The sequence below is a fragment of the Boleophthalmus pectinirostris genome, unplaced genomic scaffold, assembly GCF_026225935.1.
Source record: "Boleophthalmus pectinirostris isolate CB_2022bp ecotype Guang Dong unplaced genomic scaffold, ASM2622593v1 HiC_scaffold_20, whole genome shotgun sequence".
NCBI lineage: Eukaryota > Metazoa > Chordata > Actinopteri > Gobiiformes > Gobiidae > Boleophthalmus > Boleophthalmus pectinirostris.
Genome location: NW_026571153.1, coordinates 28484476 through 28553854, shown reverse-complemented (window position 1 = coordinate 28553854; position 69379 = coordinate 28484476). Strand labels below are relative to the sequence as shown.

At 39.1% G+C, this 69379-nt stretch overlaps 1 protein-coding gene across 1 annotated transcript; it reads left to right on the top strand.

The window, feature by feature from the left end:
• Positions 1 to 9479: 9479 nt before the first annotated feature.
• chrnb1l (cholinergic receptor, nicotinic, beta 1 (muscle) like) lies at positions 9480 to 59581 on the top strand. Its single transcript, XM_055156218.1, is given in 13 exon segments — positions 9480 to 9486; positions 21820 to 21930; positions 29701 to 29834; positions 33806 to 33850; positions 33941 to 34050; positions 35239 to 35347; positions 35943 to 36090; positions 36589 to 36774; positions 38504 to 38727; positions 41352 to 41420; positions 41422 to 41534; positions 57003 to 57135; positions 59441 to 59581. Coding segments are annotated over 13 exon segments (1530 nt in total).
• The last annotated feature ends 9798 nt before the right edge of the window (positions 59582 to 69379 follow it).

The following is a 69379-nucleotide window of genomic DNA, read 5'->3' as shown; positions in this document are numbered from 1 at the left end:
TAGTAAAGGGGCTTAAACACTCAAAGATCACACTATGTTCACTTTTTTAGCACCAGTAAATGTTGGTAAATAAACTTCTCTTACTTAAGACGTCCAGTTTGTCTCCAGCCTTTTACTTCCACCTTTTTCTTGGACAAGCTTTTGTGTGTCTTGTCTTGTCATGTATAACACACTAGTCTGTTGAAAAGTTGACGTGTTGTTGAGTGAAGTGTGGGAGGGGATTGGAAATGTCTGCACTTTGCTTCGTCCATCCCCTTTTCAAACCTGCATGTATCTGCGTTTGTAATGTTATGTGGTTATATGAATTGTATTTGAAGGTTTGAAATTATTTACTAATTCTTCTCTGGGGCTGTGACGCACAAACTAACCAGCATTAAGGCCTATTCATACTTCATAAGAACATAAGAAATGACATCATTTTGTTGGTCCAGCTCCTGTTCGGCTTGTTCCCGACACCTCAGCTGAGCAGAATTTAGTTCGGCAGTTCAGCAGCGCTATCCAACATCCAACAAGAAAAAAGGATGGTTTTGAGTCACAGCTGGAGGAAATGGTGAGAAAACAAACATCTGTACAACACGATGCTCAGTGATTATAAAGACAGCCAAATGGCAAGAAATTCATGGAGGGAGATCGCGGATATTTTAGGTTTGGACGGAAAACAGTGTAGAAAAGTTTGGTTCAATCTCCGTGACAAGTTTGTGAAAGCCAGAAGGCGGGTCATCAAAAAAAACAAAAAAACAGGGCAGGGCAGGTTGACAGTAGAACATCTTTTGAAGTATGAAGTGTCAGAGCCCACACAAATTTTGCTCTTCTTATCTCCTCAAGAATGAAAACAAAGTTAGTATATTCTCATGTAGAGGTCTGCGTGGGACAGAATTTTCAGTCCTGCTCCCACCTGCTCCTGCAAAGAATTGTAATTTTCAGTCCTGCTCCTGCCTGCATCTGCGATATTTTGTCCCACGCCCGCCCACAAACCCCACAGGATGGGAACCTTTGCTTTCTTAAGCTCTGTCAAACACGGAGAAGCGAAAGGAATTGGGCTGCGTATGGGAGGAGGCGCGGTGGGCGGCCCGGTGGCATGGTTAAGTCGTGGTTAAATCCTCTTTTAGTCGTGGTTTTAGACCTGTTTCTAGACCTGGTTCAGTCCTGGTTTAGTTCTGGTTTAGTGGTGCAGCTTGTGTGGCATGCGGGAGAACTGTCCGCGCGGCGTACGGGATGGGGGGGACTGTCCGCGTGGTCACCCCGGCATACAGGACAGGGAGGACTGTCTGGCCCGCGGAAGTGCAGGGCTCTATTCTTAAAAAGTATGAATAGATCTTTCGCCAACAGTTTTTAAGTTAGTCATTCTCACCTTTTTGTTGAAAATCTAAACAGGACCATGAACGCTCATATTGAACACAGCTCTCTTGAAAACATGCTGTTTAAATCCATTTTGAACTTTTTCTTGAGTTTTCACACCATCTTAAAACTTTTTTTTAGCAGTATTTACAAATGTGTGCAAAGTGTTTCCATGGTAACTTCTTAACCTTACACCATAAACATACATAAAGCACGATGTCACTGCAAAGAATGAATTCAGTGCTCAGATGAAGTGCCCTCTTGAATCCACTGTAAGATAAATGTCAAAATTGAGGGTCCCACACTGATAAGTTTCAATACCACACAAAAAGTCTGTAACTACATAGGATCACGGCCTAATCCCACACACTTCTGTTGTATTTGATCCTTGTGTGAACAGACGTCGGCGTGAAAAGCGTGGATCTATAGTGGGATATTCTTACGTGGTGTTAACACATAAACACGGGGCGGACACATGCTTGCAGCCCTGTGTGTCCTGGTGATAGAATGCGCTCCAGCGTGCACATGCCTGCGTCGCCGTCCTGCCAGAGACTTAATCCTCTTTGTATTTCGGTCCAGGCAAATGTTGTGGAGAGGAGGGGGCTATTCTTACGCGGTCGCACGCTAACTCTGCCCACCAGCTGCACCAACACGCCGTGGAATCCCCTGCCACACGGAAGTCCTCTGGAGTGTTTTGGGGGAAGTTTCCAGATCATATTGTATCCATTGTTTAGGATTTTAGAACAAAAATTTGAAGTCCTGGTATGTTCGGTAGAATAGCTTGGATTACGGTTTGGCTCATTTCTTGAAACAGAAATTACATTCTTAAAACTAGATCTTAAAAAAGGTTCTAGATTCTTAGAAAAGATCATTTGGCCAAACAGTCTGATAGTTCTGCACAACATTACAGCTCACCAACAAAAGCTCAGATTTCTCCCAAAACTGTTCACACAAGCTTCAAAGCAGATTCCTTTCCCATATAAAGAGTCAGGAGCATCAAAATTGCAAAGATCCTTCTCAGTTGCTTTGGCTCTTTTGCATTCAGTTAGTGCATTTTGTCAAAATAACCTGGATGGTTCAGCACAACACCATGGATCACCTGCAAAAGCTCAGATCTCCTCCAAAACTGTTTACCCATGTGTCAAAACTACATTCCTTTCTCATATAAAGCGTCATTGCTCCCAAAATGCATCGTCCCTTTGGCCTCGTGTCAGCACTGCAGCTCAACATTTTGTAACTATGGCAGAGGTCTAACTAACACAAAACAATTATGTATATGACTGAAAAAAAGGATTTCAAGGTAAGAGCCTCCAAAGTTTGACATCACACACACACTGCCAACGAAACTGTAACCATTTTATTCACACACATAAAGTCACTTCCACACATCAGAGTACATACAAAGAAAATGTTTACAGTATCTGTACATGTACCAAATATAAACACAAACAAAACAAAGAACAAATATATCTAGCCTACAGTGCTGTAAATAAAGTTTCACAACTGCAGTAACACTTTGACTGGTTGCAGTCGTCACCCTTTCTCTCCAGGCCACCATCCTCCTGGACATCCACACGCTGCTCTATTTTCCCCTGTGATGCAGCGAGGGAAGAAATGGAGCAAATGTCTCAACTATCCCCAACACTGACCCTCTGTGATGTCCTCACACGCAGCATCTATTGCATGGAGCAGGGACGTCTGGTCTGGAGCCCCATGTTCATACACTCTCCACCTCCAAGATGAAAAAAACTCCTCAATCGGATTGAGGAAATGAGAGTACGGTGGTAGTAGCTCCATGAGCATCCTTGGATGGGGAGTGAACCAGGCCCTGATGAGCCACAGTGGAAATTCACATTGTCCCACATGATAAAATAATGTAACAGGGAGTTCTAATTTCACCTGACAGTCAATTACTGTCATAAATGTATCAAATGTTCCAAGAAATTCATATATGGTGTTCATGGCATTATGTTCTTAACTAATTTTGACAATTGAACTGACTATTGTGCATATGATGACTTAGATGATGAAATCACACTGACAACCTTTAGACTGAGAATCAGCTAATCAGTTGATGACGCAATCAATCAAACTTCTTTAAAATGTCGCCAGTGTGGAAATATTTTAAAGTGTCTGAGAGGGACACTCAGAATTGCAGTTTACAATGAATGTTACACCAAAATGTCTAGAGGGGTTTCCTCTGCTAAGATGTTTAGCACTACTGGTTTAATTAGTCATTTAAAAGCTAAACACCCTGAACAGCGTACTGAGTACGAGAGAGACACGGCTGCAGCAGATAAAAAGAAAGCTAGTCACAGCACACTCACTCTGTCCGTTGCTGACGTCTTGAAAGGACGAAAAAGTTTGCAAAGGACAGTGCCAGAGCAAATGGAATCACAAAGAAGGTAATGGAGTACATGGCTTTAGATGTTCAGGTGTTTCAGAGGCTTGTGGAGTACACTGAGCCCTGTTCCAAGTTACTGAGCAGACGGGATTTCTCGGATGTGTGCTTACCGCAGATATATTTGAAAGTCTTGCAACTCGCGTCCACAAGCTCTTGGTTAAAGATAATGATGCTTACCTCAACTTCACGACAGACATATGGAGCTGGGATGTCAGCTCCACCAGCAGGCTGAGTTTAACTGTGCAATGGGTCAATGCAGATTTCAAGTGACATAAGATTGTACTTCATTCACAGTAGTTCAGAGGATCACAGGCAGTAGCCATCTCCAGTGCACTCACAAGGATGTTTGAAACTTGGCACATCGACCGGGCTAAAGCGAATACAGTATTCAGTGATAATCCTCGCAAACATGGCAAAAGCGATGGAAGACAGTGACCTGAAAGGAGTACAGTGCATGGCCCACACTTTACAGATAGTGGTCAATGAGAGTGTGTTAAGTCAGTGCAGTATTGTGGATATCATAGCGACAGGGAGGAAAATTGTAGGTCACTTTAAGCATTCCCTTCTTGTTTATTCTCACCTCCAGTCTATTCAAAAACTGTTTGGAATACCACCAAATCGGTTCCAGCAGGATGTAAACACCAGGTGGAATAGTACTTATGCTAGAGAGCCTTTTGGCACAAAAACGAGTCCTGGCTGCTACATACACCTCATACCAGTGGTTGTTAATCGAGAACACACTCCCTCTTCTTGCCCCGTTTGAGCAGGTGACAAAGGAGATAACTTCATCTCATGCATCTGCAGCAGGAAAATGACCCAGTTCCCCAGCAGATGAATGCAACTGCTCAGCAGCTGGACTAGGGCCAAAATTGAACACCAGGAGTCGTCTGCATGTTTTCTCTTCTTTTGAGATATGTAATGTTCTTATTAAAATTAAATGTTTAATAATAGTTTTGCTTAAACATTGAATCCAGAACAAGCAGAATATGTATATATAATGTCTCTATAACCTATCTTTAACCTGCTTGGCCAGCTCTAATACATATTTGATTTCATCTCGCGGGCCAAATATAATTACATCGCGGGCTAAATTTGGCTCCTGGGCGTGAGTTTGACATGTCTGCTCTAACATACTGGAGGACCAATCAAGGCTGTTTTCCTGACTTGGCACAGATGCCACGTAGGTAATAAGTCGATGTGTTTTTAAAAGTGCTGTAAAACTTAATTACAAAGTGGTTTACATTTGTAAAAACACAAGGTATAATTTAATTAATGCAATATAAAACATCAGTCACATTTAAAACAATAAGGGATTGGTTTATTTTCTGTATTTCTTTTTTATTGCTTAATAACAATGAAGTGAACCTAAAATGTTTCCATTCCAAGGCACTTGGCTGCTCCATGCAAAAGTACAGATAGTAACAGATTGTTAGTGCTGCATCCAATGTCCTTGAAGAGAGGAGGAACAGACAGACATATGACAAAGCAGAGAAGCTACTGTTCATAAAGAAGAACCTGCCACTGTTCCTGAAGGAGACTCTATGCCAAAAGGAGAATAATTCATCTGTTATTTGCACATGAATGCATTTTGTTGTTGGAATGCCTACAGCAAGGGTCAGCATAGGTTCAATCAGATTTCTTAAGCATTTTATTTGGGGCTTGATATAGAGGCACAGTTGTTAATGTTTTGTCTATATAAAACTATTTTAAGATGTCTCAGATGTCATAATTCCCTGTTTTATCTTGAAGCTGAAGTGCTGTTCTTATGTGTCACCAGGAGGTTCTGGTGTGCAGGGTGCACAGCTCTGGATGGAACATGGAGCTGGAGGAACAGATCAGCCTGGAGCTGGACAAGATGGATTCTCAGGAGTCTGAAACTCAAAACCTGGCTACAATTCAACCTGCATCCTAAGGTTAAAGTGGCGTATTTACTTCTATGGGGTATAATTGCTAACACATCACATATTTATCACTGTGTTAACCTTTCATTGTTTTGAAAATGCTTTATTCACCGAAATCAACTCATCAACATTTTTCCCTTGTGTTTATGACACTCCCCTGTGCTCTCTGTACTACTACTACTACTACTACTACTACTACTACTACTAGTGTGTGTGATCACACACTTCATCAGGTTTGTGAAGTTTACTACTAACCACAAGGAGGATTTGAATAGGGCCTGGGAGATCACAAGATTACTCAAACATGCATGGATCCAACCTTTAAGAAACCTTGAAAAAGTTTATTTTGCATATTATCCCCTTTTTTCAATAAAACAGATCATTCCAAACAAATAATAGCATCGTCATGGAAACAAGCAGGTGTCATACATACTCTCCACTAAAAATGTACCACACAGTACTCAGTTTTGTTACTTAAGTAAACGTACAGATACCGGGGCAACAAAAGTAAAAATAAAAGTATCATATGAAAAAATTTACTGAAGCAAAAGTATTTATTAAGTACCTGCTTAAAAATGTATGTAAAGAGTAAAAAGTGAAAGCATTGTAGTGATTTTGATGAGTGGATTCGTTTGATTTCATACTTAATTAAAGTACAGAAATTGTACTTAGGTGTTGTACTTTTACTTTTGTACTTCATTACCTTTGATCACTGGTCAGAATAACGGTTATATTTATCTTTGTTTGTCCTGAAGCGTTCTCTACCTTTGTACTCCTGACCTCCTGTGACTGTATGTCTAAATGTTCACACTGGTCTGATTTATGGCCCGTGAGCTCTTCGTCTTCACCCAACAGAGGAGAGCCTGACCTGAGGAGGCAGACCAGAAGAGAAACTGGCTGTGGGCGTGAAGCTAAGAAAGCACTTTATGTGAAAATGACTTATGGCTCTTGAAGAACTGACAGAGAAAAACAGCTCGGAGGAAGGTGTAGCGGTTTGCTTCTCACCTTATTGATCTGAGCGTTTTTGTAGCTTGAGCCAAGACTGAACCTGTGTACTTCATCACTAACATCGGCCAAGTGCTTTTATATAACTGCTGACTTTGAGATCACGTCGATGTTCACACTGAGGGTTTAACTCTCAGAAAAGTCAAGAGGATTGTGCGAATTTGGAAGACAGAAAACGTTATTGTTTCAGCAGGTAGTTAGGGCAATAAATGAACAGAAACATTTGCTCTCTTGGCCTATACTGTATGTTGAAGACAATTTTGTTACTGAACTGAATATAAAAGAATGAGAAATTCACACATCAGTTTCTTGAAACGGGTGTGTTGGAGGAGAGGGCCGCTCAAGAATATAGAGAATAATCCTGCACACTGTCTTACTTACAACCTTTCAGCACTAGACTTTCATCAGGCAAACAGAGTGAGAGCTCAGGTGGCCATCTTAAAAAAAAAAAAACTGAATACAATTTCTACATTCCTATAATAGCCTGAATAATAACATTAGCGGTGTAAGAACAGTCGAGCTGAGCCAATTTGTAGTGCAGATCTCAAATGCATTTATTCTGTAACCAGGACAAAAAAATGGAAAAAAAAATATAATTATATATATATATATATATATATATATATTAAAAAACACAGGCATGGAAAAACCTGCACACACACACACACACGCACACGCACACACACACACACACACACACAGCACCTTCCTCTGACAACAGTAAGGCTGGCCACCTTCTTTAATTGGGTGAGGTCATCTTAAAGCGCAATTAAGTTCAATCAGTTTATATTCAATATTTAAAAAGTAGATTCAATAAATCTAAATACAAAATAACTCTCTTTATTAAATTAGCAGTGTGCCATTATTCATTTAAAATACTAAATAGAAAAGTTAAAATATCTGCGCTCCCCTCCTCCCAACAAAATGGTTGACCTTCTTAAGGTGCTTCGGCTGCCCAGGAGCTCTTTTGGCCAGGACACCTGAGGCAGACAACACAAGAGGGTCAGTACAACTAATCTGAGCTAGTGATGATGAGATGAAGCCTCATGAAGTGTTGAACCACTTGAGCCAATTGGTTCAGGAAAGAAGCTTCATGTGCGCACGACACCACCTACTGGCCAAGTGTGTAATCACAGGCAGCTGAATCTGAACCACATCATGTGTGATGCATTGAATGTTTGTGTCTGTTCTGTCTGTTGCAGTGGTGGGGCGTCAGGGCCTTCAAGTCCTTCTCTACTGGCCTAAAAGAATCTCTGAATCACAGACTGATGTTGATTATATTATTATTAAATAATTCCAAATGTTCTGTCCTCTTCCTTTCAGAGTTTTTCTGATGCTTGTGCTGCTTCCACACATGTGTTTTCATATTAAAGCATTTGACTAATCACATTTCAGTCGTCACTTGTTGCTAGGCAGGGTCAAAGTCAAAGAAGTGGCCCTGAGGCCTTCACAATCCGTTCTGCAGACCCTTCAACACAAAATAAATGTAGATGAAACTGTTGCTTCAACCAATCAGATTGTGAATTGGTGTCACCAGGACCTTTAACAGCGAACGACGTCACTGGATTCAGACCTGCTGATTGAAGTGATGCATATTTTGAGGTCAGCCCTATGTTCCCTCAGCCCTATGTTCCCTTATTTCTAAGATTTTTTTTCTCAAAATGAAACTCTAAGTCAAGTCATTTTAATTTGTATACCACATTTAAAGGGATGATTCAGAATCATTTCAACCTAGGATGCTTTACACCATGACCTCTACATCACATCTGTAGTCTCTGCTGCTGGAGAATAGGTTGGATGTAACTGACGACCAAATTGGGAGAAATGGGGATAAAATCTGATGCAAATTGATGATAAAGGAAATGTGGGAACATAGAGCCTCATTTTGGAACACCTTAGAAATAATGGAACATAGGGTTGAGGGAACATGGCCACGCTCCCCATATTTTGAGAGACAAAAATATTAAAAACCTTTTATTTTAATGTTACAAGATTACCATTATCTACAAATGTAAAATTGCATTAAAAAAATGAACCGACTAAAATAAAAATACTTTGTAATTAAATACAACATGCTGCTCTGGGGCCGTGGGTTGCTGATCCCTGCGCTAAAGCCTTTAAGTTTGTACAGGTTATGGTTTAACAAAGAAATTCTGTAGTTCAAATGTATTTGCGCTCATAAATAGTGAAATATTGCAGAATTTCACGTGCATTGTTTTGCTGCTATGACACAGTGGGCCTATTATCGTATCGTAGGTCGTGCGTTGTATTGAACCGCGAGTGTCCATGCTATTCCCGGCCCGGTCCTTTGGTCTAAACCTGTCCGTGCTCAGTGTAAACACTGGTCCCGCGGTTAGGTAACGCGCCAATCACAATCCTGATGTGTTTTTCAGTCACACACCACAAATGACCCCTGGGCCTCCACTACCATTACCGACCCCCGCTTCCCAACCACCCCCCACCCACGCCCCTGCAAAAATATCTCTGTCCATTGTCACAACCATAACCACCCCCCCTCCACACTTCCTCCATGCTCACGCTCCCAACAGGTGCCTGGCTGTCCCATACCCAGACATACCCTCCTGGTCACTCCAAAACAAGCTGACCGTCACGGAAGAGGCACTGGGAGTACCGACCGGCAGCGGGCACGGACCATTTTGGATGTAGTTTTTAAATTTTTTTTTTTCAGATTTTCACGAAGATTTCATTTGAGGCCTAGACAGGTGACAAAAGAACGTTAAGATGTCATGACAGTAACGGACAAACAGGTTACGAACGTACACACAAGGATGAATTTATTTATCGTAGTATGCACTTGGACGTGGCTCGCAATGGCTGGTAAGTATTTTACATTTTTGGTTCAATCTGAATTGTCCGAAATGTGTCTCTTCATGGATTTCAGCTTCCATTGGTGCCATTTTGAGTACCATTCAAAAGATATATAATCATTTTTAATTGAATTGTTAATTGCTATGGCAATGCTACAAAGTTTTTAATCATTCTGAGACCAGTGGAGTAAATTTTGAATAGCAAGTCTAGTCTAACGTGTTAACTATGCTAATTCCTGATTACTGTAAACATGTGAGCACAGTAATAGACAAATGATAGAAAATGGATGCACGTGTTAATAAGTAATGTGACAGGAATGTGTCCTGTACTGAATAAAAATAGCAGTATTGGAGCTCGCATACGGACAGTTTTGGAGCTAGTACTCACCGCGGGACAGACACTGACTCATCAGATCAGATATTGCATCATCACCACAATGCAATGGATTCTGCTTTTAGAAAACAGTCGAGCACACTGGCACGCAGGAGCCTGCCGCAGGAATGTGACATGCAGCAATATGACAGAGACAGAGACGCTTTTTGCACTTTGATTAAGTAGAAATGTATGAGGACATGTATTGTTCAATTAAATGAATCATTTTTACAAGGTAGACAAGTTGTAGTGATTTTCTGTCTCTGCAGGTAAAGAGTTTCTATCAAGGAAAACCCTATATATATATATATATATATATATATATATATATATATATATATATATATATATATATATATATATATATATATATATATATATATATATATATATATATACACATTTATATATTTATATATTCTATTCTCACCTTTCACGATGGTAGGTCTCTCACCCTCATTGAGCTCGGGTCCTCTACCAGAGGCCTGGGAGCTTGAGAGTTCTGCGCAGTATCTTTGCTGTTCCCAGTACTGCACTTTTCTGGACTGAGATGTCCGTTGTTTTTCCCGGTATCTGTTGTAGCCACTCTTCCAGTTTGGGGGTTTTATATATCTATATATATCTATTTCTATCTATATCTATATCTATCTATCTATATATATATATAGATAGATAGATAGATATATCTCAGTCCAGAAAAGTGCAGTACTGGGAACAGCAAAGATACTGAGCAGAACTCTCAGGCTCCCAGGCCTCTGATAGACGACCCGAGCTGAATGAGGGTGAGAGAGACCAACCATCGTGAAAGGTGAGAAACACATTTTATTTTTATTTTTTTATATATATAGATATAGATATATATGAGAAACACACACACACACATATTATATATATATGTGTGTGTGTGTGTGTTTCTCACCTTTCACGGTGGTTGGTCTCTCACCCTAGCCTCTCGGGTCCTCTATCAGAGGCCTGGGAGCTTGAGAGTTCTGCGCAGTATCTTTGCTGTTCCCAGTACTGCACTTTTCTGGACTGAGATGTCTGTTGTTTTTTCCAGTATCTGTTAGTCACTCTTCCAGTTTGGGGGTTATGACCCCAAGTGCTCCGATCACCACAGGCACCACTGCAGGCTATCTCGTGGGCAATTTATACATTATATATATATATATATATATATATATATATATATATATATATATATATATATATATATATATATATATATATATATATATATATAATATATATATATATATATATATATATATATATATATATTCAATTGTTTAATTATGGAATTAAACAATTGAATATATATGTCCATAATAACCCTGCTTTTGGAGTAAGAAAATACAGAGTAAACTTGTATCATAATAATCCTTGATTTTACTATCTTGCAATTTTTCACAATCTTGTTAACTAAAAACAGGAATAACTGCCCAGTCTGCTTATGTATGATGACTCTATATTTATAGCTAATGCTAATAGCCTAGTCATACATAAAGAGATTTTGGTTTTGGAGTTGCTGGGGTTGAAATATTCATGGGTTACATGAGGACTACAGACAGAGCTGTTACAACAAATCAAATAATGTCACTTCCAGCCATGAATATCGACACTTAAACATGAGTGCTTCTGATCACATCAGCAGTGAAAACAACATCAGATATGATCTGTATGTAATTCTACAACTACTAGAAATGCAGGTCTGTGGACAGGCTCCTCACGCCAATAGTAACAAGTGGAATCAAGACAAAATGCCCAGTTTAAGTTTTAAACCTAAATTTCAAGATTTAGCTGGAGAATAACTCTGTCCAGGGACTACAGGTGAAAAATAGCTTCTTTGGCTAATTCTGATGCATTTACAGAAAAGTAGATTAATGCACACACACACAAAGAAAGAAAAGAAACACAGTTTGTTCAAAGGCCTGTCTATTGTTTCCACTGGAATGTAACACAGATGAAGCTAATTTGACTGGAGGCTACTGTTTGACAAAATTAGATGAGGAATGTGCCCTAGAGGAAAGACCGCTTTATAAATTTACTTTGACTTTGAACTTTGACCTGTTCTTGTAAACAGACTGTTGCCATGTGTTGTGTTTTAAACCTGCCATAGCATGCTACCAAACAGCCTACTAACATACATCTGAAAATGAACATGGGTTTGTTAAAAACTGAATTTTGGCCTATCTATTAATTATCTATTTTTGTTATATAATTTTGAACTTTGACTTGTTTTAAACACTTTCTTGGGTTTCGGGGTTTACCCTGCAGAGTCACGTTTTGTTATCTAGGGTGAACATGATTTATAAGACAGTGGCCAAGCCTATTTTATTTTTAAACCTTGTTAATTAACCTTCAGTGTCTAGCCAACTGTTATAGTGAAAATGTGATTGTATCTTGTGACTGAAACAGCTGAAATATATAAAATACTCCTCTTATCGCTCAATAGCTCTGCATCCATACTCAGCCTTCAACAATTAATCAAGATCTGCCTTAAGCTGTAAGATTGTGTCATTGTCCAGTTTGGTCCAGTCCAATTTTTCTTTTAGCTCATTTAACTCTTTAAAAGTGTTAATCATGTGTTAAATCCCCTGTAGCGCCAAGTAGTGCTTTTTTTAAAAGAATATAGCTCAGAGTCTGACTATTTCACAGAGTTTATTCTTAGAAATCCTTCCCCATGATCATCATAAGTTTGCTGTTTTACATCGGATGACCTCTGCTTTGTTCTCTCACATTTATTAACCATTTTCATACTTATTTTTTGCACTTTGTAAATTTCTGTTCTCAAAAATGAGTCCCAAGTATGGTTACTATAGCAACTTCGGGGTCCGACGCCTATCCGGGCATTTGCAGTTGGAAAAACGGTGCCAAATCAGGCAGGGTCCAAATCGGGCAATGACGCGCTAACACCTGTCACAATGTACACGTTGAGTCCACAAATTCACTTTTTGTTCTATCCAAATGTTCGACACAATTTTACACGCAAGAAACCTTTTTATTCCTGATACTATAAACATTATTTCAACAAAATAAAGGTGTTTTCTTGTATTTGTATGTGTTAAATAATAATTTCTGTGTACATTTGAGGAGTTTTGAGGAGTTAGTGTAAAAGACAGTTGCTAGGTAACAGTTCCAGAAATCCCCAGCATATCATGATTTTCAACCAAGAAGTAAAAATGTAAACCTAAAAAAAGATTGTAAAAAAAGAAAAAAAAAGTTTGAAATCTTAAATATAATGATCGTAACTGTGTTTTAGTAAAAATGAGTAGTCTAACCTGACATAGACACTTTGAAAGGTCATTGAAGTTGATTTTGCGTAACATCCTGACATTGCTTTGCATAAATTTCAACTCCAAGTATGGTTACTATGGCAACTTCGGAGTCTGATGCCTATTCCGACATCCCTTCATTACGATATGCTGGTTTTCCGAAATTTTTTTGTATCACTATTTCAATACGTCATATTCTCTGCAGATCGCCTACATCAGGCATGTCCAAACTATGGCCCGGGGGCCAAATGCGGCCCTCAGACACATTTTTCTTGGCCCTCAGGCTTCCAGGTGAAATGGCCCAAATTACCTTGCATCAAATAAAAATTATTTTTTTACTGCAAGTTTTCTGAAAACCTACCTTGATAAAGCTCATATTTAATATTTAGTGCATGGTTTTAAGGATCTAAGCATGAATAAAGACTGATGGTTCATTCTAATGCACATATTTCATTTATTCACTGTACTGAGCTCCAGTCCACGGCCCTCGATCAGCCCTCTGCTTCATCTGTGTTTAGATATGTGGCCCTTGATGAAAAAAGTTTGGACACCCCTGGCCTACATGAAATGAATGAAGCACAAATGGCCCATGCAGCCTCCGATTTAGATTAGATATTTTACTGAAGACTGGCCTATGCTCTTTTCTAAAATTAGTGTTTCCTACAGCGATCAGGAAATGTCTTGCGTATTTTCCACCAGCTTCATAAATCTGACCCGTCACCGAATCTTCATCCAACAAGGTCCACAAAGGATAAACATTCTCCCATGAAGAATTTATCCACAACTATCAAGGGAAGCAAGACGAAAGCTTAAAGGAGAACAACGACCACGCATTAGTGACGCACTGAACAAAACTAATATTATGGTCATGAATAAAACAGAAGGAACTTAGGCTACGTTCAGACTGCAGTGCTTAACGCTCCATTCCGATTTTTTCATGAAATCCGATGTTTTTGCGAGGTTGTTCACATTTCCAATTAAATGTGACTTGTATGTGTGAACATTAAATGGCCCGAAAGTGTCTCGCATGCGCACTGGAGACACGATGACGTCAACCACAGCGAGCGTGCTCTGTGTTTACGGAAGCTGTCCAAACATGGACGCGAGCATTGAGCACCTGGAGATTTTAAAGTTCCTCTCGTACCAGAGCCAGAACATGAACAACTTACTTGTTTTAAGGAGAGATTGAGAAGGACGAGGTTTTTGGCCGTGGCGTTTTGTGGGGCAGTGGCAGCAACGTCCGTTGAAAGGAACGTGTGGATGCGCAGATGTAGCCAAGAGTGGTGAGTGGTGATGTGCTTCGCTTCAGTGACACAGAGTTCATTAACAATTTTCGCCTACTTCAGCGCAGAATAGTGACGTTTGTGGCTTGTTGATAACGTGTAGTTCGGATGAATGTGTTTTGGCCGTTCAGACTTAAGTCGCATGTCAAAAGATCGGATATGTATCGGTTTTAGGAGCACATATCCAAGTGGCCTGGGTCACATTTGAAAAAATCGGATCTGTGTCGTTCAGACTGTCATTAAAAGATCAGATACAGGTCACATAGAGGCCAAAAAATCAGATTTGAGTCACTTCAGGCTGCAGTCTGAATGCAGCCTTCAGACTACATTCATCTATCTGTACTAAAATCTACATCATCAAATATATATATATATATATATATTATATTATATATTCATACTATCTGATATCATCATATCATCAGATCATCCCATGACATATGATTATATATAATGAATATGGTAAAGCGCTTTGAGTGCCTTGAAGGTAGAAAAGCACTATAGAAAAATGCGACCATTTACATTTACTTTTTTAAAATTCAGGAACATAACATTAGTTTTGCTCAGTAGTTCACTAATGTGATGTCGTTATATGCTTTTTGTCTTTCGTTCCTTGATAGTTGTGGATAAATTCTTCATGGAAGAATGTTTATCCTTTGTAGACCTTGTTGGTTGAAGATTTGGTGATAGGGCAGATTTATGAAGTTGGTGGAAAATACGCAAGACATTTACACAGATATTTTGCCACAGAAAAGCATTAACCGAAAGTGACGTTTACCCTATATTGCGGCACTTCTGGCCGTTGTGAAAAAGTTCAATAGGCTATTCCATTAATATTATTCATGTTGGAAAAGCGGAATGTTTGAAAAATAGTAAAGTGCTGTCAAGTCAAGATAGAGCGACGCTTGAAAAATAATCTTTCTGCTGGTACTCTGACAATTAGACATTAATGTCTAAATAATAGCAGCATGTTGGAACATCAGCATGTTACCAGCAACTTCAGCTTCTACACGAAAGTATCTGGACATTCGAAGTTGGAAAACGTTACTTTACCTATACTTACAACTTTAAACAGGTCTTGTCTAATTGTTGAACTGTTGATAGGCTGTCAGTGCCTGATTTGGAACCCAGTCCAATTTATTTTTTTACTCTTTTAAGTGTTAATTATATGTTATATTTACTGTTGTTTAAATACTTATTTCTGCTCACATTGACCAAGTAATTTTCAGTAAAACAGTTTTTATTTCAAGAGTAAATTTCAAATCCATCTATTAATGGAAGGAACGTCTGTCTGCGTGTTTGTTTGTCTCTTCCATTCATAACTCTCCAACGGTTCATCCAACCGATCACAAATTCGAGGGTATTGTCCTAAGGGTACGGGTGTGTGCAGTGCCAATTTTCATGTTGTTAAGGCTAAAAATGCCAAAGATCTGGTAAAATGAGTGAAATATTTTAAATACTAGTCTCTTAAATGAAGTATATTTACTATAGCAACTTTAGCTCTTGCGTGAAAGTATCTGGGCATTTGCGGTAGGAAAAACTGTGCCAAATCCACAATGTTGATGTTGATTCCACACATTCTCTTTATTTTGTGAGGAAAACCTTAAAAATATGTTGAAAATTACAGGAAGTAGAGAGCTCTAAAACATCACGCTAAGAGAATTCTATCCAAAAATTCAGCACAATTTACACGCAAGAAACACTTTTTTCTCATACTATAAACACAAATTGCAACAAAAAAATGTGTTATCTTATATTTTTTATTTGTGATATACGTTGTGTGTATAGTTTTGGTTTGCAAAAAACGGTGCCAAATCGGACAGGGTTCCAAATCAGTCAATGACAGTCAACATTAGCATTAGCAAACATCTTTAGCTTGACCTGCTAAGTAGCTAACACCCACCTTCCACAATGTTGACGTTGATTCCACAGATTCACTTTATTTTGTGAGGAAAATCTTTAAAATATGTTGAAAATTACAGGAAGTAGAGAGTTCTACTTCCTGTAGAAGTAGAGAATTCTATCCAAAAATTCAGCACAATTTACACGCAAGAAACACTTTTTTCTGATACTATAAACACAATTTCAACAAAATAAATGTGTTTTCTTATATTTTTTATTTGTGATATACATTCTGTGTACATTAGAAGAGTTTTGGTTAGCAAAAAACTGTGCCAAATCGGACAGGGTTCCAAAACGGTCAATGACAGTCAACATTAGCATTAGCAAACATCCTTAGCTTGACCTGCTAAGTAGCTAACACCCACCTTCCACAATGTTGACATTGATTCCACACATTCATTTTATTTTGTGAGGAAAACCTTAAAAATCTGTTGAAAATGACAGGAAGTAGAGAGTTCTAAAACATCACACTTGGGAGAATTCTATCCAAAAATTCTGCACAATTTACATGCAACAAAACACTTTTTTAGGATACTATAAACACAATTTCAACAAAGTAAATGTGTTTTCTTATATTTTTTATTTGTGTTATACATTCTGTGTACATTAGAAGAGTTTTGGTAAGCAAAAAACTGCCAAATCGGACAGGGTTCCAAATCGGTCAATGACAGTCAGCATTAGCATTAGCACACATCCTTAGCTTGACCTGCTAAGTAGCTAACACCCACCTTCCACAATGTTGACGTTGATTCCACACATTCGCTTTATTTTGTGAGAAAAACCTTAAAAATATGTTGAAAATTACAGTAAGTAGAGTTCTACTTCCTGTAAATGTAAAGAATTCTATCAAAAAATTCAGCACAATTTACACGCAAGAAACACTTTTTTTTTTCTTTTTTTTTTTTTTTCCTGATACTATAAACACATTTTCAACAACATAAATGTGTTTTTGTATCTTTTTTATTTGTGACATATGTTCTGTGTACATTAGAAGAGTTTTGGTTAGCAAAAAACGGTGCCAAATCGGGCGGGGTTCCAAAACGGTCACTGACAGTCAACGTTAGCATTAGCAAACATCCTTAGCTTGACCTGCTAAGTAGCTAACACCCACCTGCCACAATGTTGATTCCGCACATTCTCTGTACAGTTTTGGTTGCCGGACTGTCTCACCCACAATTTAAAGCTCGTTATCATATCTTTTGGCTCTAATTAGTACTTTGCGATCTCCGAATGTCCAAAATACACGTGGAACACATCATAAATCATATTAGCACATCATTGTTGGTAAGTCTATTTTGGTCCCGCAGCAGTCGGTATTCCACGCATGCTTTGAACCCATTCCACGGTCACATATCAATTACGTTAGCTCAGTCACCTTCGCTCACGCTAGCATGCTAACGTTAGCCACACCTGCTGCGTGCTGCATCCTCGCCGTGTCCCCTCTGTCCTTCTCTGTTCTCGCCGTTGTTTTGCCCGTGTCCGCATATTTGGAATCGCACGGCCATTTCGGAAATTCCGCATATGCCGCTGTCAGTGCCTGTCTAAAGAGGCGGGTTTGACTTCTGTGGGGGAGTAACTGCGAACACGTAACATACAGGGTTCCCACTCGTTTTCACTGACAAAATTTCAAGACTTTTTCATGAGCTAAAGTAAATTTTCCATGACTTTACGACATCTACATGTGTAAAATTGATCAGACTTTTAGAGCTACTGTAAATATGAAATGTTAACCCTTTCCACTCACCTTTTGGTTTGGGATTATAGTTTTTTAACATTCAAAATCCTGTGCATTTATTGTCATCTCTTAAACAAAAGGCGCAGATGCTCGGAAATAATCATAATAACCTCATGATAACTAGGGCTGGGTGTCATTAAGAAGTTGCCGATACAATATATACCTCCATACAAAGGCCACGATACGGTACGTTTTTCGCTACAGTGCACTTTTGATTCAATTCAGTTCGATGTGATATATTTCAAATCGATTCGATATTGTTCTGTGAAAAATAAAGGTTAACTCATGAGTGTGATACTAAAAGTCAACTAAGTCCTCTAAGTTTCTGCAGAGTTAATATGAAAATAGGGATGTAACAATAACCAAAATATCGTATCGTCAAAGTTCTCACAATAATATCATGGACCATCACAATATATCCTTAAATGAAGAGTTATGGTGCAGCAACAGCTAAAAAAGACAGAGGGAACTACATAGACCAGGGGTGTCCAAACTTTTTTCATCAAGGGCCACATATCTAAACACAGATGAAGCAGAGGGCCGATCAAGGGCTGTAGACTGGTGCTCAGTACAGTGAATAATTGAAATATGTGGATGTTTAACGTTAGAATGAGCCATCAGTCTTTATTCATGCTAAGATTCTTAAAACCACAAACTAAATATGAAATATTGGCTTTATCAAAGTAGATTTTCAAAAAACTTGCAGTAAAAAGTACATTTTTAATTGATGCAAGGTAATTTGGGCCAATTCACCTGGAAGCCTGAGGGCCTAGAAAAATTTGTCTGCGGGCCGCATTTGGCCCCCGGGCCGCAGTTTGGACATGCCTGACATAGACCATAATCCTTTGCTCCATTTCAGTGCAGACTACAATAAGAGAACAGTTCTAACACTTTTAAGACTTAGTTCTTTGGATTAAGTCTTGTCATGACATTTAAAAGTAGCATATTAACAGTTTTGTCCACAAAATAAATATCACAATAGATATCATACCGAGAGATTTGGATATTGTTACATCCCTAATTGTGAGCCTCCCCTCCATGTCCCCACGATATCACAATAAATATCGTATCGTGAGGCTCATACTGTGACAGTATCGTAACATTACATTTGGATATCGTTACACCCCTATACGAAAAACATCCATTTTACACAAAACAGTGAAAATGTCAACACAACTGTAGCTCTTACACAACATAATTTAGTAAAATATAACTAAAAATACTCTTGGCAATATATCGATACAGCAGCCCACGATATCGATACTGTATCATCACATTAAATGATACAATACAACAATATTTCAATATTTTGCACACCTCTAATGAGAACTTAACAGACCGCTATAGTTGCATGAAAGAAATACTAAAATTCAATAACTTTTCTAAAACTTGCATTGAATTTACAAATTTCCATGACTTTTCCAGGCCTGTAAAGTCACATTTTCAGTTTCCATGACTTTTCCGGGATTTCCATGACCGTGGGAACCCTGAACATATTTATATCACCATGTTACCTTTTATTGTTTTGAAAATGCTATATTCACAGAAACGAACATATTAGCATGTTTTATAAGTTTCTTTAGCTTTTGCCCCTCTGACTCTCCCCTCCTTTTGCTCCCCCGATTAAGTCACTCCCCCTTCAGAGCGCTATCACAACACAATCAGCGTGGATCCCGCTAATGACACTACTGCACACCGCATCAGATTTTGTAAGTTTATAGAGAATTGTCGTGCGGGAGCGTGGGTGACGTGGGCGGAGATTTGCACAGAACCTTACAGCTAGGAGGTTTGAATAGGACCTAGGAGAGATCGCTAGATTACTCAAACACACATGGATAACATTTAAAACCTCTTCAGGCGTATTTTTGATTAGGGAACGACGTTATAACACGGTAGAAAGTTAAATAATAACTCTTTTTTTAACATGCAGCGGACTCTTGTAGGCATATTTGGTTGAACAGTTAAAAATTATAGACTTTTAATGTATTATTTGAGTTTCCTTTTAAATTAGTTCAAATCTTTTAAATTTAGAATACGCAGATTTTTATTTAATAATTGGATATTTTAATTTTAAATGGCTTGCAGCAGTCTAAAGTCCTCACTTACCTCCTGCATTCTGGGCATCCTTATTATTAAAGCTAACAACAACTAGCATGCTAACAGCGCACTGAGTACATGATTATAAGACAGTAAAATAGAGTTTACAGACTGAGGGAAGCAGACTTATCGAGTTGAGTGACTTTGACGTATACAATATATCTGTACTGGCACAAGATTATTTTTGCTGACGTACATGAGAAAAAATAGGTACAGGCTCTTTGAAACACACATTTATCCTTTTTATGCAAATGAAACAAATTTAATACCAAATAAAAGTCATTCATTCCTTATTTTATCATATGGTTCAATAGAGCCTTTCAAGACTGACCATAGAACAGATGTACCAATGAGGCAGAGGAGGGCAGTATTCAGTTACATTTACTTTTTGAAGAAATTGTACTTTTCTAGCATCATACTTTAACTCCTACTTGAGCCATTTTGTTATTGAAGTAACAGTACTCTTACTTGAGTAAAAGTTGTGCTTACTCTTCCCACTGTGAGCAAGTCTAAAGTGACAAAAGCTTTATATAACATTTGTGTTTCTTGCAGTTCCTTCACATATGATTTTGTTTTTCCAGGTTTTGACCAGGTTTTGTATTCGCCCTGTGTGTCTGTGTGTGTGTCTGTGTGTCTGTCCACCCACGATAATTCCGCCATTTATAGGAACGATTATCACCAAATTTGGTGCATGGGTCAAGCGTCCATGCTCGATGCCCTAAAAAAAGTTTGGTGATGATCTGAGGTCATTTGAGGTCACACCATTATAAAGGATAAGGGCAATTTCAGCAATTTCTGAACCATCTACAATCTAAATCTAAAATATTCACCCAATCATCACACAAGTTGGCACACACATAACCAGGGTAAACTGGATGTTACAGGTTGAAACTGGTCAAGGTCACTTGAAGGTCAAGGTAACCAAGGTCAAATATGCGTTTTTGGTCATGACTCCACGAAGGATGGAGCTCGAGCAACAGGAGTGTCTCAAAATCTCAGAAATATTATCTATTTATAATTCTATGCATTTGTAGAGTAAAATATTAATAGTTTACGAGATAATCACTAATTCTAACAGTTCCTTTCTCTTTCAGTTTATGCCGTTAAAATTCTAATTGGAATGGAAATAATTTAAATGTTTTGTTTTTCTGGTGATACACAACACACTGATCTACAGTCACACAACTAACATACACACAACGCATGAAAAATGACATTTTGGTTCCACACTAGTAAACACAGACATTCTCATGTGTGACCAATATCACACAAATGTCCATGGGCCTGTACACATACACACATTGTATTGTGGATATAACGATCATGTGATATGGACTGGACTCCTCATAAACTGCTTCTGTGCTGATGTGCTAGAGTGGATAAATAACCGGGATCAATACCCTTTACGTGCTTTCTCGCTCCTTCCGTCATATTGAATTAGTGTTTCTTGCCGCCGACCAAAATAATTCCCAGCTTTTTTCAACAATGAAACTTGCCTATATACGAACTACCCGTTAAAGTTTCTGTGTGTCTGAATGTGGTGTAAAACTCTGGAACAGTCTGGATACACGTCTCAAGCAATGCCAAAATATCCATAAATTCAAGTTGTTATATTAACTTATGGTCTGGTCACAGTATATGGAGAGTGGGTCATAATATTAGAACAATCCTGCCTCTGTAGTGCTGGTTTATGTTTGTTGTTTTCTTACCATTGCTGGTTTGTGCTGTCCGTTACATTACTTGTATTTGTTGTTTCTTACCATTGCCTGTGTCCTTAACTTTACCACTGTTGGTCTGCTTATGTTATACTACCAAACTATAACATTGACTCTTTGTCTGCACTTGTAAATAGTTCATATAGTTTAATTCAAAATGTCTGAAAAACGTAAAAGAAGCTCATTGTGTTACATTATGAAGAGTAGGGGTGGGATTACATAAGTTTTCTTCTTCCCACTCCTTTTTGGGCAAAGTAATACTAATAATAGTAATTTTTTGTTGTTATTTTCATTTCTATTATGATTTCATGTTAAATGTTCCATTGTATATGAATGTAAATCTTTATCTGCCCAAAATAAATGCATAAATAATTTAAAATAATAATACTTGAGTAATTTTATGTTGAAGTAAGGTTACTCTCCAAGGATGTGCTTTTCATAGTTTGCGATGTACATGTGCTGTCATTTTATTTTTGTCATCAGTGATATAGTTTCTATACAAAATGTCTTTTCGAATGGTGTCCCGGTATCTTTTCGACAACCCTACCGTAGATCAATTTGGGGTGTATTTTTGGCCTACCGTCCCTGTGGGAGTTGAACCTTCATCCTCTGATCCAAACCAAACATGCTGCAGGATCTGTGTCAAGGACGTGAGGCAGCTGCAAACGACGTGTCATTAAGGGACAGTATTTGGCAGCCTTATTGTGAAGTGAAGACAGTGATCAGAATGAACCCACGGAAGGACTGTGGACGTTAAAGGTCCCGTGTTACGTGAAAATGACTCTTGTGAGATGTAAGCCATGTTATAATGTTACCTCCTCAAAAACAGAACTGTTGTTTGTTCAGTGCAGACCTAGTGAAGATGGAGCACTTCCTGTATTACCACATGACATCACGAGGTGGCCCAGTGTTTTCTGTTTGAGAGATGAACTCAGTCTAAATATACAGTGTTTGTGTGGAAAAAATGTATGAATGAAACAAAACACAAGTCTCGGTTTGTTTGCGATAAGGAAACTATATTAGAACACGGATCAGAAAATAGCATAATTTAGGCTCTTCAAAAGGCCCATCTCATGCAAAATCGACTTTTCAGAGCTTTCTACCTTCTAAGAGTGATGTGTGGGCCTTGTATTTGTCACCGAAGTGGTTTTTAGATTGATTCAGCGTTTTTTTAACAAATTGCAGCGTATTTCTGCCAACCTCCCACGTGACAACGAACTAAAGCTGCTACAATGATGACGCGGCAGATACACCTATGACGCATTTGTTGTAGCAGAAGGGACTTCACACCTACCTCCCTCCCCTGCTCCACCACCTCCACCCCGCATCATCTGACAATTCCCACATGAACACCTAAACAAAAGCGACAGCATAAGCTCATTGTTCTCCACTGCAGTGTACATGATATAATAAGTTGATCTACTAGTGTTTATTAAAACTTTACCAATCAGTAATGTTCAGTTGATGTGGACGTGGTGCTTGAGCTTCGTGCACCTCAAAGTCCTCGTCCGAATCCGGGTCCAACACATGCGGCTGAACGCGCTGTATCTCCATGATGAATAAAAGTTTATTCTACCACTATCAGGGTGCACGTCTGTCTCCCTGATGTCCCTCCTGTCTTTCACTATTTTTCAGTTCTGTTGGGAAGGGAAACAATTTGAATGGAGGTTTACAGTCACACAGAACTGATTCCCTTTTGCATTTATGGAGTTCACAAACTTCTGAAGCTCATTTCTCGAGCCGTTTTCCTCTGTTAGGATCCAACAACCACACAATTATGATGTCTGAATCCCATAACTAAAATATGACAATATCACAACCAGAAACAAAAGCGACATTCAAATGACTTGCAAAGATCGGCTTTGACAATAGACTTATCCCACTGGGAAATCAAACATGGCAGTTTGTTGCTCACTTTTTCGGAGGACCCTTCCCAGTATGGATTGTGCAATGACCAGAAGCCCGAAATTCAGGATGCAGGTATTGAGGACTTACAAAATGTACAAAAGGGGAACTTTAACAGGTAAAGTGTGACAAAAGTGTCAAAAAACTGTGTAGCTCCACTCTACACTTCCATGATGCACCTGCACTTGTCATAAATAATGAAACATTGAAAACAAAATCATACAAAAAATAAACATTACTTAGGTAAACTAATGATTAACATTAACAATAATTAGTTGAAAGAAAAATGTAAATAAATCACATAATTTTAAGCAAACAAATAATAATCAACACATAATCATGTTAAACATAAAGAATTACCAAAATGATCAAAAATCATGCAAGTAAACCAAATAAAATAGGAACAACTATCTCAGTAATGAAAATAATACAAAAATTACAAAACTGGGTTTAGGCTCCATCATACCATAATATTGTAACATATTGAAACAAAATTTTATAAATAGGTTTCTTGTCGGAGTAGATCATCATTTTACTGTTTATTCATTGTAAACCACAATTTTTAAAGGTGCTTTTCACCACAGCATAGAGCAGACTTTCATGAATCTGTTTTTTTTAAGTCTTCATTTTTTAAATAATTAGATCTGCACAGAGGGATTTGGGACATGAAATGAGGATTTTTTTTTTTTTTTTCTGAGGACAGGACAATTTAGGATTACTCAATCATGCACGAGTCAGTTGAATATGGCAGTGATGAGGGGGGTGACTGTTATAACTGATAAAAGCTCATGAAAATTGATTTTGCATAATTAATCCTTTTTAAATGGACTAAAAGTTAAACTAAACCAATTTTACTAAAAGAAGATATAAAGATATAAGATTTAAAATGGAAATTATGGCTGTGATCACGGTAAGGAATTCCATAACGTTCCTACCACCATGTCATCCAGTGGGTTAAAACTCCTCCAGTGAGTGTGTTGAGTGTCCCTGTGATGATCAGGTTTTTGGAGTCTCCTGGTTCTGTGAGTGTCCAGGTAGATGCAGTATCCTGATTTCAGAATCCTGGATAAGCCAGTATCCCGGTGATGAGAAATCAGGAGACTCTCACTGGGTTTTTCTGGTAGTATCCAAGATACTGTGGCCTGTAGACGCTGTATCCTGATTTCTCAAAACTGGAGCTGTACTGAGCATGTGCAAACTCAAATCAGGAAAACAGTAGGAGTTTACTTTCCCAAAATGACTCAAACTTCTACCAGGACTTTTTAAGTAATAATATTTTATACTTATAAACAAAATAAAGCCGTCCACTGTCTAACACCAGCCTCACCTCTGTGGTAGTTTGTGCTGCTCTTGAAACTGACTCTGTGACACTGTGTTGTAGTTTTCAATGGTTAAAAATGACTTTTACTGAAGCTGTGACAGAGCTCCACAGTCTCATGTTCTTACTCGAATGTCTGTCTTCTTTTTTGTTGTTAGAAACAGCTTAGCTCTTGTCTGTCTGTGCCATCTAAATATCCAGGATAATCAAATGCAGGGGTCTCCAACCTGTAGCTCAGAGCAACAATTAGCTCTACACCCCTTTCCAAGAAGCTTGTCAAAGGATTTCTGTATTATACGCATTGTGCTGAATTTGTCAAATTTTATTGATTAAATGCCTTTTACCATTGTAAACATATACTTTTGATACTGAACTTTGTTCACTAATAAATGGATAATGGTTTATGTTTTATAGACATCTAACTGTACCTCATCTAAAGGTCTGTTCAGACCAGAGCATCAAAAAACACCCTAGACACCTGTATTTGGACACATTCGTATCTGAGGTTAGACACCCCGACACTCGTCTTGGACGCTGTGAACAAATGGGAGAAAAATACTTGACACGCGTCCGTTGCCCTGGAAACACGTGCCCAGTCCCGGTCTTTTCCCAAAACGATGTCAGACCAAGCTGAGAGAGACTTCAGTGTTTTAATTACATAAAACCATCAGTGGAGGCAACTGGGTCAAAGACTGTGGTGTATATATGTATATATATGTCCTGGTTTAGTCCTGGTCCGGTCCTGGTGTAGTCCTTGCAATCCACTCGGTGATTGTGGCATATATATTTATACTTAAAACTAGTAGCTCTCTGGCATTTTCGTTTTGTAAAAGTAGTTCACTGGAGGAATATGTTTGGAGAGCCCTGCTCTAATGGTACATATATACATGAATACAAGTATTCTGATTTCTGTGGGTCCGTGTAAACACCATATCCAGAATACTGGGCTAACGAGGATAAGGCTCATAACCGGGATAAGGCTGATGTGTATGTAAAAACACTCACTGTAAACAAATTATTATTTGACATATACAAATCTAACATTTTTATTCAGTTGGATTCATGTTTAAAGTATCAGATAAAACCGTGTTTCTTATGTGTAAACTGCTTAACTTGAATAGAAAAGTGTCCCTGTTGTGATGTCATCAATGTTTCCAACATGTTTTTCAACTTTTCTTGGCAAATTTCTTCTTGAGCAGGTGCTTACAGCAGGTGTGATCCCACTAAGTCAAAATTAGAGAATGTTAAATGTTAAATTAAATCATACATACTTTAAAGGAGCACTGTGTAACTTGCACTGTTCTCACAGTCATGGAAAAGTCATGGAAACTGAAAATGTCATTTTCCAGGCCTGGAAACGTCATAAAACTTTGTAAATTCAATGAAAGTTTGGGAAAAGTCATGGAACTGTAGTATCTCTTTCATGCAACTCCAGTGTTCTGTGAAGTTCTGATTATTTCTGAACGTCTGCACCTTTTGTTTAAAAGAGACGACAATAAATGCACTGACAGGATTTTGAATGTTCCAAATCTATAATCCCAAACCATAAGGTGAGTGGAAAGAGTTCACATTTCATATTTAGCCCTAAAAGTCTGATCAACTCTACACATGTAGGTGGTGTAAAGTCATGGAAAATTCACTTTAGGTCATGAAAAATTCATGGAAGAGTTTTGACATTTTGTCACTGAAAAAGAGTGGGAACCCTGAACTTGTCTCTAACTTCTGTTGCTCTCCGTAGCGCCCCATGGCATCAAACTAATCTATTTTGTGTTTAATCAATCATATACTTTATTATTACAAATATATACATTACACATAGAAACCATGAGTTCTTGTGGGCTCGCCTCTCCACAAATCTGACCTGTAACTCTGAAGTTGAATGCCATGCTGAGGAACATTCCAGGCATCTTTACAGAGACCGGCAGGTGGCACTCCACAAAAATGTGGGTTCAATAAGTGTATGGTGTCACGAAGTCAAGCCAGGTTAGTTCATTCATAGCCTCAGCGTGGTCATGAGGTATATTTTTAGCATATCCATGAGCATCCGTGAGGGCCCTGTGGGAGTTGAACCCCCATCCTCTGATCCAAAGCAAAACACGCAGTAGGATCTGTGTCAAGGGCGTGAGGCAGCTGCAAACGATGTGTCATTCACGAAGTGTGGGGACGAAAGATGTCATCATTTCTGTTAGCCAACTCACTTTGTACTTCACGTGGACCTGTACTTGATTTTTTTACTGTCTTAAAAACTTGGAAAACCGAACTAGTTCATTTGAAACAGTTTGCAGTGGTCCAAAGTTCTTCCTCACTTCCCTTAAGCACTCAGAGCAGTTAAGTATTCACCACGATGAGTTTTTCAGAGCTTTTCACAACTTTCAGATGCCAGAGTAGAGTTTTCCCGTCACGGTAAAGCTACTTCTAACTAGCATGCTAACTGTGCATTTCTGATTCACTTTATAAAATACTTCATTAATTCAGTAGGTTCATCCCTGAGAGAGCTTGATGCTAAAAATTAAACACATTAATAAGCAGCACAGCGGTTTGCGGTCACATCACGCTGCACAGGAAGAAGGTTCCCCAGATCAGCCGGGCCTTTCTTTGTGGAGTTTGCATGTTCTCCCTGTGTCTGGATTTCCTACAATAGTCCTGACCAAGATTAAACCCAAGATCACAGGCCCCTGCCCCACTGGAGGATGGGTCAAATGCACACATTTCACTACGGGGACAATAAAATGTACCTTCACCTCTCCAGTTGGTTTTGAAGTGCAAATGACAGGTTGGATTACACATTTTACCATAACATAGTTAAATATATAGAGTTCGGGAGGGGCCAGGCTCTCCTGCTGTAGTGTGATTTGACTCTGACCAGCCTTGGTTGACCCGTTCCTTGCTCGGGGAGGCCAAAAGATAAGATTGGTTAAGTTTTTAATTTTACTCGTTGGTTAGATACAGGCAGCAGATATGACATACATTAAAATATATATATAAATATAATATAATATATATAATATATATATATATATATATATATTATATATATATATATATATATATATATATACATATATATATATATATATATATATATATATATATATTATATATATATATATATATATTTTTTTTTTTTTTTTTCAAACATACAATGTAATATACAATGGTATAAACAAAAACCTTGCTGGAGGCTTAAGAGTTAATTTGCTCACAGGGCTCAATATGCGCAAGATCTTCATTAATAACACATATATACATCACAGTGTAAATATATTGCTATACATGTACAAATGTAGGAAAGTAAATAAATACATTCATATTTCATATTTCAAATTCCGTACAAAGTGTTTTTGTCTTCAAGGCTTTGGGATTTGTGCAATAATTTTGAGAATTTATACAAGAAGACAAGAAGGACTGAAACACAACAAATTTGGGTTTCTGACTAGAAAATTTACAGCAATGGATATGAAACTTTGATAGGATTAGAATTAAATTCAACAAATATATATATTTTTGGCAGGAATATCTTTCTCAGAGAGACCAAAGAGAACATGTTTTATATTAAATTGTAGATTTGTATCAAGCTTTCTATTCACTAACAAAAATATGTCATTCCAAAAGATTTGAGTGTATGAGCATTCCCAAAACATACGGGTGACCGTTTCTTCAACGCTGTGACAGAATGAGGCAAGATGATCTATGTTTAAGCAAAACTTTGAAATAACAGTGTAAACAGGGGAACATCTCTGCAGGATTTTCAGGCAGACTTCACGAGTCTTATTAGTTACACAATATTTTCTAGGCAAAAGCCAAACATCATTCCAGTTAATGTTGGTAAATGTATTATTCCAGACAAAAACAGAAGCTGGTTTACTGATAGATTCTCTTGTGATAAGTTCTCTTATACATTTGTTATTTGTTTTAAAGCTTTAAAACAGGACAGAGTTACCAATAAACAACTGTTTTAGTTGAGTCATCATTAGAAATATGTACATAAGTGGACATCAGCATTTTCACTCCAGAAGGAATGGCATCAAAAACAATTGCATATTCTCTTGGCATTACTGGAAAATTGTAAACATTGAGAAATTCACTGTAGATTTGACATACATATCTGTTACCTTACAACCATGCTGTGTGTAAAACCCTCACTCGTCCAAGTACAATCTAAGGTAAAAGGAGAAATTCAATTAGTCAATTGGACAAAAGTTTATTGTCCAGTTGACTAATTGTTTACAACAAAGGCAAAAGGAGAAATTCAAAGACCAACACTTGTCTAAATTACACAATAGTGTAATACATGCACAAGTCATTTAAACAACTGTTTAAACTGTCAGAAAATGACCTTGCTTGTGCCTAAAATTGTCTTTTTTTTCTCAGCTTTTTTTCCACAAACTCCCACTTAACTCATGTAAAACTATGATAAATATTGAAGACAGATACTATTCACCAAATCAAGCCAGAATTAGAAAAACATGAAAACTTGTCATATGCACTTATATATTCTATGTCTTATAATATTCTATGATCAATGATTCAAATCCATGTTGTATAAAAGAAGTTTCACAAACGACTAAAAATGACAAGGCTGTTGTGTAATATTGTGTTCCCTGCTCCTTGTCTTGTGTGTTAGGAGCTTCGGAGACAGAGCGCAAACTGCACAAGAAGCTGTTTGAGGACTACAACATGAAAGTGCGTCCGGCGCGGCTCTGGCACGAGAAGGTCATGGTGAGGGTGGGGATGACCCTGTCCCAGCTCGTCAGCCTGGTAAGAACTCACAACAGTGACCTTCTGCAACTTTCCCTTTTAGTGGGGACTGTAATGCTGGTGTTACAACACTACTGCTTCACTTCAAGGACACACTTAAATGACACTTATCATTCTAAATGTGTATTATATGTTTCCATTTTGTCCAGATATTTGTGTAACAGAATCCAGTAGTCTCCTGCACAGTTTTTATGTCCTATTGCTGCTGCCACATTATGCATTTTACAACTGTGTGCTTATATGAGCAGGTTTACAGGCCAATAACACATAACACCTGTCTCCATGGTAATGTTGCTTTGCATGGAATGTGCCACAGTCCTAGCCAAACTGGTGCCACCTAGTGCCTCTGCTCAATTTCATTTCTTTCCAGTGACTAGTTCAGGAATCAGAATACACTGGACGGTTTGCTGAAACCCCGGAAATGCGAGTCCGGGCACCAGCCAATCAGCAAAGAGCCAGACATTCTGTGTTGTCAACGATTCCTAAAATCGAGGATTTAAAGCCGGAACAAAGAGAATGTTTGGTGAATTTTATCAAGGGGAAAGACGTTATTTTCCTTCCTACGGGATTTGGGAAAAGCTTAATATACCAAAGTACCAAAGTACCCGCCTACTGTCGGGTGAACGAATCCTAATACTGCGAGGTCAGAAACTAGTTGATGAATCAAGCTATCACAGTCTGACATTGTTCATGTTCCCTCAGTGATCCAGGTAGATCCATTGCAAAGGAGGAATTCAGATCAACAACTGGACAAAAGATTGTTTTGTTTTTTTGTTTTTTTTCCATCAAGATCAAAAAAGTTTTATCCAGTTGACAGAACTGAATTTCTCCTTTTCCCATCCTGGCATTATATACTTATACAGTAATCCTTTAGTCCTTTAGTCTTTTAGTCAGTAGAGTCTATGGAAGATCATTTGTTTCATCATTTTTAATTTTAAATGTCGTTGAATTTTTTTTTAACTCTGAAAAAAAAGTTTGAATTATTTTTTATTTTGAATTTTAGTTCCTGACATTTTCCGTATACATTTTCAAGTGTTTGAATTTTGACTGTTGAATTTGAGAGCTTGAATATATTTGTGCTGAATATTTAAAAGATTTAGTTTGTTTGTTTGTTTTTTAATTTAGAATTTTAGTGTGTAAAAATTGCAGTGAAAAAACTTTGCAGGAAAGATCCAAGATGCTGAGGCAGAAGCAATCGAACCAAACTGATCCGATCTAACTTATCCTTCGTTCGATTATCTTCCGACTCCCATTTGGACCTTGGATTTGACGTCACATCCGAGCTTGAAGTGTATTATTATGTTTGCCGTGTCAGACAATGTGGATTATGGTTATAATTATTCCCTCATCTTATAAAAACGCTGCCACTTAAATTCATTTAATTTTTTTTAAAAAATTGCACTTCATTTTATGTTATGATTTCTTTTATTTTACAACCTTAATGACGTTAGCGCCCATTAAATCAAGTATTTGTTCAAAATTGGCCTCAACACAACACCGACTACCAAACTCACAGACAGTGATACGGACACGGTAAAGTACTGTGATACAAGTGACTGAAACTGTCATTTAAACACCAAAATGTCCAAACACAATGAAAACACTTCATATTTACATGTCTTAGTGGGCGGAGCCTTCTTGGATTGTGATTTGGAATCCTTGCTCGGTCGACTTTTTCCGCCACAGAGTTCAGAGTCACCGTCTCAGGAAAAGGGCGTGTGTCAGACAACTTCCTTGGAAAACCAATTCAGAAGGATATTTGAAGGCAGAGTTAGTAACAAACAGGAAATGGTGTAGTGAACCAGTCTGACTGGTCAGAATTCACCTCATCCAAACCTCCTCTCTTTGAAAATTTTCACTGCAAATTTTACACTCTGAATATCCGATAAATACACACACTATAGCAACTACACTAACTACAAAAGGAACTACGGAATCAGACTTTACGAGAGAATTTGCTAAGACTTGAGAGAATTTAAGAGAATTTAAGAGAATTTGAGAGAATTTGAGAGCGAACAGCAGCAGCGTAATCTGCCACATAGAAATACACCGATTACCACACACGCCATCAAATGCCACCACCCCCAAATATACACCACCCAGAGCCTCTACCTGGATTCCAAAATGGGCACTCTCTACATGGGACCAGGAGCACATTAGGAGCGACCACCGTCACTGCCTGCTCCAGACAACACCTTTAAATGTAATCACCAGAAACAACTCATTAAAAGAAGTTCTAAGAGAAACATTGAAATGTTGAAGGAACAACTTCAGTACTTACACGCTGCGCTCACAAGACACCGAAAGCCCCGACTGCCACACTACAGCGTGCGCAGCCTTTTCTAATCGCTGATCAGTGACGCCGGGAGCCACGCACAGCGACCTGCAGGCGGGCGCATTCACGGACGCACTACGGTCGGAAAATATAGTCTAAACACCCGGTTACATTCGTGGTGATTAATTTTTAGAAGAATAAAGTGGAACATATCCCTCCCACTTCTCCATTTGTTATTTTGGATGTAACTGAAGTACTGTGGTCTGGTATCAACAAATGTACTACAGTAATACACAGTACAATACAGTAAAACAGAGGGAACTACACAGAACATGATCCTTCCATTTCAGACTACATGACAAAATAACTGATGTTAAGCACTTTTAAATCTGAATTCTTTTTCTGACCGTAATGATTCAAGGAAAAATTGGCATTTCTACAACTCTTATATCAGGGAAGCCACGAGGTCATAAAGTCTTAAAAAGAAAGGTCTTAAATTTCAAGTTTCTAAATTAAGGCCTTAAAAAGTCTAAAATTATGTTGTCCAAGTCTTATTTTTTAAAATAAAAGGTCTTAAATTTTATTAGCCTGTTTTTCTGTATACTCAACCGGGCTGCAGTGCGATGGAGGGAGTTAAAAAACAACAAATTAAAAGCACGTAACACGAATGAACGTCTAATTTGGAGTATGCTCAAACAAAACTTTGGTTTCTGGCGCCAGTGGCAATGAGTAAACAGTCAGTAGAGTGGAGGAAGACATTGGATGGATCATGGGTGGCTCTTGGATTCTAGAAACAGTAGTTGGTTGGTCATTATTAGAATTGGATCTGGTGTTTGTCGCCTGTGTAATGGGCGTGATGTTGGTCTTAATTTTAATTCAAGTGGTCTTAAAACGGTCTTAAAACGTCTTAAATTTGGGATAGTCAAACCTGGGGATACCCTGTATATAAATTAGGGCTGGGCAAAAATAAAAAGCAGCTGGGCCGAGCTTGGACACGTTGCATCTCACATGGTCAGAAAAAAAGTGAAAAAAGTGTAAAAAAAAAAAAAAACGTCAAACTTAAAGAAACACGCGGTGGTCTTTTTCTCAAAATAAAAGCCAATTTTTAGCATACATACGTATATATATATATATATATATATATATATATATATATATATAAAAACTGCATTAATGGCGTTAAAATTATTGTCGGTGATAATGAATTAATTAGTTAATGCAAAATTAATGCGTTAACATGCCCAGTCCTAATATAAATACTCCATGACGTTTTAAGAGCAATTTATCTTAAAAATCATATAAACTGTAAAAATCTAAGCTGTATTTGGTACTTTGGTTTAAAGACTGAAATGACTTGAAGCTCAAAGCAGACGACTTGGACTTGACTTGGACTTATGGGCCAGTGACTTGAGACTCGACTTGGACTTGCCTGTATTTGACTTGGGTTAGGGTTGGGACTTGAGGTCAAAGACTTGAGACTCGCAAAACAATGACTTGGTCCCACCTCTGTTATGGAATATGATACTGCGTACAGAGATTGTCTGTTCATTTGAAGGATAAATACTGTTGCATATTCAACAGTATCTGTAACTGGAGAGTGCAATGTGCCTGAAATATCTCACTCAAGGACACAGCCAGTTGATAAAACATGTTCACTAACATCTTTCCTCTCTGTTTCGTTTGTGTCTCACTGCAGAACGAAAAAAATGGCGAGATGACGACCAACGTTTTCATGAATATGGTATCGCAGGAGTTTATTACTTCACAAGGAAATGATGCTGGAACACTTCTAAATCCTATTTCCACCATATTTCTTCATATTTGTTTCCAGGCATGGACAGATTACAGGTTGTCGTGGAAACCAGAAGACTACGACAACATTGACGTTTTGCGAATTCCTCCAAATAAAGTGTGGCGTCCAGATATCTACCTCATAAACAAGTAAATCTAGTGGAACACATATGGGACCATTGTTTTCCCTAAATGTCTGTCTTTTAGTATTGAATGATTATTTTTACATTTTTAGGCAACTTGCTTTTAAAAGAGCTTTATAATTCAAATGTATTTATTTAGAGGAGGCATTACATTTCTACGGGCTTATAATTGCGAAAACAGAACATATTTAGATCACCATGTTACCTTTTATTGTTTTAAATAAAATTACATTAAAGGTAGTATGGAGGATTTTTTTTTGTTTTTTTGTTTTTTTTTTGCAGAGATGCAGCAGCCTTGTAATTATGATGACCAAAAAAATAGAATGAAAATCTATCAACTGTGGACGTGTTGAGGCCAGATAAACATCAGCCAATAGAAAACAAGGCTCCCTCTTTATCTATTGGCTGTTAGGTTGTCAATTAAACTCCCTACGTTTCTAGTCTAACTGACTCGCCGGCGCTCAGGGATTTCGTGGTTTATGCAGCGGTTCTTAGAGGCTTTTTCAAACTGTCGCTTCCTCGCAGTTCGCACAAAGTTTGTTGCGACGGCGGACGAGAATCCACGACCAATTCGCTGCAAAAGAAAGTCAGTTTTTGAGGTCACTGAAAGAAGAAGAGAAGGAGAAAAGGAGCGAAGACAAACTGAGGTGATTCTTGGAGATTTCTTCCAGCGATGGACGCGTCGGTCGCAAAAATATTTCTAGACTGGTCACTTCAACAGTATTTCTGAATGAGGCTGTAAACAAGCGTGATTTCTAGAGTAAAGAGGCGGGAGGAGATGTTTCTACTGAGGGAGCTGTGGAGGAGGAAGGTCGTGTCACGCATGCACAACATTTGAAAAAGGACTGTCGCTGTATTTCACTTCCCTTAAAAAAATCCTCTATACAACCTTTAGAGCAGCCCCACTGAGTTCAAAACTGACAAGCCCCGTCTGTTCATAATGGCCTTTTACTGTAGCAATGCTTTTATTGTTGAAAAAGGTATTTTTAGAACCTTACATGGATGAGCTGGAGACTGAATTTCCTGAGTAAACTGTGAAGTGCAGGGGCAGTGGGTGAGGATAGGAGGAAAGTGAGAACAGAAATTCTTTGAGCACTCAAGCAAGTGAATGCAGGACAACTTCATGAAGAGAGAACACCATTATAATATGTTTAAAATGGAATTTGACATAATTTGTCTCCTTTAACTTGTGCAGTAACGACGGTCAGTTCGATGTGGCTCTTTACGTCAACGTCCTGGTCTACAGCGATGGAACAGTGAACTGGCTTCCTCCTGCCATCTACCGCAGCTCCTGTTCTATAGAGGTACATGCAAACACTTATGGAAATATAAACAGAGTATCCCCAGGTTTGACTACCCCAAATTTAAGACTTTTTAAAGACCTTCTTAAGACCACTTGCATGAAAATTAAGACCACCCATTATGCGGGAGAAAAACACCTGATCCAATTCTAATAATGACCATTACTCGTTGCTTTAAATAACAAAAAGTACTTTTATTACGTATTATTATGCATTATTATGTATACTTTTATTTACTTTTAGAACTCATGTATGTATTGCTTGTAAAATTGCCCAAAAATCACTTATAACATTCTGACAAGACAAACTAACCTTTCACACTGTCTTGTTGCATAATGTCTTTCAAAGTGCTTTAACCATTTAACATTTTCAGCAACAGAGAAAAAAAAGAAAAAAAAGAAATGTAAATATTTGAATAGGCTAATGAAATTTAAGACCTTTGTGAAAAAAATAAGACTTCGACAACATAATTTAAGACTTTATAAGGCCTTAATTTAGGAACATGACATTTAAGATCTTTTTTAAAACCCCGCGGCTGCCCTGTAAAAAGTAAAAAAATGCTTCGACATAAACTTGATCTTGATATTTTGTCCTGCAGGTGGCGTACTTCCCGTTCGACTGGCAGAACTGTAGCATGGTCTTCCGCTCGTACACGTATGATGCTTCAGAGGTGGACCTGCAGTACTACCTGGATGATGAGGGAAATGAGATCAAGGAGATAGTCATAGATGAGAACGCCTTCACAGGTACGTACAGACGCCTTCTTCTGATTGGTTACTCTGTCTGTCAATCTTTGACCAATTAAATTTCTAGGTAGATGTTGAGGTTGAAGTAGCCAGAAATTGTACTTAAAATTGTTTGAAAATATGAATGAAGTAGAAGTAAAAAGTAGTGGTCCAAGATATTGCTCAAGTAAGAGTAAAAAGAAACTATCTGCTATTTTCGTTATTATCGACACAAAAATTAGACAAACTAAACACAAATCTTACTCACTTACTTACTTCACAAGTATTCCAAAAAGTACAGTTTCTTTCTTTCTTTCTCTCCTTTGATTCGAGCGGTATGTAAAAGATTCAATAAGTTGCATTCACGTTCAGTCATTTGACGTTATCGTTATTTCAGATGGTGGGCAAGGGTGTATGGTAGTTTTTTGTTTTTTTTAAAGGAATATCCAAACTTATGATTTAACTCGTTTCATCCGCACTGAAATGCATGTGTTGGACAGTATGTACCTGTATTTACAGAAAACGGCGAGTGGGCCATCTGTCACAAACCGTCTCGTAAGAACGTGAAGGAGAACCTGTACGAGGACATCACCTTCTACCTGATCATCGAGAGGAAGCCGCTCTTCTACATCATCAACATCATCGTGCCCTGTATCCTCACCAGCGTCCTGGCCATCTTTGTCTTCTACCTGCCTCCAGGAGCAGGTACGAACAGACCAGACTGGACAGAATCAGGGTGACATTTCCTCTGTCGGCTTATCTTAGTTATCTTCTAACTAGAACATTGGAGGTCTGATCTCAGGTTTAACTAGTGTATCCTGTCATTGTGTCCTTTGGCAGCTGCAAGTAACAATTTGCCACCACCGTGTGTGTAATTAAGCGTAAGTGTAATCTTTTGTGACTTGTGCTCTTGAAAATACTGCAACTATTTTAACAATATTCTCTATTAAAGGAGGTATTATGCAAAATTGACTTTGTTTTAGCTTTCTACCATGTTATAACATTGTTCCCTCATCAAATCACGCCAGAAGAGGTTTCCTAAAATACTATTACTACTAAGGCTGCGTTCAGACTGCAGCCTGAAGTGACCCAAATCTGATTTTTTGGCCCCTATGTTCCTGTATCTGATCTTTTCATGACAGTCTGAACGACACAGATCCGATTTTTTCAAATGTGACCCAGGACACTTGGATATGTGCTCCTAAAACCGATACATATCTGATCTTTTGACATGCGATTTCAGTCTGAACGGCCAGGTTGCGTTCATCCACCTACACGTCAGGCTCGGAGTCTCGTCAATGGAGGGAAAGGGAGGTTAACGAGCTTATTAATATTTGGGGGGATCTCTGTATTCAGGACAAATTGGAGGGATCTTTTCGGAACAAAGCAGGTTTTGAAATGATTGAAAGAAATGTCTGAGCACGGCCACAGGCGGTCTCCAATGAAAAATAAAGAGCCTGCACGCCAAATACAAGGAGGTGATGTCATGTCCTCCAGTGCGCATGCAGGACACTTTTGGGGAGTTTAAAGTTCACACGGGAGATCACATACAAGTCGCATTTAATTGGAAATGTGAACAACCTTGCACTGATTTCCCCCAAAAAATCCAAAATGAGCATTAAAGGTTGTATGGAGGATTTTTTGTTTCAAATTGTCAATGAAAGTTTAAAATACCATTACAGAGATGCAGCAGCCTTGTAATTATAATGACCAAAAAAAAAAAAAAAAAAAAAAAGGATGATCTATCGACTGTGGATGTAATGAGGCCAGATAAACATCAGCCAATAGAAAACAAGGCTACTGCTACAAACTCCCTGTTTCTAACTGACTCGCTGGCACGCAGGGATTATGTGGTTTATGCAGCGGTTCTTAGAGGCTTTTTTAAACTGTAGCTTCCTCGCAGTTCGCACAAAGTTTGTTGAGATGGTGGAATGAAGCAGACAAAGGGTCTAAAAACTGACATGTCGGTCGCTAAATTATTTCAAGACAGGTCACTTCAATGGTAATTCTGAACGTGCCGTAAACAAGCGTGATTTCTAGAGTAAGGAGGTGGGAGGAGATGTTTCTACTGAGGGAGCTGTGGAGGAGGAAGGTGGTGTCACGCATGCACAACATTTGAAAAAGGACTGTCACTGTATTTCCTTTCCCTTAAAAAAAAATCCTCTATACAACCTTTAAGCCCTGCAGTCTGAATGTAGCCTTAGTGCTCTCATACTTGTTCATTCTAAAGACGTTCCGGAAAGCTTCATTCAGTCCTGTCAATGGGACTTTTTAGTACTGATACCTGCTCAAATGTGTATCTGGTTTTGATGCTAGTTTTAGTATCGATTAGTATCTGATTTTCAACACTTCCTGGTCCTGGTTTGAGGGAAATTTGATAACAAACTTCTGCTCAGCAAACTCTGAAGTGCATCTCTTCATTGTCTCTTCGCAGGAGAGAAGATGACCCTGTCCATCTCTGTGCTGATCGCCCTCACTGTGTTCATGCTGCTGCTGGCTGACAGAGTCCCGGAGACCTCACTGGGGATCCCCATCATCGTCAACTACGTGATGTTCACCATGATCCTGGTCACCTTCTCTGTCATCCTCAGCGTGGTGGTCCTCAACCTGCACCACCGAACGCCCAGCACACACATCATGCCCACCTGGGTGCGCTTGGTAAGGCTCACGTCGGTTTTGCTGGTTGGCCTTGGTTACATGAAGGGCTGAATGCATTTTTATGTCTTTCCCTCTAAATGTTTCTGGTCATCTTGGGATTAGTATTTCACATTTTCTAAAATACAATAAATATAGTAAAAAAATAAAGTTCATTTCTGTCCTGTGAATGGGACTTTTTTTAGATATTAGATACTTTTTTAGATAGTCCTAATGTAGTCCTTGTTTAGTACTGATATAGTCCTGGTGTAGTCCTGGTTTACACTAGGTTTAGTTCTGGTTTAGTCCCTATGTAACCCACGCAATCCTGGTTTAGTCCTGACTCCTGACGTAGTTCTCATTTAGTCCTGATATAGTCCTTCTTGAGTCCTGATCTTATCCTTCCTTTTGTCCTGATATAGTTCTAGTCTGTAGTCCTGGTTTAATCTTGATTTAGTCCTTCTTTGGTCCTGGTTTAGTCCCGGTTTAGTCCACAGTCTTCCACAGTCTTCCCCTGTAGGTTTCATAACAGCAGACACATTTGTCCTCATATTTGGCTCACTATGGTCTGTGCAGGCCTTTTGTGCAGTCTTTTTGTGCAGTATTTTGTTCGTATTAAAAGTGACACAAACTCAAACACTGAAACTCCTTATGGACAATACTCTCTCAGTCTTTATACTACTAACTTTATATTTAATGTACCAACAATTTCGCTTTTTCATCCCTCAGTGGTCCAGGTAGGTTCCATAGTGGTCCATGTGTGTATACTAGTCTATGTGCTCTTCTGATACAGCTCAAGCTCATTCTAAAGACATTCAGAAAAGCTTAATTTGTCCTGTCTGGGCGACTTTTTTAGTAATGATACCTGCTCAAATGTGTATCTATTTTCAGTTTTAGTTTTAGTATTGATTAGTGTCTGATTTTCAATAATATAAACTAGGCAAGGTAACGTAAGCCAAGTTTATTCATACATAAAGTCATTCAACGTGCTTTACAGAAACAAATCAACACATAAATAATCATCATAAAATTAAAAAGTGAGAGACATTAAATGAGAGAGAAGAGTGCAGAAAGAAAAATGAAAACCTTTCAGTCATATGCAGCTGAAACAGAAACTGTTTGGAGCCTGGATTTAAACAGAGTCACATTAGAGTCTGTCTCACATGTTCATCTAAAAACTGTTCCAGGTTTAGCTTCATAAAACTGAACTCTGACTCCCCGTGTTTAGTTCTGACTCTGGGCACCAGCAGGAGGCCGGTCCGATGAGGCCGATGGTTCATATGGCACTAACATGTCACAGATGGACTTTGGGTCTAGGTCATGGAGAGACACTTTAAAGTTTATTCTCTGAGCCACAGGGGGCAGTGCAGAGACCTGAGCACAGGACGCATGTGCCCATACTTCCTAGTTCGAGTCAGGACCTGAGCTGCAGTGTTCTGGATATTCTACAGTGTCTCACAGCTCGTTTGGAGAGACAAGTGAGAGACTGTAACCGGAGTCTAACCTAATGGAGACAAGCACATGGATAAGTCTCTACAAGTCTGATTTAGACAGTACAACCACAATGACAACCACCATAACAACTACCATAACAACCACCCTAACAACAACCATAGCAACCATCATAGCAATAACCATAACAAGCACCACCATAGCAACCACCAAGGCAACCACCATAACCGCCAAAACAACCACCATAGGAACCACCATAGAAACCACCATAGCAACCACCATGACAACCCCCATAACAACCACCATAGCAACCATCATAGCAATCACCATAAAAAACACCATAGCAACCATCATAGCAATCACCATAACAACCACCACCATAGCAACCACCATAACAACCACCATAACCGCCATAACAACCACCATAACCACCGACAGTCACCATGACAACCACCATAACAACCACCATAGCAACCACCATGGCAATCACCATGACAACCACCATAGCAACCACCATAAAAACCACCATGACAGTAACTATAGCAATCACTATAGCAACCACCATAACAACCAAAATGACAACCGTACCTACCACCATAGCAACCAGCATAGCAACCATCATAACAACCACTGCCATAGCAACCACCATAGAAACCACCTTGACAACCACCACTTCTGGCACTGTCTCTTTGCTTCTGTGGGCAAAACACTATGACTTCTGTCTTGTCGCTTCTGTCTGCACCTCAGTTTCCAGTGAGGTCTTTAGACGTTGGAGCTCTCTCTGCTGTCAGCAATGAGAATGAACAATGAGAAATAAACAAATGAAGCCCCACAGAATGAATCCAGAGCTGGTTTATAGACTGAAAAATTGCAGGACAAGTCTGTATTTTTACCTGTGATGCAACCACAGCATTTTAAGAGCTCAGAGATGAATGCCACTTTATGGATTACATGGCATTCCGTCTTTGTGTTTATGAGCAAGACACTTTGACCATTTTGTCCTAGCATGAATGTTGTGAGTGATTGGTGGTTGTGGGGCAGATGGCACAGACTGTCAGTCTTTGCTTATGTGAGTCTAACCCAGTGCAGCTGTTGTTAAAGCTAAAAACAAGAGCTGCGAGCACTGAAGTCTGTTTCTGCATAGTGAGGTCAACTTGCTGAAGAGCACCTTGTAAAACTTTTTTGGTTTGTTCCAGGCCTTCATTGACTTCTTGCCCAAGTACATCGGCATGGCGCGGCCCGAGCAGGAGGAGTCAGTGGAGAGGGGGGGAGGAGTCTGGAGAGGACACGCCCATCAGGAGTTATAATGGCCGCTCGCCCGGAGGAGAGTACTTCTTCAGGAAGATTAACCCCGACCTGGTCTTGCCGTGGAGAGGAAGGTCAGACAAACAGAGTGGGCATTTATCCTATTACAAAAAACAAATTCTCTTTACAAAATAATGCAGATCTTTAGTGATGCTTTTTTTCACCATCCAGAGTGTCCATCAAGTCTTTTTCTCTAAAAGTTTCCAAGTTGTGTAGATAATAGGACTGAATTAATTTGGAAAACTTTATTAAGTTAAATATTAAAAGGCCTATATTATGCTTTTTTTTTTAAAAACATTTATTTATTTTATTTTTTTGTTATAATGTTGTTTCTTCGTCACAAACAGACTTGGAGTTTTGAGTTTTGAGTGCGTATTGAGTTCTTCTCTCAGGAAAACACTTGAACCTTGTGATGTCATATAGAAAGTGCTCCACCTTTACTAGAAATATTTGGATGATTTCAGCTCTGGACTACTAAACAAAGGTAAAAGGAGCTGTTAACTTGAAAACTGCTGCTTCATGACATCACAAGGTGGAACAGAACAGAACTTTTTGATGTTTGTGGATGCAGACAGCCTAATAATCTTGGATTATTCTTATGTGTGAATGAAACAAAACACAACTCCAGGTCTGTTTTCGATGTGGTTACAACATTCTAACATGATGTAAACTCACAAGAATCCATTTTGTGTAATACGGGACTCTTAAATTTATATTTTAATGTTATACCTTTCCAGAAAATTGACAAAAAGGCAACTGATAATCTAACAGAAGAATCACATTTCAGAACTTGTTTGTACACAACTACACTGCAGGGTTAGCAGCTTTTATGCAGAATAAAACTGGAGATATTGTTGTTTGTGGAGGAAATTATGGTCCTTAAACATTGCGATCTTTGAGATTTGTCAGTTGTGTCTGTTCAAATAGTGATTTTGTTTGCAATTTATCTTACATCTTTAGTTGATATAAAGGTAAAACATGGCAATATAGCTTTCTTGCACTCACTCCTCAGCTGTCAATTATATTTACAGAGAGGATAGAGCCTATTAGGAATGACCCACCACTCTCTCATGTGAGTGACATTATAAATAGGGATGTTCCGATCACACTTTTTTTGCCCCCGAGTCCGAGTCCGAGTCCTTTGATTTTGAGCATCTGCCGATACCAAGTCCCGATCCAATAGTTCATTTCATAATGTTTTATGGAAGTAAGAGCAAAGAATAAGATCCAGGATGTTTGGGGGGATCAGATTGTGTTGATTTCAATGTGTAGTATTTGGACTGAACTTAGTGTGAAAAATCAAATGTCCAAAACTTTATTATTATTTATTTTTTATTAACTTTTCTAACCGTGCACCATCAGTGTTAAAAATATTTACTTTTCACAGTCTGGTCTGGGAATGTGTAACTTCTTAATGAACTTAATGAACTAAACTTAATGAACTGGACAAAGCAGGAACCAGACCAGAATCAGATCAGACCTGAGACTCGACTCTGCACAATCTACACTTTGTATATTTGATATTATATGGAAGCACGTGCATCTATGATATCCAAATAATACAAGATCTTACCAAATAAAAACGAGATGACAGAAGCACCACAGCCTCGCCCCCCCGTCGCCCCCCCCCCACTCCCCCGCTCCACCACCACATCCACAAACTCACAGCGGAGTGTGCACCGCAACATCTGTCCCACCGCTAAATAGACACTCCATGCCACTGGACAGATCCTCACCGCCAATAGTGCCAGTCTGCTGCACAACAGTGCTGTTCGTTTTGTTTGCAACAAACAGCACCATGCAGGTGTGAACACGAGCCACAGGTTGTGCACCCTCAGACAGCAGTGGCCAGACAGTCAGAACTCTCCTGCGCTTCAGAAACCTGATGGGTGCACATAAGTAAAGTTATGAAAAAATAAATGTTCATCTTGTTTTTTTGGTAAAATATTTTATTATTTGGATTTCATAGATGAGCCTAAATGTTTCAGATGTAAACCACAGGCTTCCATATAATATCAAATATACAAAGTGTAGATTTGTGCAGAGTCGAGTCTCAGGTCTGATCTGATTCTGGTCTGGTTCCTGTTTTGTCCAGTTCATTAAGTTTACTAAGTTACACATTCCAAGACCAGACTGTGGTAAAAGTCAAGTTTTTCAACAATGATGGTGCATGGTTAGTTTTGGACATTTGGGCTGAACACAAATGTCCAAAACTAAACATTGACATCAACACAATCTGACAAAGAAGAAACTGACAAATAAAAGCCATTATTCACTCATTTATGTAGAAAATGAACTTTCCCAGCACAGACTGTATTGAAAATGAGAATATTAACATGTTTCACTTTTGTTTTTGACGTTCTGAGTCTCTCTTCCCTTTGCTCCTCGTGCTAAGTCACTCCCCCTTTAGAGTCCTATCACAACCTGATATAGATCACTCAGTTACTGAAACATGGGTGACATCTATAACCTCTTCAGCCATGTTTTTGATGAAGGAACAACATTATAACGTGATAGAAAGCTAAAAACATTTTGCATAAAGATCCACACATATTTATACATAATTTTTAGACAGTGACAGTAACAAATGTAAGATAAAACTGAATACGGACAAATAGTAAAGAGTGGGAATCAAACCCAGGAACTTCTTGCTTTGAGGCGACACCCCTAACCAGCGTGCCACTGTACATGCACAGTTTATATTTAGCTCCATAAAACAGGGCTACCCCATACCTCCGCCCAGGCCCATCACATCTCTCTCCCCGCTCGAGAGACTCCGAGCTGGGCCTGTCCGCAGTCGCCAGCCCCTAAGCCAGTGTTTGGGTTGCGCATTAGGGGGGTAATCCTGGACAGATATGGTGGAGGGGAGACCACTTAGGGCCGGTTGCTGCCCCCGAGAGGGCGGGTGTGGCTGCTGTGGTGGGTGCGGTTGTCTTGTTTATGGTCGGAGATATAGGGGATTGTGTTGTTGCATGTTTATGGCTTCATGCATGTCGGGACATATGGGCAGGTGGTGCATAGTTGTAAGGATTAGGGCGATTATGTTTATGGGGCTATTAAGATGTCTGACTGGATGTCTAAGTTAACCACATGAAGCACAAGAGAAAAGTGTGTGACTAAACTGAGGTCTGGTTGTGTTAAAGAGGGGCTATTATACAAAACATTATATATATTTTAGCTTTTTGACATGTTCTAACATTGTTCTCTCATCAAAAACATGCCTGAAATGGTTTTAGATGTCATCCATGCATGTTTGAGGAATCTAGCAATCTCTCTCTGGCTCTAGTCAAACCCTCCTTAAAGGGATAGTTCAGAATTTTGGACATAGAGCCTCATTTCCTAGTGAGCCAGAGTACTGTAGATGTGTGGAGACACTTTCTGAAATAATCCATCCAGTCCTTGTATTTGCAGAGGTCACTGGTGCTAGACTAGTGCAAGTCAATGGCCATAGTTATCCTGCCACTAAAAACAGTCTTACCCACTCCACAGTGTACCTGAGGAAAATCTATTATTACAACTGACTGTCGATAGAAAAATTTCAGAAGTAAAACCAAACTTGCATTTGAAGGATTTATGTCTGAGCAGCAGCAGTGAGTTGTACTTCCTGATAGAAAACTCTGCAGCGGCGGACTGATATCACCTAGCACGTGTCTTACCGGCTCTGTAATAGTTTGTTTACCTGCAGTTGCCATAGTGACACATAGAAGACAGGAAGAAGTCTATTCCAGTTATGGCCACGTTCATATCATCACCACTAACTAGAGCAGAGTAAAATTCTGCTGCTGCTGAGAAAATAAGTCCCTCAATGTGCGACGATTTATGTGATACAAGTTTAGTTTTACTTCTAAAATTATTCTATCAATCAACACAGACATTCACATTGTCAGTCTGGTGTAATAATAGATTTGCCTCAGGTGTTTTGTGGAGTGGGTAAGACTGTTTTTAGTGGCTAACTATGGCCATTGACATGCACTAGCCTAGCGTCAACAACCTCTCCAAATACAAGGACTGGATGGATTATTTCAAAAAGTGTCTCCACACATTTACAGTACTCTGGCTCACTAGGAAATGAGACCCTATGTCCAAAATTCTGAACTGTCCCTTTGGAGGTTCTGTGCAAGGCTCCGCCCACAAGTCTACATCACCCATGCTCTCACATGACTATTCTCCATAAATACACAAAAACATGATACAAACTGTACACAGTAACTTGACAAACTTGATGTGATGTGCAGTAGTTCCATTAGTGGGATGTACGCTGATTGTGTTGTGATAGCGCTCTGAAGGGGGAGTGACTTAGTGTGAGTAATGAGATCATGTCCATTGTTTTGTAATGGAAAATAATTATTATCAGTCAAATGAATGTTTGTTTTGAACATGTTTACTTTGTATCTGGAGACACAGGTCATATTTATGCATGTTATGTTAAATTACTAAAGAAAATTAACTAACTATACAGTAATCAAAATGTGCACCGTCTGTGCACTGGAATCCAAGGTTCAGTTGTGATTATAATACCCTTTTTTATGTTATGCTACATACAGTTGTACATATTATGCATTTTGTGTGGCTTTATCTCCCTTTTAACATGCTTTTAGTCACCTTGGGATAAGTATTTTTCATTTTCTCAAAATACAACTCCAGGGGAAAACAGACATGGTCAAATGGTCAACAAAGTCAGGTTTGGATAATGCATGTCCTTTAAATCATTGTTTCCCAAAGACTGGATCACGATCCTCAAGTGGGTCGCAAGAGATTTTTTTTTTGTTTGGGTCACCTTGTCATGATCTGCATGTCGGTCTGTAATATACAGATCTGACACATGAGAGATCGCACTCTGCAAAGACAATATAGATCTGTGATCTTATCGTCATTCTGGATGAACATTTCATCAGAATCTCCTGTCCACAGCAGGACCAGTGTTGCTCTGCTTATTCCTTTCACTACTACATATGTGTGAATTAGGATTTTCTGAGCTCACAAAAATGAAAACAAAGCACAGAAACAGACTGAATGCTGAGTCTGACCTGCTGCTGCACTCTCTGCACCCGAACTGAACACACTACAAACACACAGGTCCACCCATCTCACTAGAAATGTTCAAATTCTAAGACTTGTTTGTATCATTTCTATTTTTTTTTTGTAATTATCTTATTGACTATTTTATTCCAGTATTGCTGGTTCAATTGAATGTGGAAAAGAAAAAGAAATTCTACATTTAATGTCCAAATAGTCGACTTCTGGATCCTTTTATTGCTGCTTCAATGACTGTTTTTCATTGTTTCAAACTTCAGTCATACTAATTGTTCAGAAACACGATCACTTTATGATTTATGAATGTCTATTGACTTGGGTTGCGAAGGTTTATGACTTTTAAAATATGGGTCCCCAGAAGAAAAGTTTGGGAAACACTGATTTAAATGTGGCGTCTCCCTCGTGTGTCGTCTGTAGTTGTGAAGCGTGCGTGTTGGAGTCGCGCCCTGACCCTGTCCTGGTGCATGCTGGTCCGGCTCACGTTTGCTCTATTGTCACTGGCTCTGGTCCCTGTGCCCCTCAGAAGCATGTGCGCTCAGACATGTTTGTGTGTGTGGACTCAGGTCGTGTGATCGAGGTGACCGTGACAGGTGCGACAGGGACGTCCGCGCTCATGTAACCTGCTATGTGGACTTTAACCCAGAACAGATCAGCTTACACAGGCAGGATGTGTTTTGTAACATGTGAGGAAGGATGCCAGGGGATTCTGATGTTAAGATGATGTGGTTATTCAATAATGGTGATAATTAAATAAATAAACAGTGTTATTTGTTTCATTATCTCATTTTGCCATCCTAAATGTAAAGTGCATTTTTATCTGGCTGTTTACATCACATTGAAGAGAGGGAGTTATCCAAAAATGTACTTTTTGGAGCTTTCTATCATGTTATACTGTTGTTCACTCATCAAAAACAAGTGAAGAGGTTTTAGCTGTCATCCATGCATATTTGAGTAATCTAGTGATCTCTCCCTGGCACTTTTCATACCCTCCTTATGGTTTGCTGTAAGATTCTGTGCAATGCTCCATAAATGTTCAGAGCAGGACAGAATACAACACACTAAAGCAGGAGTCTTCAAAGTTTTCCAGGCCAGGGACCCCCAAACTGATGGAGAGCTGGAACAGGGACCCCCGACTATATATGACATACAATTGTCTTTTATATTATGTATAAACAGTTTCTCTGTTATTGTACATTCAATAGTAAAGGGGTATTTCATCGAAGTGGCTTAACAAGTCCAGGCTCATCCTGAAATCCTGAGCTGAAACGAGCTCCATCTCCAGTTTAAGCCTCGTTCTCCAGTCTCCCATCTGCTCCAAACCACAGTCTTTTACTGACACAGGACTGACTCTAGAGCTGCTCATCACTGACTGTTAGAAATTACTGAATCTTGATCTGTACAGTGGGACTTTTGACCATATATACTTCTAACACTCAAAGTCAGTTATGAAGTGTCTGGTCATGTTCCATTTCAACCACAAGATGGCAGCACACGACTGTCTCTTGCCAACATACGAGTATTTACTGGTGAAAGTTTTGATTTGAGTTAGATTGCAGCACAGAACTGTCCATTATATATGATCAACATTTGATACTCAAGTAAAAAAAAAAAAAAAAAAAAAAAACTTACTTTTTCACACCCCATACTACTCTTATTTGAGTATTATATTATACAGTGTAACAGTACTCTAACTTGAGTATTTTATTGTACACTGTGACAGTACTCTTGAGTAATATATTTTACACTATAACAGTACATTTACTTAAGTAATATACAGTACAGTGGAACAGAACTCTTACTTGAGTAATATACTGTATTGTAAATCTTCATGACAATCTGAAATTATTTGAACATTTGTGTTTCTCGTAGCTCCTTCAGATTTGATTTAGTTTGTCTCATTTTTTGTGTTTGTCCTTTAAAAACACCAGATTTTGTGAATTATTTCCTGTTTTTTCCTTCTTGCATTCACCTCAGATGTTATGCCCGCAGCTGCTCTAAAGCCTGCCACACACACTAGCGGATTTTTCTGTCTTAAACAATTTTTAAACATGCAACAAAAAGTTCACACCACAGACACAAGGAGAATCTTATAAGATTTAATATCTCTGATCACAAAAACTGCAGTGGGATCTGTCTGTGGACCACAGGATATAAACCTGTAAGTGTGTGTGTTGTTTCCTGTCTCCTGTAAAACCAGTCGCTCTGAGACTCTTAAGTGTTCAAAAGGTCAGAGCTCTGCACTTATAGTTTAGATACAAGTCAAAACTGTGTTATTATTTGTGAAATGTTGTGCAAAACTTCAAATACAGAATTTTTAAAGTATAACAGATTGGAGATAAATTGCACAGGAAGTAGAGTCACTGTCACTAATCTGCATCTTCACCTCGAACTGTGCCCCGTGTGGATGTAAACAGACACACACGAGGAACTACTCACTTTTTACTTTTAAAGAACAACTCAAACTGGATTCACAGCTCTGTTTGTGGACTGGATATCATTATTTGCAGAGGACAGTTTCTCTGGATAATGTGGATGAGACGTTTAAATTTACCACTTTACGAGAGCTGAGGAATAAAGTCTCATTATATTTGCTCTATCTTGAGTTTGTATGTTGTGTCTCTGTGTCCGTCGCTCCTCTGCCCCTGACACTCTGTTTTATCGGCTGTTCCCGTATCTCTCATGGTGACAAACTCAGCTCACGCTTCACAAACTCTGAGAGAAGCAAATCGCCACCTGAGTCGGGCAAATTCTCCTATGGTGTGTGGCGGCCTTTATAGTTGTATAATTGCAGTTTCCCAAAATATGTTTTACTCTTCTTGGACCTTCTACTTGAGTAATATTATTTGTACAATTTTTGGCTCTTCTACCCCCTCTGTCTGTAATTACTCGTCCCACATGAATGAATGTTTTTTTTCTGTATTGTAGTTGGTCTTGTTTACCACTCTGGTCGGTAATGGGGCACTGAGATCAGAACAAAGCCCTGGTCCCCGGCTCCCACACAGTTGGACTCGACTCAGTCTGGGGCAGGAGACGGGAGGAGGACCAGGCCAGCCTCAAAACCCCGTCCAAAACTGACCACATGAAACTTCTACAAACATAGTACAAAGGTTATGCACTCTAATAAGGTATCGACACTGTAGTGAAATCCAAATTAGAATAGGGTGACCAGAATTTCTAAATAAAATAATACTGGGACACTCTAAGTTTGGGGTTTATTTTAGTTTATTAAAATTCCCATTAGCCACAGAAATATCAGTAGCTGTTCTTCCTGTGGTCTCATCAAATTCATTACATGCATTTCACACACTTCTAAAAATTTCTAAAATCACCAAAGGAAGAATCTCAAATTTTAGCTCAATCCCTTGAGTCGTTCCTGAGTTATGACCCGTTCTGGTAACTTTTTCTGAAGAAGTATTTTCAATAATATTTACAGCAAATCAGCACCCACAGAGTCAGGCCAAAAATAGACTTACCAAATGACTGGAGCTCCCCCCTTAGCCCCGATATGATCACGATATGCATCTCACACTATGATATTTAGAAGAGGCTGATTTAATTGTAGATGGGACACTTTTTTGCTTTTAAAATACCTTGACAAGAATTTTATCTCCGTCATAATCCCAAGAATTAAAAGAAGTCAAAAACATATTTCTTCATGTTGTCTGCACTGAAATGAATCATGGGATATGTAGTTTCTGATGTTAAAAAGGATCCCCTCAATTCAAATCGCTGGACACTCTTGCCCGGAGTTGCACCTGGATCTTTCACCCAAGGGATGACCGTGTTACTGTTACACCACAAGAGTTGTGATTTTCAAAAGGTTAACTACAGAGAATAGGCTGTTAATTGCTGCAGACATCAGAGGTATGTTGACTGAAGTGATGGATTTCCCACACATCCAGCATGAAACCACAGCTCACAAGCGTCACAACAAATCTGTAATAAAAAGCTCCTTATTTCGATAAGGTGGTCTATCCATTATAAATCATTACATAATAGGCCATCTACAACCCAACCTGATAAAATATGTCTAAACAGGGAAACAAAAGAAATTGCCCAAGTGATTTTTTTTAGTTATGATCATCATCAGGGTCCACTTCACAACAGAAGTGACAAAGTACACTTAAGTCATCTATTAATTGTTGAAGAAGTCAGAAATTAAATGTTTGCTACATAACAGACACAAGTATGTCTACAAACACACAGGCAGTCTTACCAGAATTCATCAACAAATTGGTAGCCATCTCCATTCTTCTCTGATTAATATCACTGGACCCAAAATTAAGTTTATCACCAAGCAGAATGTGTACTACAAACTAAAACAAAACTTTGAGACAAACAGATTGTCTAAGCTCCTGAAAAACCTTATTTCTGCTTTTATTCTGTGCCACACACCTTCAAGGCAAAGACTCCACACGACAAAGAGTCTTGCTGAATTGGATGAATTACTGTCTCCATTTTCCATTTTGATACTGGAACATAATGAGAATGCATAAACACTCTGTAGAGAAAATTAGGTGTTTTACAGTTAGCTGCAGTACATTACTCTATGATAAACAAATAATAGGGGTCTTACAAAAAGACCTGGTTGTGTCTGTGACATACAGCCAGAGCCCAAGAGCAGACACAGGTCAATGGGGAAAATAGATATTTATTACAGAGATGCTTCCAGGAATTTTACAGATCAGAACAGGATACAGCACAACTGTGGAGCAGATCGGAGCAGGTGGGAGCAGGTGGATGGAGCACGGAGATCTGAGGCAGATGGATAAAAGGTAAGTATAAGAGTTACAGGTAGGTATAACAAACGTAGCTGGAACGTAGCATTACGATCTGGCAGTGCTGAGCTGACTTGAGTGGCTTGAGTCACTTTTCAACCCTGTTGATTGTAAAGTGAGCTCAGCTGAGGATGGCTCCAGCACCTGTCTCCACTCCTGAAACAAAGGGGGAAGGAGGTGTCCACTCAGGGAGTGGCAGATGAGGTCAGAGGAGCTTGAGGGGCTGTGACAGTCTCTAAACATTTCTTGATTTTGGCTTCTGTTTCTCCCAGCAAATCCATTCAAATATATTTATTTTTTTCAAGGATGGATATTTGGCCTGAAATGCATACAGTATGTTAGAGGAAAGCTACATCATGGACACAAAAGATAATTCACTTATTAAATGGGACAAAATGACTGACTGACCACCAGAGTTATTTTTGGTTATTCAGCACACCTTCAGTTTCACTGTTTTTTTCTTCCACATAGCTGTAATAGCACATGTGTCCAGGTGGTAGGCTTTTCCTGAGTTTTTGTTGTATTGCCTTACCTGACACAACAAGTGTGTATTTATAGCCTATGAACATTTAGAAAAAGACATTGATAAGTACACCATTGTAAAAGAGAAAATATGTTACAAGGATCAAGAAATCGTCTGTACCTCAATGTCCAACTTCTTTCCAGGACCCAACCGGAAAATGTCATAATAAAAAAAAAAAATTGTAGGGCCCACTATTGAAAGCAAAACGTGGGACTCCATATACACATATAGTCTACACAATAACTTCATGTTATTTAAATTTGTCTTTGCATATATTACTTTACAGGACATTACTTACTGCACTTTATTATCTCTTCTTTAGAAGGTGGACAGAGTTGTTGCTCGTGGTGTAAGGCAGAAGCTGGAGGTGAGGATGAGGCAGCTGGTGGTGATGGTGATGATGATGAGCTTGATGTAGGGCTTGAACAATCCAGTCTTGGTATTTTTTTTGGTGGCTCTTCGGAAGTGTTGGTGGTGAGGATTTTGTGTGGTACTTTGGGGTTTTGTTTTAGGAATGGTTTTAGATGGTCTATACTTACTTTAAAATAAGCAGTACCATTCTCATCCACTAAATCTGCACTTTTTTTTTCAATGTGGGTGATAGTATAAGGACCCAACCAGCTTCTCTCCAGTTTTCCACCCATTCTTTGTTGTGTCCTAAGGTTTTTTCCTGAGGACAGTCTGGCCAACTGCAGAAGGTGCTTTTTTGGACACTTTTTGCCACTTTTCCTGCTTTTTTCTTACATTTTCTTTGCCAGTGGAATCGATCTTTTCTTTTATGGCTACTCCACTTGATACGACGCACTGAGCTATGACCTCCTCCACTGAAGCATCCACATTTAAAATGAAGGGAAAACAAAAACATCAATAAGTTTATGTGTTCAGGATAAGTTGGCTGACATATTAGTGATACATACCTCATAGTGCTCAGGGCCCTCAGGGATAGCGGGCCTCCATGCCAAACATCAAAAAAAAAAAAAAAGGTGAAAACTTTGTTGTTAAATGTGGTCGGCTTCTAAGCCCAAACATCACTGCATCCAGAAATTTGTCCCATGTTTGGGGCTTGTTGGCAACCAACTTGCACAGGGTTCTGGAGGTAAAAATGCATCAATAGTCATTAGTCTAGTCCTAAATTTTTAGCCCAACTAAACATGGGTGTGGAATTAGAAAATGTCTTAATGGATTCACCTTTGAATTGTTCCATTTAAGTGTTCCACCAGGCCATTTGTCTGGGGGTGGTAAGGAGCACAAAGGCTCCTCTCCACATTCAGAAACTGACAGATGTTATGGTTAAGCAGTTTCAGAACCATTTTTAAAAGCCACGTATTAATAGCACATTCTTCAAACTAAGTGTTTGAGGCAATAGGCTATCAACGCCTTATCAAAATGCAAACTTACTTCATTGACAAATTCTGTACCCTGGTCCATCAGTTTTCTCTTGGGAGCTCCAAACCTGTAGAAAAACCTGATAACGCACTGTGTTACAGTTTCAGCATTTTTGTTAGGTATGGGGTATGCCTCTGCCCATTTTGTGTAGTAGTCCACCATGACCCACATATACTGAGTCCCACTTTCAGTCATGGTGAGCTTCCCCACCAAGTCCATGCCAATTAGTTCCATTGGTTGGTCCACCTAAAATAGACACATAGACACAGTTTGCTGCCAGTGATCTGATCAGTGATTTGAACTGCAATGTGAATATAACGCTACACACATATGGGGATGTAATCCAGTTCCTGCTTTAGAGACAGCCTGCTATACTGACACACAGGACATTCAGAAACCTGGTATTTCAGAAGCAGACATAATCATGTTAAATGAACATGCCTACTACTAATAGGCCCACTTTAAATAATTTTATGAGTAAATGCAGTCCTACCCATTTATCAATGTCTATCCCCATTCCCCATTCCAGAAAAAAAACTGGCAGAAATGGAGCCTCTAGTTTTTTGTTAGCCGAAGTGCCCTCCTTGGGGACTATCCTGAAATTCCTTGAAAATCTTGTTCGCCTCCTCCCAGCCCACAACAACTTTTCTTTTCTCTTCCATATCCTTCTTAGAGTATGACACGTAGTACAAAGTGTCGGCTGTTAAGCTATAAACAAACATGCATATTGAGTCATAAATACAGTGACGTAGCCTGACGTGCTTCCACTTAACTCTTATGTTGTGAATATAGTCTAGGCTGCTGGATGACAGTCTGGGTTATGGATAGCAACCACACAATTATATGCTTCTCAAGACTGTCTTTAGAGATAAATAGGCTAGAAGAGATGTTTTTGTTGTTTACCATCAATACAATATTTTGCACATCTTCGGATGCAATATTTTTGCTCCTTGGTAATCCCAACAGGATAGGTCCCATATTTTTGTAATTCAGAATTTCTTCATAATATTTTTTCTCCATTTTGTAAACAGTCATGCATTCGGTCTGAACGTGACCAAACGCTTTGCCCTCGCCAACTTTTATTAACTTGGTGCACTGACTTGGTTAGGCCAACCCTGCCCCTGAAACACCAAATTACCACCACCACCGTTGTGTCAAGACTAAGCTTCGTATTTTACTTAAATCACATGTGATTTATTTTCAAAATCCATCAATCAAGGCCCCAAACACAAACAACATAAATACAATGAAAACCCATTGAGAAATTGAAATGGGACTATGCTTTAGTGGGTCAGATTTGTTAAAGGGATAGTTCGGATTTTTTTACATAAATCTGTATGTCATCCCCGTCATCAGTGTTGTGCATCCACACCGACTTACCCCCGAAAGCCAGGTGACAGCCGCGCACGGATCCATCACTTTCTTCAGTTGTTCGGCAGTGTTTACATGCGCAGACCGCCGCCACGCGAGAGAGCTAACGAGAGAGCTAGAGCCATAAGTATATGAGCCCGGTTCACTTTGTTTACTGCTCCGAATGTTAGCGACAACATGTCTGATTATGACACTGACAATAAAGACTTTGCCTTTACCACAAACCCAAGGGGAGATCTTTGTGAACCCGATTATACTGATGCCGAATTTCACCAGATGGAGTTAGAACGGGCAGAGAGAGAGAGAAAAGACAGAGAAGTGGTACAAGTTGACGCTGGAGCCGTGAGAGACCGAGTGAGCGACAATCACCCATCACGTCATTTATAAACTCGTATACAGCGAACATAGAGCCGACACTGTGACTGAAGCATGGACGACTAATAGAAACATAGAATCATTCACACGTCCATGTAGCTGCTGCCAATAGTGTACGTGACATTTACAATAGTAATAACAGTCGACTTATAAAGTTACGTTTTGTAGAAGCTTCACTGGTGATATGACACTGAGTGATTTACTGCACACAGAGTTACAGCTGATTCTTGAACCTGCTCTCTTGTAAATGTAGCGGCACTTCTTTATTCTTACCTGGTTTGGTTTCCACATTGAAGCCAAAGTTTCCTCAGCGCAAAGTCCGTGACAGGAAAACAGTGAAATGTGCGTGGAGATTCAGCCAGATTTTTGTTGTTACAGCCTGGATAATCAAGAGTTCGCACCATTTTTTAGATATATTCATATGTATCTTATACAAGCTCATATACTTATGGCTCTAGCTCTCTCGTTAGCTCTCTCGCGTGGCGGCGGTCTGCGCATGTAAACACTGCCGAACAACTGAAGAAAGTGATGGATCCGTGCGCGGCTGTCACCTGGCTTTCGGGGGTAAGTCGGTGTGGATGCACAACACTGATGACGGGGATGCCATACAGATTTATGTCAAAAAATCCCTTTAATGTTTGCAAAACCAACACTAATTTGACCCTCATGGTTTTCCGTAGAGCCAGTCGTGCTGTGATGCTTCTGTGGGCAGAGTTTGTCAACATTGGTTTTCAAGGGGGAACTGGAATAATGATCGGGGAACATTAAAACCCAAAAACATGCTACATAGGTCTCCAAGAACAGTTGATAGTCAAGGTCAGTTAAATATAATCAATCAGTGAATCTGTCCAGGGACGACAGGTAAAAATTAGCACTGATACTACAACCTGATGTACAATGCATCTCTCCTGTTAAGGTTAATGCAAAAATTGTGTGCTGCCCCTGTCTCAGATAAATAAATAAAAAATAATTAAAATAAATTTGGTGTTTCACCGGCGCAGAGCTCTGCCTCGGGGTTTGTACATAATTGCCCGTACGAAAATCCAGGTGCTGAACAGTTATTTATCATGGCAAGCTGACTTTCACTGTTAATAACCAAATCCACTGTCACATTGGGAGTTTTTTTTTTTATTAATACAACCAAACATCTGACTTTGTTAGTACTTGTGTTTACCAAGTGTAGTGTTGGTCTCATCTTTTATATATCTGAATGTTGAACTTCTATATATCTGAATGAGTGAACCCCGAGCCCTGTTCTCTCTCTCTCTCAAAACCAAGATGATCAGTCCTGGTTTAGTCCTGGTTCAGTCCTGGTTTAGTTCTGGTTCAGTTTGTATGCAGTGCAAAAGTCCGACAATATACACAGATTTCTATCCTATGCACACCAATATTTCTGAAAGATTGCTTACTCCATATTTCTTACTCCATACTAATAAAATAAGTAAATTTACCCTATCTGTTAGAATTGGAGCGCACTTGTTGCACAGGCACCATCAACTGTGACCAGCTCTCTCTTCCTCACCTCTTTGATCGTCTTCATGTTCATCATTATTGTCCACCGAGTTGTCCTCCAAACTTGATGTGCGCTCTGGTTCAAACTGAAAAGGCTGAACAGAAGACGTGCTCATCTTGTCGAGACTCTTCATCAACAAAAACGGCGAATCCGTACAACCTTGTGACGAGGTTACCCAGAATGCTTTGCGACGTAAACAAATATGGCGGATTACTAGTGATCGTATTTTCTCCTTTTTATATAAAAAATACTACAAACATATCTGAGATTTTTGGTATTATGTATTATGTATGTGACCATATCCCAAATATTTTTTTCTCTTTTATGCTTTTATTCTTGTTTTAACACCCTGAGAGTTGTGGGATCCTCTGTGTCTTTTTATTTATTTTTATGTTTTTTACCTTTTTATTATTTATTGGTATTCTTGCTCTTATTTGGTTTGACCAGTTTTATTGTCTTAAAATCTTAATCTAATCCCAAAATTTCTCAAAAAAATGTGCAATTCAATGTATTCTTCAGAATGCATTCCCATGTATCTGTTTCCGTCCTGTTTTTGTCGCAGATGTGAAAGCACGGTGCACTTACAGAGACATCCGGACGGGTACTGCCTGATCCTGCCTCCGAACCTCAAGTCGGCCATCGCTGCTGTCACCTACATGGCCGAACAGCTCAAGAAACAGGACACAGATGACACGGTTAGTCCGCCACACTGCCCCCACTGGTCTGGGAGGGTTGGGTTTTTAATTAATAAATAATCATACCGTAGTTTTTGGACTATAAAGGCACATCCGGATTATAAGGCACATTAAGTGAAACAAACAGACACTTGAGACTGATCCTTAGCCCAGGCGTCCATGATCCATTGGCAGATTGTGGCGTAACTCACCTCGCGTTGCCTCCCTGTGTTGGTGAGTGTGGATTATGAATGTGAATCCGTGGATCATTTAAGTTTTTTTTTTTCCTAGGAGGAGGACTCAAATATACATTGAGTAATAATGTGTTTAATGCAGCTTTGTGCCCAAACTTAAAACCACGTGGCTCATTTGCATAATCTATAAGCGCTGAAAAAAAAGCTCGCTCCTTGTGCTGCTGATGCGGTTCAGCGTCTGTCGGACTAAAGGACACGACTCAGTGAAATATGTGTGTTTTCTCTGTGACAAAGGCAACAGTGTACATTGAGTCGACACAGAACTATACTTCACCTTTTACTCTGCAAGGCTTCTGACTATGGTAGTTGTAATGCTCCAAAAATCCATCCAATGCGGCTTCATAGTTTACCAAAGTCATACTTAAAACATTTTCACATTTTTTTGAGCACCGTGTACCACATAAAATAAGTTCTAGGTCAGTAAGTACAACTAGAATTAATACATAAGGCGCTCTCTCGAATTCTGAAAAAAAAAAAAAAAAGGATTTCAAGTGTGCCTTATAGTCCAAAAAATACGATAATTCCAACTAGATTTGACTGTAAACTGCTGGAAAAGTTCCACTGTATGGCATTAAACTCATTTTGAATCCATTCAGTTTTTATTGCCAAAAACTACCTTGAAAAACAAGGTAGTTCCACAGTCTTACTGTGGAAGGGGTCGTCTCTGCACAGATCCGACTAGTAACTTAGCTAGTGTTTGGAGTAAGGCGTTATTAAATGTAACAAATTATTGTAATGCATTGCTTTTTGCTGTAATGCAGTAATGTGGCATTACAGGGAAAAAATATATATATATATATTTTACTCGATACAAATGTGACTGGATTGAAGTGGTGGGTTTTTCTTCATATAAATTCGCTAAAATCACAGCAAGATGAGCAGCAGTGAAACACCAGAGATGCGCCCACATAGACCATCAGGTGACTGCGAGCAAAAGAACCTGAGCAGAACTCCACGCTATTTAGACCTGGTTCAGTCCTGGTTCAGTCCTGGTTTAGTCCATATACGGCACACAAGTTCAGCATCTTCAGTTATTTTGGTGAGAGTAACTTAAAAGTGCTGTAATAATAATATAATGTCTTACATTTTAAATGCAGTAATGTAACTAATTACTTTGAAATGAGAGTAACAAGTCATAAATAATGTATTACAGTTTAAAAGTAACTTGCCCAACAGTGAACTTAGCCTGGTGTTGTCATTTACTTGTCTCCAAAGAGACAGACAAGTTGATCATGATAGTGTGAAATATTGTTGGTAAAGCCGTAAAGGCTTTAGACAAGGAGACAAGGAGGTGGTGAACCATCAGAAAAGTTACACAGTTCATGTAGTCTTCTGATACTTTATTCTAACAAATTATTTTTTTTCAGACCAAGGATTAGTTTGTTTTCATACCTAACAGTTTGGTCACGTGATCAGTTTGGTCACGTGATCATTTACACAGTGCTGTATTCCAACTGGTGGAGGCAGGACGACTGCGCCCTCTGCAGTCTGTACAGTGCACGCAGTCACAGTTTAGTACACGAAAAAAGGAACATAAGACAAAACACAAAGGCAACAAAACACAAAGCAGAACAAGAGCCACTTAAACCATTTCTTTCAAGAAAGTAGTACTATTTAATGGTGAAAATCATATTGTATTGTCTAAAGAAAGTGTTTTCTTTATTAACATAGTGATATTGGAATTGGTCTTGAGCATCAAGTTTCCTTAGATTTTGACTTAGATAAACTTTATTAATCCACAGGAGCTCAGACATCACAATATAATATAAAGTAAAATTATTAATGGTAATAATAAATTCTAAATAAGTAGCAAAAAATATGGCAAGAGACAGGTGTCAAATAAAACATTATTATATAAATGTATACAGTATGTACAAGTCAAAATAAAATAGAAAAATAAGTAATAAAATATCAAATCTCATCTTCAGGAGTTTATGGGTTAGTAAAAAAATAAAGTTTTATTATCAGGACAACACTACAAACGACATCGAACATTATTGCTGGATTAAGGAGACACGTCTGTGACTGGCAGATGTTTGAGTCTTTGTAACATGTTTGTCTGTGATTGGCAGATGACGGGTGATTGGCAGTTCATCGCTCTGGTAGTGGACCGCCTCTTCCTGTGGCTCTTCTGTATCATCACCACACTGGGCACTCTGGCCATGTTCCTGGACGCCAGCTTCAACTACACTCCAGACCAGGCCTTCCCATAGACTCTGCCCGGCCCCTCTCCACCATGTACGCTTATGTGTTTTGTATTTAAATGGGATCAGGCTGCACATTGGGCATTTTACTGGAATGTTTAGCTTCTATGAGAATTCTATTAATTTTTATTATATTCACGTGTTTTATATTTGAGGTAGTTTAAAGACAGGGTATTATACAAATGGATTTTTGGAGCTTTCTACTATAGTATAATGTATTTTTTGGACTATAAGTCACTCTGGAGTATAAGTCGCACCAGCCAAAAAATGTGTAATGAAGAAAAAAACAAATATAAGTTGCATTTTTGGGGGGGAAATTTATATTACAAAATCAGAGACAAGAAACCAGCATTTCATGCTGAAAGTCAAGTTCTAGTAAAAACAATAGAAGAGAGAACAACAGACTGTTAACGTCACATATGAACAGTTCTTCAGATAAACTATAACATAAACAACAGAACAGAACAAGTTTACCAAACTCTCCATCTCACTCCAAATCACTGAAATCCATTCAATTCTTCATCCTCTGTGTCACTTCTGAACAACTCGGCCTCGACCTCCGGAGGTAAACAGAGCACCGCTTCCTCTTCTGTGTCGCTGTCGTCAGACTCAGCATCAGTTCTAGTTAGAATTATTCCGACCTTTCTGAATCCCGACAGGATGGTTTCAGTGTCACTGAAGTTCAGGCTTTGTCCATCCATCCAGTGACTTCAGGAAAGTTTCATGATACACTCTCTTGGTTACCGTGAAGCTGTGTTCTCCATCCCCGCCTTTTGTCAGTCCCTCACATGTTTCTCTCTCACTCCAAACTTTCTTTCTGCTGCTCAATTACCATTTTCAGCTGGAGATTTCTTGCAGTTTGTAATCGCAAAATATGAGGGTTTTTTTGGGAGCATTTGTGTTCAGTCTTCTCAGTCGTCTTTATAAGTCTGTTTAAATGTTAAATTGTTCAGTGGTGCAGAAGTAATGGTGCGATCGACTGACATGATACAGAAAGAACAGAGGCTCTTTCTGCAGGAGACATGTGCAGTAGAGTGAAGTGAGAGTGGTGCAGGAAGAACAGGAGCAGCAGATACTCACACACAAGACTAGGGCGTCTCTCAGCTTCAGTGTGAACATTTTAATATATAAGTCACACCGGAGTTTAAGTCACAGGAAACACCCAAACCATGAAAAAAGTGCAACGTATAGTCTGAAAAATACAGTAATCATCACAAAACCTGCCTGAAGAGGTTTTAGATGTCATCCATGCATGTTTGAGTAATTTAGCGATCTCTCCCAAACTGTATTCAAAGCTATAAGCTATAGCTTATAGCTGTAAGATTCTTCTTCTCCAGTGCTCCGATCACAAGCCTACATCACCCACGCTGCTGCACAATTATACTCCGTAAATATACAAAAGTATGATACAAAATTGCACATTACACCGTCACAAACCTGATACAATGTACAGTGGTTTCATTAGTGGGATGCACGCTGATTGTGTTGTGATCACACTTTGAAGGGGGAGTGCCGTAGCGTGGGAGCAAGGGGCCAGGGGACTCAGAGCTTCAAAAACTAAGGCGACGTTCAGACTGCAGGGCTTAATGCCCAATTCAATTTTTTTTTGTGAAATCTGATGTTTTTGCGAGGTCATTCACATTTCCAATTAAATGCGACTTGTATGTGACTTCAGTGTGAACGGTAAACGGCCCAAAAGTGTCCCGCATGCGTACTGGAGACACGATGACGTCAACCCCATGCGTCAACCGCAGCGAGCGTGCTCTGTGTTTAGTTGTCCAAACATGGTCGCGAGCATTGAGCACCTGGCGATTTTACAGTTCCGGTTTCCGCCTGCTTCAGCGCAGAATAGTGACGTTTGTCACTTGTTAATGACGTGTAGGTCGGATGGATGCGCTTTGGCTGTTCAGACTGAAGTCGCATGTCAAAAGATCGGATATGTATCGGATTCAGGAGCACATATCCAAGTGGCCTGGGTCGCATTTGAAAAAATCTGATCTGTGTCGTTCAGACTGTCATTAAAAGATCGGATACAGGAACATAGAGGCCAAAAAATCGGATTTGGGTCACTTCAGGCTGCAGTCTGAACGCAGCCTAAAAGTGTTGTTTTTTGGGGAATACAGCACTTTTAAAGCAATAAAAGGTAACCTGGTCATGTAAATATGTGACGTGTTACAGTTAATAACCCACAGAAGTGTAATACTCCCTCTTTAAGAATTCCACTGCAGATGGAGTCAGGATGTAGATGTTTTGATTTGGTTTATAGATGATACTGTATCTCTCTCTAGTTGTCAGGCTTTTCCACATGGAACTGAAATGTCTTCTCTGTCTGCACAAAGGAAACAGGTCCAACTATGTTGACGTGGTGTATTTGTTTAATCGCACTTATATAACTGTATGGAATTATAAAAAGCAACACAACTGGAATATCTTTTTTTTTTTTTTTTTTTTGGTACATCACTAAAGTTCTGTTTTCCTCCAAATTAGAGCTTGGAACTAGCAGACTTTGCTTTGGGAACATGGGGACAATCGAGTATGCCAGCTTTAAAGAAATTGTACGTAAGATTTAGATTTTTTTTTTAACAATACATAAAAATGACCTTTATGAACACAAATGTATCTAACATTATAATATAAACAAGACACTGGACATTTAGAAAGGGCATAACATAAATTCAAGTTGTTTTTTTTTTTTTTTTTTTCAGGTTTTGGTTTCTTTTAATATATATCTATTCATTTCATTAGACACATTCAATGTCCATTTAGTTATATATATACATATATATAGTATGTTTTAGTATGTGTGTATATATATATATATATATATATATATATATATATATATACAAATACATACATACATATATGCACGCATACAGTATATACACTGCTGATCAAAAGTTTTAGAACATCCTCATTTTTCCAGTTATTTGTTGCAATTCAAGTCGTGCAAGTCCAATGAGTCGTTTGAAATGGTACAACTGTAAAAACTGAACAAACAGAGGTTAAAAAAAAGATGAAAGATACAAACACAAGTCCAAGCTCTGCCAAAACCACCTCAGGAAAAAAGAACAAGACGACAAAACTTGAAAACGTGGAGTGTCCAGCAGCAGCACAGTGTCCAGACTTAAACCCCATGGAGCTGGTTTGGGATGAACTGGATGAAGAGTGAAGCAACCTACAAGTGCCACACATTTATGGAAACTTCTGCAACAGACTTGGGAAGAACTTTCTGAACAATATTTGATTTCTGTTGTAAAAAGTAGGCCACGAGTGTGTTCAGCTGTTCTATCTGACAAAGGTGGACACACCCATCAATCAAAAGTTTAGAATATGTTTTGGTCAACAGTAAACAGTAAAAAAACAGAAAAAGTGGTGTTCTAAAACTTTTGACCGGTAGCGTACACACACACACACACACACACACACATCTACATTTTATACTCATGTACATATATGTTTATATCAATACCCCCCAGCATACCCACAAATGTGGACACATGCACGCACCCATCCATATACTGTATGTCAGGAATCTCTAACCTTTTTCCTCCGGTGAGCTACTTTTACAAAAAGAAATGTAGCATTTAGAAGAGCCACGGCGAGCCTTAGATCAGGTACAGTTAAATGCCTATAAAACATAAACCATTATCCATTTATTAGTGAACAAAATTAGGCATCAAAAGTCATTTAACTAAACAGATTTTAATTATTCAGCACAATATGTCTAATTTAGAAATGCTTTGGTGAGCTACTTGGGGGGTGGAGAGCTAAAGGATGTAGTCCATGCATGTGTACACCCAAGTTTCCGTTTCAGTTCAAATCCATATACTTTTTTTTTTTTTTCTTAATCTCTTCCCCCCATTGGATTAAGATTTTGGTTTTAAATTCTATAAACATGACCTGTCTGTCCCCACATGTGAACTAAACATGTTCAAATCAAATCGAGCTTTTACTGATGATAGTCGTAGTGCTGATTTATGGTTAACTGCAAAAACAGTGACCAGTTTCAAAACTGAAATCCAGTGTGTTTAAACCTAAAGTGTCTCTCTCTGAACTGAATGGTCTCTACCTGAACTCCAGCACCTGCACCAGTCCTGAGTCAGTGCTAGTGCAGCCTCTGCAGCTCAGGGAGGGAATTCTGAAGGTTCTGAGCTTCACATGGGGCCTGAACATAAACTGAGAATGAGACAAACTTTCTATCTGCAGGTGAAGACTCTTGTAGTAAGAGCACAGACCATATACAGTTTCTTTAAAGGGCCCATCTCATGTAAAATAACTCTTTTCACATTGTATCTTCTGCACATAAACAAGCACAATTAGAGTTTTGGAACATCCATTACACAATAGCGAAGCGCCTTCTGCTACGTCACAATGTGTCATAGGTGTATGTGCCGTGTCATCGTTGTAGCAGCTTTAGTTCGTTGTCACGTGGGAGGGTGGCAGAAATATGCTGCAATTTGTTTAATTAAAAAAATGCCGAATCAATCTAAAAAACACTTTGGCGACAAATACAAGGTCCACACATCACTCTTAGAAGGTACAAAGCTCTGAAAAGTTGATTTTGCATGAGATGGGCCCTTTAAGCCACATGTTGAATACATATGAAGTATATTTCTAATACTATGGTCAGGTATTTACGTGTGTGTCTGGAGCTCACCCCACCAGCCCTGGGCCTCAAATGGAAGTGCAGAATTTGAATCGACCTATTCACAAAAAATAAACCATAAACATTTAGTTTTGTCTTGTCTGTGGGTAAGATTTGAAGTGTTCTGGTTGGATGTTTCTCTTCTGTGCCTCGGTGCTTCTTCAGACAGATTCAACGTTCCACATCTGAACTATTCCGTATTCCTTTGTATTTGTGCTTCTTAATGTATTTATGTATAATGTTACATAAGGGAATTGTGTTGAAATAAAACGTCTTTTGACATGTCAAGTATGGCTCAGACATTTTTGACTTGTTTTCCATCATTTGCAGTTGCATTGTACCAGCATGACCCTGCAAGTGTGCCGAATCCTACATGTATCACAAAGTAAGAAAATCAAACTGGACAATGAAATAAGTATGTCACAGTGGGTGTGTACTGGGGTTGGTCGGTAAATGACATAGTGAAAATAAGTGTGGCTGACAGCAGGGGGCGCCCTTATGTTTTAATCACCTGACGTCAACTTCCTGTGCCAGCAGCAGCAACGCCTCAGTCCTGACTTCTGCTGGTGTCAGAGCTAAAGTGAAGCAGTGGCAGATCTTTCCCCCCCGTGTGTTGAGATGGACAGGTGTTGTTTTTAGCCCAAGGTTTTAAAATTGTTTTAATCCTTTTAACACTTGTCTGTCCTTATTATATATCACAGGATTGGTCTGCTGCTGTTTTGTTTGTTTTGTTTATTTTGTTTATGGTTTGTACTGTTGTACTGTTCGTATTAAAGTGACGTTATATAAGTTTTGACGTTAGCTCCACTGCATCATAAATAAACTTGGTTTTATTAGTCATCATCCCTGGGCTTTTAGCTTTAGTTTCCTTTAAGTTCCCAGGTTGTACTTGGGAGGAGTTTAGCCCGTACCTTTTAGTTTGCACTTTGGGTTTTTAAGTTCTGTTGTTGTATTTGTGTGGTAGCACTTTCCATTTTGTTCTGGGTGGGGCTGCACTCTCTCAAGTCGTCCTCGCTTGGTTGATTTTTAACATTTATTTCTGTTACAGACTTGTTTCCTCTTAGCATGAATAAAGACTGATGGCTCATTCTAACATGTTAAACATGCACATATTTCAATTATTCACTGTATTGAGCATCAGTCTACAGCCCTCGATCAGCCCTCTGCCTCATCTGTGTTTAGATGTGTGGCCCTTCGTGAAAAAAGTTTGGACACCCCTGTTCTAACCATTGCCTGGTTTTTAGAGAATAAATCATCGAAAACATGCCTGAAGAGGTTGCACATGTCATCATGATACAGTAATTTAGTGATCTCCCCTAAACTCTATTTGAACCCTTTAATATTAGCTGTAAGATTCTTCTTCTCCAGCGCTCCACCCACAAGTTTACATCACCCATGTGTCCACATGACTATTCTCCATAAATATACAAAAAACATACAAAACTGTACACTACAACTTCACAAACCTGTTTTTTTTTTATAGAATAAAAAAAAAATTGTTGCTCCTTTAGGTTTTTAACAAATTTTTATTCCATCATTTAAAGGCACGTCTCTGTCCGTTATTTACAAATGTGTCTGTGGCCTTGGGTATTTTATGATATTGTATTTTAGTATTTTAAACATGATTTATTGATAGAGTACCTTAGGTCTCATAAACAATCTTCAAAATTACACAAACATGCACAGATCACTCCAAATACAACTTGAGGTGAGTAAATGGTGCATGGAAACAACTATAACTTGGTTAAAAGAATAGGTTGGCTTTAAAGCCATACTGTGGAGCATTGGAGGCAAAGCAAAAACATCTCACAAGTTATGGCCCAAGCAGATGGTAGATTTCCTCTACGAAAATGAGATAAGAGTTTTTATTCCAAATGTAAATATGTTCATACGAATCCTCCCAAAAATATTCCAGACTGTATTATTATTTCTCACACATTTGAATCGGCTCACACTGATACAGAGACACAAAACTGGACCGAACTCAAGAACCCAACGAAACGTGTCCAGGACCTGCCATCACGTGAGGTTCAACAGAGCGGACATCATCTTCTGCTCACATTGTCTGAACCTGTATGAGCAAAATTAGGCACAAAATGAGCTTTGGAACTTCAAAACACCTCAAACTCTTGACTTTTTGTACTGGCTGACTCTGGAGTGGTCCTTTTTAATCCCTCAACACTATTTCCTTTGTCCGAAACACTTTTTAAGATGAAAACAGTAGCAGCAGAGCGGTGCCCCAGAGCCTGAGCCACTGTCCCAGCACAAAGGCCCAGTTACATAATGGACAGCACAGGGAGCGAGAGAGTGGACGGGTGGGGGACGTGGGGTGGGAGAGGTGTTTACGAGCACTGGGTCAAAGTTCACACACCGGACATTCGAAGGGGCCTATTTTGGTTTTCTGGCATTTTCCCGAAACTAGACTAGTCCAGTACATACCAGAGGTGTCCAGAAATGGTATTGTTGCTTTAAAGGTGCATTGTGTACCGTATTTTCTGCACTATAGGGCGCACTTAAAAGCCTTTAATTTAATCCAAAAATGACTGTGCGCCTTATAATCCAGAGCACCTTATATATGAAGTTATTGGGGTGTCTTAGTACGACTTTAGTAAACTACAAAGCCGCACCACTTGCAGCATTACGGCTCCCGTAGTCAGGAGCATCAGGAGTAATACACACTGTGATTCCTTTTAATATCAAAATGCACCTGTCAAGAGACACGCTCACAACGCCCACTTTAAACTCAAGGCTGTTACAAAGTGAAAGTGTGAGCTGTGTGGATGAGAGAAGGAGAACACACATTCACCAAGACAGAGAGACAGCGCCGAGCGACTTACGCCACGATCTGCCAACGGATCGTGGACGCCTGGACTAAGGATCAGTATCAACTGTGGTCCGAGCTTTCACCAAGACCCGAATCATCACTGAACTGAACTGTAACCACACTGACTCGGATAATGACGAGAGGGATGTGGACGTGCTGGACGCCGGAATCACTCAACTGTTAGAATATTCACAATAAGTCATAATAGTTAAACAATTTAGCATCTCAGACAGTATTTTTTTACACTTTACAATTGAACAAAGTTGAGAGTTATTGTCAACGTGTTAAATAAAGTTTGACTGATTTATCTAACTGTTGTGTTTTGTTTAAAGTCCGGTGTGGTTTATATGTGAAAAAAGTTCAAAAATAGACCATTCAATAACAGAGCGCCTTATAATCCAGAGCGCTCCTATAGTGCACAAAATACGGTCACTTTTCAGGTGGAGGTTGTGTTTTGTTTGTCTCCGTGGAGATGTGATTGCTTTACCTGGAATGTTCCACTAAGGCTTTGAAAGTATCAATCTTGTAATTGTCCAATAAGGTTCATTTGGTCTTCCAGTCATTTTTGTTATTAGGTTCTTTTTATTCAGACCAAGAGTTTGTTTTCAGACCTGACAGTTTGTTCTGCTCACTGAGTTCTTCCTCAGAGTCTCGTGATGTTGCCGTGTCGTGTTGCTCAGTTGATTTAAACAGGTTTTGGTGCTGTCTTCCTACTGGTGGAGGCAGGACGACAGCGCCACCTGCAGTCCCACTTCCTCAGGACAATATCCCAGGTGTGTGAGAGTAAAAAAGCCCCTCCTCCCAGTTTACAGTCCCGTGGGCTTGTTTCCATATTTCGATTGCCTCCTTAACCCTTCCAGACCGACGGTATCGTATACGATACCGGCGGACATGTTTTACATAACCGCGCATAACTTTTTAACCATAAAAGATAGAGACTTAATTTTTTTCCTTGTATAGATAAGACCCGTGGCTTTACGAGCATCTTTCCGGCATCATCCTACGTCACACGCACGCTGCGTGGTGACGTAGTGAAAACAGGTGTCCAATAGGAACTTCGCTCTTCGGCGCGTGAGCACTCCAACCATTTTGCTCAAACTTTGAAAGATTGTTGTAAGTCAGATAGTTACTCCTCTGCGTCTGTGCTCATAGCTTTGATAAAGCTAAGTACCATTATTTCTTAGTAAATGGCAAATTACATCTCGGTGTGCGTAATTGCGCATCCCTTACTATTTTTATTTGAAAAGTTTTTTTTTACTTGCAAATGATACATAATACCCAACAGTAAACAGCTTAGCAATGAATCGGGTGCGCGGTGTGAGCAGGTGCGCGCAGATGCGCGCTTGGCGTACACACATTCGTGTGCCAAGGCATTTGTTGTTTTGCGCACAGAGGATAAAGAGCTCCGGGAAGTCTATCAGAAGAAAGAAAGAAAGAAAGAACGAACGAACAGAAATGGCACGCAAAGCGTCACTTTCCTTGCTGGAAGCAGTGGCGATGGTAACAGCCTGGCATGATGCCGAGTCCGATGTGGACACTTTTTATACAGATGAAGAGTTGGATTACCTGGAGGATCTGGACGCTATTGAAGAGTAAGTAGCAAATATTTCATAGTTATTTAGAGCAAACATCATGCAACTTGTAGTAAACGGCGTAAATACATAATAGCAGCATGCGTAATGCCTATTTACGCATTGTTTGGATACAGTTTTATTTGATGCGTGAGGGATATAATCATTTAGGTGGGGGATGAGATTGTGAACTTCAGACAACTGTTTATCTGTGTTGCACAAGACTTATGACATGTATGTTGTTGTTTGTAATAACAGCTACAAACTACATGTGTAAGTGGATGAAGTGGTTTGGAGGTGTGGATGTCTAATTAGTGAGGTCATAATCTGTTACACCATTTGAGTGGGGGATGGGGTTGTGCATTGTGTTTGCCCTGCACTAGACTTAGACTTGTTGTAGTACATATGTAATACACAAGTTTTACACAAGCACACAAACTAACATTTTTTCCTTTTCTTTTGTTTAGTGCTGAGTCAGAGGATGTTCCTCAGGCTCCTCCAGATTCTGTGCCATTCACTTCAGGTGTCTCTCCAGCTTCATCAGTGTCTACAACCCCAGCCACCCGTCCAGAACCATCAACACCTTCAACACTACGATCTCCTCTGAGAGCAGGAGGAGGGCAGGGATGGAGGACATGGAAGATCCAGATCTCCACTCCTCAGTACTTCATCTCCATCACCACACTTACTAACCACCACACCAGGAAGACCGCAGCAGGCAAGGATCATATGGGAGGCTGTCATGTGTGCACTGCTGACAAACA